The sequence below is a fragment of the Helianthus annuus genome, chromosome 11 (assembly GCF_002127325.2).
Source record: "Helianthus annuus cultivar XRQ/B chromosome 11, HanXRQr2.0-SUNRISE, whole genome shotgun sequence".
Lineage (NCBI taxonomy): Eukaryota > Viridiplantae > Streptophyta > Magnoliopsida > Asterales > Asteraceae > Helianthus > Helianthus annuus.
Genome location: NC_035443.2, coordinates 165,337,133 through 165,409,221, shown reverse-complemented (window position 1 = coordinate 165,409,221; position 72,089 = coordinate 165,337,133). Strand labels below are relative to the sequence as shown.

At 38.1% G+C, this 72,089-nt stretch overlaps 1 protein-coding gene across 1 annotated transcript; it reads right to left on the bottom strand.

Annotated features, from left to right (window-relative positions):
• Window positions 1–36,263: 36,263 nt before the first annotated feature.
• Window positions 36,264–44,750, bottom strand: LOC110884792 (probable catabolite repression protein creC). Its single transcript, XM_022132510.2, has 11 exons — window positions 44,418–44,750; window positions 42,296–42,637; window positions 41,631–41,739; window positions 41,451–41,544; window positions 40,668–40,755; window positions 40,499–40,582; window positions 39,062–39,158; window positions 38,877–38,964; window positions 38,669–38,774; window positions 37,405–37,497; window positions 36,264–36,753 (listed from the first exon to the last, which is right to left on the bottom strand). Exons 1-11 carry the CDS (start codon window positions 44,601–44,603, stop codon window positions 36,394–36,396), a joined length of 1,647 nt encoding a protein of 548 aa, XP_021988202.1. The 5' UTR covers window positions 44,604–44,750; the 3' UTR covers window positions 36,264–36,393.
• Between the last annotated feature and the right edge of the window lie 27,339 nt (window positions 44,751–72,089).

Genomic DNA, 72,089 nt, shown 5'->3' with positions numbered 1-72,089 from the left:
TCGGAAGACACACAACACAGTTCTTACACGCTTAGACACACATTACGATAGTGATCCTTGTACTCAGCTCATTATCATCCGAAGTTGTAACCATATTTTGATATATTGAAGTTGGTGATCGGTAGTTGCCATCACCCGAGGTTTTTTATGCCGGAGATCATTCATTGATCAAGGGCTTTTTCCTCGTATAAATCCTTGTGTCATTTGCATATTTCTTATCAAAGTGATCCTTAACTTTTCCAACAAACCAAGCATCATTCCCCGTTTACTTAGAGTTTGGTTGCATTATCCTTGTGTGATTTTTGACCAAAACACTCAGTGCTTGTGGGATTCAGTGGCAAGACTAAGAATACTCTGGGGGACATTAAGCTCCCAATCTATATTGAAGGGCTACATTCTTACCAAAAATTTTGTGTTATTGATTGTTTATCTTGTTGTAACGTTATCCGTGGCAGGCCTTGGATACACGACATGAAGGCAATCCCATCCACTAATCATCAATGTGTGAAGCTTCCTAGCCCATGGGGGATAGTGAAAATTGATAGTGATCAGTAGGAGGCTAAGAACTGCTACACTTCATCAATGAAACCAGCCTCAAAGTCAAGGGAGCAATAGCAATCAAAGCAACCTCTGAGAGATGTCTTGGAGGCAAGAGAGCAGGATGTAGTAGAAATCCTTATGGATCCTGATGATCCTGAATCTAAAGTTTACATAGGATCAGGGATCCTTGGCGAAATGAAAGAAGACCTAGTATCCTTCCTCAAAAGGAGAAAAACTACCTTTGCATGGAAACACGAAGACATGACAGGTATATCTAAAGATATAATCACTCACAAAATTGGCATTGACAGGTCGTTCAAACCAATCCATCAAAAGAGGAGAAAGTTTGCACCGGAAAGAAATGCCATTATCCAGGAAGAGGTAGAAAAGTTACTCCGAGCAGGTATGATTAGGGAGGTCAAGTCTCCAAGATGGTTGGCCAATGTGGTTGTAGTTCAAAAGAAAAACGGAAAGTGGAGGGTATGTGTCGATTTTACAGATTTAAATAAGGCATGTCCCAAGGATCCTTTCCCATTACCCCACATTGACTCCATGGTGGATGCAACTGCGGGTCATGAACTGTTAACTTTTATGGATGCTTCATCTGGATTTCAGCAAATTCAGATGGAACCATCTGATCAAGAGGATACAACCTTTATGACTCCAACTAGTATATACTGTTATATTTCTATGCCGTTTGGACTAAGAAATGCAGGTGCAACTTATCAAAGGCTAGTGAATATGATGTTCAAGGATCAGATTGGACACACTATGGAAGTTTATATAGACGACATGTTGGTTAAAGCTAAAAGGGCTGAGGATCACCTCAGAGACTTGGAGGAAGCATTCAATATCCTTGACAAATATAACATGAAACTTAACCCTTCAAAGTGTCACTTTGGTGTTAAAGCAGGTAAATTCTTAGGGTATATGGTGACAAAGAGAGGCATTGAAGCCAGTCCAGAGCAGATCAAAGCTATAATAAACATCAAATCCCCTGCCAATGCTAAGGATGTTCAGAGGCTAACAGGCAGGATTGCAGCTTTAAACAGATTCATATCCAAATCCTCAGAGAAATGTAAAGAATTCTATGATATCTTGAGGAAGAACAAAAAGTTTGATTGGACTGAAAAGCATGAAAATGCTCTCAAAGCTCTTAAGGATTACCTGTCCTCGGCTCCTGCCTTGATGAAACCAGAAAAAGGAGATGTGTTATCCTTATATCTAGCAGTATCCTCAAAAGCAGTAAGTGCGGTCCTTGTCAAGGATCACCAAGGTACACAACATCCTGTCTATCATGTAAGTAAGAGTTTACTTGATGCTGAATCCATGTATTCACACTTAGAAAAGCTTATTCTTGCCTTAATCATGGCATCTACTAAATTAAGACATTATTTTGAAACTCATGCCATTATTGTTCAAACTAATTTTCCAATTAAGAATGTTCTCAGGAAACCTGAAATGTCAGGAAGGATGGCTAAGTGGGCAGTGAAGCTTAGTGCTTATGATATACGATATGAGCCTAGGACAGCCATTAAATCCCAAGCCTTAGCTGACTTTGTGGCAGATTTCAGTAGTGACTCGCAAAAGGAAGCCGAATTAGAAGTCCAACAGCTAGAGGAGACTAAGGATCCTTGGATACTCTATACAGATGGATCCTCTAATGTCAAAGGAACAGGGCTTGGAATACTACTAAAATCACCACAGGGGGACATAATACCCCACTCTATAGCTTGTGAGTTCCAAACTACTAACAATGAGGCTGAATATGAAGCCTTGATAGCTGGTTAGCAAATTGCTAAGCATATGAGGATCAGGTATCTTGAGGTACATGTAGATTCATTATTAATCACTAATCACTTTAATGGATCCTATGCTGTTAAAGGTGAAAACCTAACCAAATATTTGGAGATAGTCAAAGAATTGGCACTCTCTTTTGTTTCCTTTAGTTTGACACAGGTACCAAGGGAGGAAAATACAGAAGCCGATGCATTGGCTAATCTAGGATCATCTTTGAAGATCCCGGAGGATATAAGTATCCCCATTATCCATATCCTGACCCCTGCCATCGAGGATCATGTGGCTATGGAGATAGGAGAGGATTCTGCAATCATCCCTAGTGATGATACTCAATCTCATTCAGGATCATGGATTCTCCCAATCATGAGATACATACAACATGGAGAGATTCCTATAGGAGAAAACCCTAGGGCTTTCAAAATTAAGGTATCCCAATTCACAATATTAAATAATATGTTGTACAAACGATCTCTTGCAGGACCATATTTAAGATGCATTGAGGATCCTGAAATCCAAGAAGTCCTAAAGGATTTCCATGAAGGAGATTGTGGAAACCACACTGGGGGCAGGGCATTATTCTCAAGGATCCTAAGGACAGGATACTATTGGCCAACTATGAAGAGAGATGCTGTGGAGTATGCTAAGAAATGTGATCCTTGTTAGAGACACAGCAATATCCTTCATCAACCGGCTGAATTCCTGCATCCTATATCCTCCTCTTGGCCGTTTATGAGATGGGGGTATGGATATAGTTGGTAAGCTTCCTAAGGCACCTGGTGGAAGAGTGTTCATGCTTGCTATGATTGATTACTTCTCCAAGTGGATAAAGGTTGAAGCCTTTGCCCAAGTCAGAGAAAAGGAAGTTATATCCTTCATTAAAAGAAATATTATAACTAGATTTGGTATTCCTTCTGAAATTATATGTGATAATGGTTCCCAATTTATTGGGGGCAGAACTACTAACATTTGTGACAGCTGGGGGATTAAGATGATAACATCAACACCAGTCCACCCACAAGCTAATGGTCAGACGGAATCATCCAATAAGATCATCATCAACAATTTGAAGAAGAAGCTTGGATCCAAGAAAGGAAAATGGGCAGAAGAACTACCTTATGTGCTTTGGGCAGATAGGACAACTCCTACGAATGCTACAGGCCAAACTCCATTTTCTTTGGTATTTGGGGCAGAATCAGTGATCCCTACAGAGATGGTGGTTCCAACTGCAAGAACAAGTATTCGTGATCCTGAAGAAAATGATGAGAACTTGGTTCAAGACTTGGATACTATAGAAGAAATCAGGGATTTGGCAAGGATAAGGATGGCCAGTTATCAGCAAAGGATGGCTGGAGCCTACAACAAAAATGTCAGGATCGGGAAGTTCCAAGTTGGTGATATGGTACTAAGGAAAGCATTTCAGAATACCACCAATCCTGCTGATGGAAAGTTGGCACCAAAATGGGAAGGTCCTTACTTGATTGAAGCTGAGGCAGGAAAGGGGGCATATCGATTGCTAACAATGGAAGGTGATTTGCTACCTAGAGCCTGGAATGCTGTCCATTTGAAGAAATACTTCATGTGACAAGGATCCGTGATCCTCACATGATAAGTATCCTTGAAGGATCCTTAGAGCATAGATGATCCTTATTTTGGTAACATTCTAATCTCAAACTATTTCATTCTTTTATTTTCTCATATAAGGATAGGGATCCTGCATCCTTTATCCACCTTTCACTTAATTCTGAGTTTTGAAGGTTCAGGTATCCTTAGCAAAGGGTTGGTTATCCACAGAAGCAACCAATTACTTGGGCTTGACCCCAGTTATTTGGGCTTGACCCCAGTTTCACCAGTAGCGCACGATGATCCTGGTATAGTTCATGGCAATGGGACCAGTACTTGCTTTAGGGGCTGACAATTCCATTGTACTGGCTATACCTAGGATCCTATGTATAATGGTAGACGTACCATACATCCGTTCCTAAGGTTTCTAACGTTTTCACGTTAGCTAAGGTTTTGGCATTTTCATCTCACTAAGTTTGGATAGTCGCCAGTAAGGGCCATACTCCAGTTTACACACGATCCTTTGGGCTTGTCCCCAGTTATCCTTTGGGCTTGTCCCCAGTTATCCGTTGGGCTTGTCCCCAGTTATCCTTTGGGCTTGTCCCCAGTTACTAACTTGTCTTATATATTGGCTTAGTCCCAAATTACGTTCTATTTCAGGTTTTTGAAGTTAAGCAACCAAGGATCCTTGATCCTTACCTCTTACTAAGGTTTGTCTTATGGTTATCCTGATTATAATATTAAGGGTTAGGATCCTAACTTGGATTCTCAGGTATGATCCTTAACTATTTTGATTTTATTCATTATTTATTTGAATAACCCTTATCCTTTGACAACTGAACTTATGATTCTTAAACTATATTACTTTTCAGAACTTATCGATTATGGGATATGTGATCCTTGATCATATCCTAAACTTTTTGGGGATATTTTTTAAATTTATTCAAAGCTTGATAAGTTTAAACAAAATGAACATTACAACAGTTGGAAAATAAAACATTAACAAGGATAACATCACAGGATAAGTCAAAAGTTAAAGTTTTATTTATTAACAAAATATTTAACCCTTTTGAGGTTGTCAAAATTGCCAACCCACGTTTCTACCAGCAAAACGTGGCCCGTCCACATGGGTTGGCAAAGGGTGTCCATTGTTCATGCGGTCATAGCAAGTGCAGGAAATAAAAGTCGGCAGGATCACAATGGCTTCATCCCCCAAACAGAGGATCCCTCCATCATTTGTAATCCTACCTATTGTCCAAAGGATCCTTGATCCTTAAACCTAAAGCTATTGTTCAAAGTACAGACCATCATTGTTTAAAACATCACAACCAAAAAACCACTACCAAATTTAAAAAAATGGGCTCCGTCTATGTCTAGAAGTGTCCTTCATCGCCCATTCATGCAGCCTACACCTTCGCTGCCCCATCATCCCCTCCAGCTCCAGTATCCTTCGCCTGATCCTTGCCACTGCCACCAGCTTCGATTGCCAGAACCTCGTCAGCCTCCTCTTCATCATTCTCCAACTCAGCCAGCCTAGCCTTCCATCCCTCCATGTCCCAGCTGCTCCTATCAAAGGCAGGATCCTGAGCTTCTTGAGCCATCTGTATCTTGGTCTTGTACATGGCAATGGCAGCGGAGACTTTAGCATCCTGTGTGATCTCGTGCTTCTCGTAATCAGCATTGATCAGAACCTTGGCCGTCTCAGTTTTGGCATCATGGAGGTCTTTTTGGAGGTCAGCAATTTTGAGATCATTGAGCATCGCAACTTGCTGAAGGTCTGCATACTTCTTGTCCAGCTCTTCAACGTTCCCAACATAGTCTTCAATCTCAGCAAATTTCTACAAAGAAGACAATGCAAAGATTAGAGTCAGGTGATCCTCAAGTGGATAGGATAACTAAGCTAAGTCTGTGATCCTTACATCATTAAAGTACTCGAGGAATTGATGACGGATCAGAGGTAAGCCTTGAAGGTTGTCAGCTTCAGAGCTCTTTCTTTTCTTGCCACCTCTTCCCTTTGAAGTGGTAGCCTTGGTGATTACGACGGAGGGGCTAGCAGCAGACTTTTTCTTTGAGGATCTGACATTGTCAAGATCAGTGACACTGAACTTGGAGGCAGACTTTGAGGATTTACCAGCACCTGCACATTCAAAACAGATAAGTATCCTTATCCTATTTCTATTTAACTATTTACTTAAATCTTTAACTATACAAAAAACAGGATACTTACTTGACATAGTGACAGAACCTGAGGATACTTCTTGTGAGTCCTGGGTGTTTGTTTTGAATGACTTTGTTGCAGGATCAAGTCTTTTGAAAGCAGCAAGCCTTTCCTTGGTGGCAGGTGATGGTATAAGGTGCGAAACAGAGACAACTGTACAACAGAAACAAAAGGGTGTTAGTGATCCTTATACAACAACAAGGTTATCTGGTGATCCTTCTCAGGATCCTCTATCCTACCATGGGTGGTCCACTTCCTTGGCAGATCCTTTCCATCTGGGATAGAATCCCTTCTGACAAAGAAGAATCGCCGTTTCCAGTTTGTATCATTCTTAGTGGCTTTGAAGATGGGATGTTCTTCACCGGGTTTACGCTTGAATAGATATCGGTGGGATCCAAATGTTGTGAGGTCATACATCTCTGCCAATTCTGACATTCCTAGATCTATTCCTTCTTAGTCAATGATCCTCTCAAGGGTATATAAGACCCTCCAGATCATTGGCATAGCTTGAATATAGGAGATACCAGTGAGGGAGAAGAAAGACTGGGTGAATTCAGGGAAAGGATACGAGTATCCTATTGAGAAAGGAGTGACCGGGAAAGCTACCCAAGTTTCAGAAATGTAATCACTCAGGACGGTGGGGTCAAACGGTTTGAAATAGGTGTTCGCCGAAAAGCAATGCCGGATTCTGTCTATTTGTGGATCAGTGAAGTAGCATCTTTCATTCACCAAATCTTTGATGATCCCCTGGCTCTTAAGAGGACTGTCCTTCTTATGATCCTTAGCAGGAGAGGATCTTAACATCATCTTGATTACGAGGAAGGTGAAGAAAGAAGGAGCAGAGAAAGAAAACATAAAGGAAGAAGAGGAAGAGAAGTGCATGATTGATCTTCGGATATGAATTTAAAGGGAGTTTCTCTTGAATTTAAATGCGGATTGATCCCTATCTCTAACTCCTATTTATAATGATGATTTTGCAGACATAAGAGTTTAAGGTATGTCTTCGGGCAAAAAGAGTTGAATATGAGACAAAGACGCTGGATGGAATTACTTAGTGATTATGATTGTGATATCCAGTATCATGCAGGAAAAGCCAACGTGGTGGCTGATGCTTTAAGTCGAAAGTATCATGAAAAGCCAAAAAGGGTACGTTCTCTTAAATTAAATCTACAAGCAGATTTAAATGATCAGATTAGAAAAGCACAAGAATCAGTAATCAAGGAGGATACTGAAAGATTAAAAGGAATGATTAGGGAATTAAAACAAGGAACAGATGGAATTTGGAGGTTCCATAAAAAGAGAATGTGGATACCTAAATTAGGAAATTTACGTAACCGTATATTAGAAGAAGCTCATAAGTCTAAATATACGATGCATCCAGGAAGTGATAAAATGTACCAGGATTTAAGGAAAAATTTCTGGTGGATAGGAATGAAAAAGGATGTAGCAGCCTATGTTTCTAAATGTTTAACTTGCTCACAAGTTAAAGCTGAACATCAGAAACCCTCAGGTTTATTGCAACAATTAGAAATGCCAGTTTGGAAATGGGAATTAATAACCATGGATTTTGTTACCAAATTACCCAAAACAAGAAAAAGTAATGATACAATTTGGGTGATTGTAGATAGGCTAACTAAGTCAGCTCATTTCCTACCAATGAAAGAAACCTTCGGTATGGAACAATTAGCCAAATTATATGTAAATGAAATCGTTTCTTTACAAGGCATTCCTTTATCAATTGTTTCTGATAGGGATAGTCATTTTACTTCTCATTTTTGGTCAACTTTCCAAAAAGCAATGGGAACCAAGTTAAATTTAAGCACGGCTTATCATCCTCAAACAGACGGGCAAAGCGAAAGGACAATCCAGACAATGGAAGACATGCTTAGAGCTTGTGTAATTGATTTCGGAGGTAATTGGGATGATCACTTACCTTTAATAGATTTTTCTTATAATAACAGTCATCACACAAGTATCAATGCTGCACCATTCGAAGCACTTTATGGACGAAAGTGCAGAACCCCAGTCTGTTGGGCAGAAATTGGGGAAAAGCAACTATCTGGACCTGAGATAGTACAAGAAACTACTGACAAAATCATTCAAGTCAAGGAACGACTAAAAGCAGCACGTGATCGACAAAAGAGCTACGCTGACAACAGATGTAAACCATTGGAATTCCAAGTAGGCGATAAAGTGTTATTAAAAGTCTCTCCTTGGAAAGGAGTGGTAAGATTCATCAAAAGAGGAAAGCTAAGTCCCAGGTATATTGGACCTTTTAAGATTATTAAACGAATAGGACCTGTAGCATATCAGCTACAACTACCAGAGGAAATGGTAGGAATACATGATGTATTTCATATATCTAATCTCAAAAAGTGCTTAGCTGATGAGTCACTTGTAATACCTCTCAAGGATATAGAGGTAAATAAACAACTCAAATTTGTAGAAAGACCTCTACAAATTGAAGATAGGAAAATTAAGAATCTCAAACATAAGAGATTAGTTCTGGTCAAAGTGAAGTGGAACTCCAAAAGAGGACCTGAGTACACATGGGAACTTGAATCAGAAATGCAAAAGAAATATCCACACTTGTTCCAATAGATCTCGAGGACGAGCTCTAAAACAAGGAGGGGGGGATATAACAACCTAAATGTAAACCGACACCCTCATAATAATTTTGACACCCTAATATATTTTAAAATGTCTCAACATGTCTTTATATACACCCCGTATGTGAAAACCGAGCCCAAAGTAGAATATAATACATAAAACAAATTAAAAACCCTAAATCTTAAGTTGAGGCGGGCCGCGTATGACCTCACCTCAACTTAAGGCGGGCCGCATTAATATGTAAATGGACTCCGCTGAAATCTTTAGTTCATGCGGGCCGCGTATGTGTTTGTCTAAGTTAATGCGGGCCGCGAGCGACCCAGGTTGTGGCACAGCCCGGTGATGACACGTGTCATAACGCGTGTTGGACCTAGTGATGACCCGGATCAGCTACGCCTAGACCCCTAGGCCATGTGGGCCGCGTAAGCCCTGCCCATATCTCACGCGGGCCACGAGAGGGTGCGATTACAGCCCTATAAATAGAAGGCAATGGGCCTTCAGTCTGCTCGTTCAACTTTCTTTTCTTAATCTAAATTTCTGTAGTGGCGTTATTATACCCGGGCATTTTACCCCCTAATTAGCGAGGTTCTGCTACGATGTAAGTATTATAACCACTGGAGATGTATTAGATACGCTGCCCGATTGATCTAGGGTTCCGTAACGGCTGTCGTGGTTCTGCCCAACATAGTCGTTGGAATGCCGTCTCGGGGAGGGTATTACTAATGTTAAAATGGGTTATTATACTAACACACGTGCATTTGTGTAAATTATAGATACTCACCAGGAAACTCTAAAGAATAACCTAAGACAGCAATGTGAGTTGATCCATTTTTTGTAAACCTTTTTGGTTACTGTTTTTACAAAACCTCACTTAATTAATATATACAAAGCAGTTATTGAGTATTTGTAAGAATACAATTATCGTGGGTATGTTGGGGTTTTGTATACAAAATTGGTTACAACCTGGTTAAGGAGTAACATTTCCACAAGTCGGGTTTCGACAGTACCAACGGGTGATAATTGATATAACTTGGAAACAAATGTAATTGCGGGATCGCCCTCAATACTGTTCACTGTGAATTTTATTTAAACCTGATTAAACTGGGATTCACTCACCAGTATTTCCCACTGACAAAATGTTTTTAAAACGCGTTTCAGGTAACAAAATGTGAAAGCCAAATAGAGGCCAGCTGGACAGCACTGGAGGCTTGGAAAAGTGGCAATAAAGTTACCTAAGAATAAAAATGGATGTTTTTATTAAATAAATAGGATTCATTCCTATGAAATGTGTGTATTGAAACCTTGGGTTTTACCCATATGTTTAATGTTATAAAACATGGTGGTTTACTCTGATTAAATATTTCCTAACTACGGTCCTGATGAAAATTTCCGCTGCCAAATTGGATAAATAAACGTGATACCACCAAAACTGGCTCACGGCCGCCCGTTCCCGGGAACTAGGAATCGGGGGTTGTGACACACCTGCTCAGGATCCTTGGTACCGCTTGCACCAGCTTCAGCAGTCAACACCTCCTCAGGCTCCTCATTGTCCCCAAGCTCATGCAGCCTTTGCCTCCAGCCAGTAGTGTCCCACTCAGCCCTGTCGAAGGAAGGATCAGCAACCTCTCTAGCCATTCGGAGCTTGGTCTTGAGGATCACAATGGTCGCAGACTGCTTAGCTTCTTCTGTGATCTCCAGCCGCTCCCTGTTAGCATTCATTTCAGCAACGAGGACCTGCTTCTCCAAGCCCCTGTTCTCCTTCTCCAGGTGGGAGATCCTCTTATCCTTAGCATCGGACATGGATTGAAGGTCTTGAAGACCCTCCTCTGCTTCAGCTATGCGCTTGCTTAGGATGGTGTGGATCTCAGCAAGTTTCTGCAACAAAGAGAAGGGTATTCAGAATCAATGATCCATGCACGGAATACAGAATTTAGGATACGTGATCCTTACCTCGGAGACAAAGTCATGGAACTGTTGCTCAATCTGGGGAGTGTCGCCGGAGGGCTCGTTGGGCTTCTTCCTCTTGCTTCCTTCTTTGGCCCTGGTGAGTGTGCCTTTGAACTCTGGGAGGCTTTGGCCTGCGGCCAGCTCTTTCTTGATGGACTTGGGGGAGATGATGTGTTGGGATTGAACCCTACCAAAGGAACAGATAATAAAAGCCAAAACTGGATCACAGCAGTAGATTCAAAATAAGCAGATGTCTGGTTGCAAGTCTCTCCCTTTGAAAGTGGTTTCAACATCTGCTGACCTCCTATCTGCTGATCATGCAATCTGCTGACCTATAACTGCTGACCAAGACAAAGTCTGATAGAAGAACTAAAGCTCTGCTGCTCAATCTACTGCCTTGGTTCAAGCTCTTCTGATCATGACAAGTACTGTTGGGTTCACAGCAGTGGAAGGATGCAGCAGCAGTTTATGTTTAGTTTATGCATTGAAATGTAATATCAGTAGTTAGCATAGCAGTGTTTGTATAGATCAGAGGTTAGAGTTTGTTAGGAGGTTAGATGTCACTTTCATGGTGACGTCAGCTTTGATGCTTAGTGGTTTGCAAGTGCCTATAAATAGAATAGTACTCTGTACTGTTCTGTTTAGCTCATTCACCATCTTCTTTCTGCACGAACAAACACTGAGCTCAGGCTGAGGGGGAGTTTGCATATCATACACACATTGTAATCAGAGTTTAAAAATAAATTTAATCATTTGATTCAGTGTTAGAAAATCTATGATTGATAGCATTTCTTCTGTTTGATTGTGAAAAGTTTGGTTCCATTAAATTCCGCTCCACTACTCTTTCATTTGTTCATCTAAATTCAAACACAAATCACAATCAATCCAAACTCAGATCCTAACAATTGGTATCAGAGCTTGGACAGTCAAACTTGATTTAACAATCATTTTGACGTAAATAGTTCAGCTCGAAATTGTTGATACTGATCGTTTGTTCGTTGTGTTGAAAAACAGAGTAAGGTTTAATCACCGATAAAGTTGATTAATCAGTACCTGTAAAACAACCGGAAAGATGTCGCAATCTCAAGATGATAAAAATAACATTGGCTCTTTGTTTAAACCACCTACGCTGAAAAGAAATGAGTACAACATCTGGGAGCGTAGGATGCGTCACATCCTCGCTCAACAAAACACTGGATGTTGGAGGTATGTCGTTTTCGGTCCTCATGTTCCTATGGTGCCAAGCGCAGAGGACGCCAAAAAATCCGTTCCTAAACCAACTGAAAATTACACTGAATTGGATTTTCAGAAGTTTGAACTGGATGCCAAAGCGTTTAGCATCATAGCCTCTGCACTCCCCAACGAAATATATGCTAGACTGTTACATTGTGACAGTGCAAAAGAATTGTGGGATGCATTGAAGGAACAGTTCGGAGGAACAGAGGAGGTTATCAAAAACAATAGGGAAATTCTGAATCAGCAGTATGAAACGTTTTGTCACATCAAAGGGGAATCACTAACCCAACAATTTGAACGTTTCAGTTGTCTCATCAGTGAGCTAAGGCTTGTTAAGGTTACATTTCCAAATGCAACCCAAAATAGCAGGTTCCTTAGATCACTGCCAGAAAAATGGGACACAACTGTTTTTGTCACCAGGAATTCAGCTGAATTCAAAGATCTGACCCTGACCCAACTCCATGGTAGACTCCTGACCTACAAAATGGAGTTGAACCAGAAAAGGAGGTTGCAAGAGTCTGGTAAAGTTGCTGATGATTATTCATTCGGCAGCACAGCTCTGTTTGGTCAGGAAGAATCTGGCAGTAGTAGTAAGGATCAGAGTTATGATCATTTTATTGACATAACAGCTGGGGGTAACTTCGTCAACTCTGATTCTCACTCTACAAATTATGCTTTCACAGCAAATACTGAAAACCAGATGTCAGATAATTTGTGTTTTGAGCTGAATGATTTGCAACATTTTGATCCCACTGACTTAGAGGAAATGGACATATTGCATCAGTTGGCCTTGCTTAGTGTAAGAACAAGCAAGTTCTACAAAAGAACTGTAACACCCTAATTTTGTAATTGACTAAAGTCACAGCGGAAACACGTACCATAAAATTTCTTTCCTTATAATTACCTTGACTTACTTAAAACTTCTTTTTAATACAACCTTTTTTTTTCACATGAAGTCATCAATTGACTCATTTACAATTAAATACATGACATGGGTTTTCTAAATTTCAACACCAACGTTCCCGTACAATCTGTCTTGTGACTCGATCCTCGATCTCTAATCCTTGAAGATCCTCGTGACTCGTACAACCTGCACTCACCACATTCATTCATACATTAGCACACATTATATAAACAAGATTCATTCACGAACACTTCACTATTCGTCATTTTTCAAACTTTAAGCATTACATCTGCGTATCCATTTCCTGGTGAGGCTTCAGTAATGTACCTGCATTACTTTTCATTCTCAAGGTACACCATTAAAACGTTAACACTCAACGTGTCTAAATCATGCTTACATACATACTTACATACAAACATACATTCACATCTACATACATACATATCTTTCCTACAACTTTACATACATGCATACACTCATACATGTCTTTACACATACATACATACACAATTACATACGTACATACATACATACCTTTCCTACATCTTTACATACATGCATACACTCATACATGTCTTTACACATACATACATACACAATTACATACATACATACATACATACATACATACATACCTTTCCTACATCTCTACATTCATGCATACACTCATACATATCTTTATACATACGTACGTTCACATCTACATACGTACATACCTTTCTTACATCTTTACATACATGCATACACTCATACATACCTTTATACATACATACATACACATCTACATACGTACATACACTTAAACTTATAAAAACATGGGTTTAATTAGTCGTACGTAACTTGAAACGCGTTTAAAACGAGTTCACAATACAAACAGAGCAAACGAACAGTTTTCGCCAATCAGCCACCCACCTATATATTTACCTATGCCTTTCTACTTATATCGCTCCATGTATATATACATACACGCTTATCGCATCCCATAAACATTCTATCATAAGTTTAGAATACGATTCGGGACTCCTTTTCGGTTACGGGACTGTTCTGTACGAATTCTGCACATTATACTGAACTGGCAGCTGATGCACGGCCATGCGTCCAACCGCACGACCGTGCAGTGGCAACTGATGCACGGCCATGCATCCAACCGCACGACCATGCAGTTCCTACGACGATGGGGGCACTGGCAGTGCACAAGCTAGTGCAATGATTTGCTCGAGATCGCACGACCATGCGGCCAAGCGCACGACCATGCGGCCAAGCGCACGACCATGCGGCCAGGAGCATGACCATGCGCCATTTCGCTGCAGATCCGTTTCAATGTCCGAAAATGCTAAAACTTGCATAACTTTCGAACCGTTTACCCGTTTAACCTCCCGTTTCTTCCCACATGCTTGTAAATTCACATTCTACCATATGGACTTAAAATCTTACCTCCGGATTACGGAAATTCTTAACTTACATACATTCGACTCAACTATTTTCTAACTATTTGACCCGTTAAGGGTATTCGCGCATTAATTGGTCTATGACTGACCAAACCATCATCCCCACTTCCATACTTGTCCAAAACATTACTCTAATCGAATAACTTGCTTCTAAACCACTTTTAAGTTCGTTTACCCCAAAATACCCATCATGGGCATTTTGGTCAACCTTAAACCCATCATTTACGACGAAAGACTTTAACACATATTTGACCTCAAACATCATATTTAATTCATTACAACACTTTATTTCTTACTTGTACTACGAAGTGATTACGGAAATCACTTACCTTATGCGTCCGTGCTCGTATCCGAGTTCTCGCCTTTTCTTGACCCGTTATCCTTTCATGCTTGAGTCCGTCTTGACATGATTCCTATATTCTCTTTTCATCAAAATCACGCTCCTATTAGCATATGCATTCGTACATGATAACAATCATATCAATCACATATTTCACACTTAACCTTCATTATTCATTTTTAACAAACATAACTCATATAATCATACCCGTATACGTTTAAACTCATGTAACTCATCATGTCATTACATTTAACACGGATTGCTATAACATGTACCATACGACTTCCCATCAACCTACATTTACGACAACGAGTCAAATCATGTTTCTTATACTTAATTGACTTTCAAAAGTCAACTATTAACCATACTTAACTATCGACTTATCATCATATACCCGTAACATCACAATAGCTTATACGGACAACACTATATGCATTTCATCATACACTTGATGTGCGTGTACCACCTTTTAAGCATAACGTACAACTAATTCATACATGCATCTTCTAATTTCATACATAACCCATCAAAACCTACTACTAATCATCATGTTTCCTTTCCAATTAAACATCAAACATAGCAACATCATATTTCTCCTAATTCATCTAACAAGCTTTCATCATACCCACATAATACATCATTCTTTCAACAAGAATTAAACATAAATGGTGATTCAAGTCATCATCCTCACCATAGCAAACGGGTTTCACATCTAAACTTCAAATTAACACAAACCTTACATAACCCATGTTCTATATGATGTTTCTAACCCTTATACATGATCAATTTCATATTATCTCACGGATTAGAGCATAACCCACTTCACCCATGATCACAAATCTTAGATTTAAGACATACCTTATGATCCCCTCGTGTTGGTGATCATTAATCCATGCTCGGTTATGAGTTTAAGCATCATTTAGCCTTCCAATTTGATGAAAATGATGAAGTTAGGGTTCTTGACTCCATGGGAGTCTCCTGCTCGATCAAGAACACACGCGAAGTGTGTGTTTGTGTGTGTGTTTTGTTATTTAGTAACCCAACTTTCATTATATCCCATTTAACCCCTCCATGTTTGCCATTAAAACATAATTGGCACAACTTTCATCTTTTAAATAGTTTTTATCATACAATTTACTAGGTTAAATAGCCTAGTCATTTATTTCATGATATGTCATATAGGAACATACGACAAATATAAGCATTCGGGTTTTTGGGGTGTTACAAGTCTACCCCCCTTAAATGAGGTTTCGTCCCCGAAACCTTTCTCATTTCCTCTTACACACACATCTATTTTTTTTTTTTGACTTAATAGTCACATTATAATTATAAGTAATCGTCCTATCTCATTTCATAATTATTCATACACTTGACTTCTTCTTAACAAGTCTATACTTTCCATGGCATACTTTCACATAACATTCTCATTTCCTCGACCCGTTAGTAGCAGGTCAATATACATATTCATTTAAACTTATAATAATGCTTACCTTCATATGATCTGTTTAAAATAGATTTAATACTTTTGCCTCATCCTTTAAGATTCCATTCCATGCACACGTTGTATAACATTTAACTATTGTTTTGTTATCACCACAAAACTACTACTTCATAGTTACACCTACATGCTTAACTCCATAGTTAGCTCATTCTACTTTTCTATAGTCATTTGTACCATACATATCCTTACGTTACCTTCAACTTGCCTCATTCGTTCCACATTACTAACCTCTCATTTCGTGTCTTACTTATTTTGCATAAGCATACGTGTCGTACAATTCATTTCATGAGAGTTTAACCAATACTCGAGCTTTTCACTCAAAACCTTTAAGATTCGCTTCTTGATGACATAGCTTTCTTCTTATGTCAACTAAAAAAAAAAAAAATCAAACTTCCCATATTATACCATACCCATTCCATCATTCATTTCGTAGGTCGTACCCAATTAACCAATTCTTGGAATAAATCAAACTTCCCATAATACCCATTCCATATTGTGCCAATTAACCAATTCATACTTATCTAACATAAGTTAAACTTTTTACTGACCTCATCTCATATCATCAATCGACGATCCGCAACCCAGATCGATCCGCATTCTTCACGAGTACTAGCCATACTAGGCTAGATTTCATTCATCCGCGTAATGTGATTTCGCCCGTGCACATCCTTCCACCAATTCGTTTGGTTTCATCACATCAAGAGTTCCTAACATTATAATCTACAATTTTAGCGGTTAGCACATTTCATTCAAGCATTCATTATACTAGGTGATTACTCACCTATATTTCCTTTTTCAACGTCCTGCGTACAAACTTTAACACATTCCGCATTTCATTCCTTACTTGCAATTCTTTTATTCTAGTTCCTCATTTCATCAACCTTTGTAGTTTGACCTTTCCAGGTCAGACTGTCATTTCTTACTTACCATAGATGTATTGAGGTACTCTTCGTACTTCTTTCCCTTCATGCTTACTTGCAAAGACATTCATTACATCATTTCGGTATTCTTAACAAAACTTACCTGTTCGTACTTAAATCATTGTCCGGGTCGTAGCCCGTCATTCATTATGACTCCTAAGAGTCCATTACTAACACATTTAACACATAACTTGTTCGAACTTCTTTCTTTCGCTTTAAAATTTAGGTTTGCATGCCCATTACGATCATTCTTTTGTTTATTACTTTACATTTACCCGTATGACTCGTTTGACACAACCATGGTCAAACTGTCGACACATTGTGATGTGGATTAATTTCATCCTTTTTATATTTTAAATCCGTCCCGCGAACTCAAACGTCACATTCATGCCTTTCATTGCTTTCATGTTTTGAATCCGTCTAGCGGTTCCAAACATACCGTTCATACATTTTCTTCCTTTCGTGCTTTGAATCCTTTGCGCGGATTCAAACATTTCATTTACATTACCATTCACATCTTTCATTCATTACATGTGCTGAATCCGTCTCACAGATTCAAACATATCATTTTCTGCATTTCATTCCTACATGGTACTCTCAATTTCCCGAGAGCCTTACTACCCACTTCACCCGCACGCCCACCTGCTACCCAATTCTAACAGATATACCTGCGATAATTACCACGGTCTCACGAACGTCATATGCTTCTTGCGTACTGGCCAGGTGCGCAATTCACATACTAATTCCGTGCCTTCAGGTAATCATCGCCTTATGTCCGCATTAGTGGGTCTCAGTTCGTGCTACATTTTTACAATTTTACCAAGACAATATCGTTGTCTTCTGTTTAGTACTTACCCTCCCAAGGAGACTTCTTCCTTTTTCTTTTAACAACGGTACCCATACATATCAACATTGTGTACCTGGGGTCCGTCTGTCCATTCGCATCCTTGCCTGCCTTAGCATCCACCTTAGACTGCATTCACGGATCATCCTCTCCAAACCTTTAAGCTTACCTTGCACATAGCAAACCGTTAGCTTCTTCATATGAATACATACGTACACGTTTTCATTCCATTTCTACCTTTAGATCTTGATCGAGTCATGGATTGTACAGGTTCCTTATCACAAGAGCACATAGGTTTGAGTTCAAGTACCTACCTTCTCGTACTTGATTCCCTCAAACCAGGGCTCTGATACCAACTTGTAACACCCTAATTTTGTAATTGACTAAAGTCGCAGCGGAAACACGTACCATAAAATTTCTTTCCTTATAATTACCTTGACTTACTTAAAACTTCTTTTTAATACAACCTTTTTTTTCACATGAAGTCATCAATTGACTCATTTACAATTAAATACATGACATGGGTTTTCTAAATTTCAACACCAACGTTCCCGTACAATCTGTCTTGTGACTCGATCCTCGATCTCTAATCCTTGAAGATCCTCGTGACTCGTACAACCTGCACTCACCACATTCATTCATACATTAGCACACATTATATAAACAAGATTCATTCACGAACACTTCACTATTCGTCATTTTTCAAACTTTAAGCATTACATCTGCGTATCCATTTCCTGGTGAGGCTTCAGTAATGTACCTGCATTACTTTTCATTCTCAAGGTACACCATTAAAACGTTAACACTCAACGTGTCTAAATCATGCTTACATACATACTTACATACAAACATACATTCACATCTACATACATACATATCTTTCCTACAACTTTACATACATGCATACACTCATACATGTCTTTACACATACATACATACACAATTACATACGTACATACATACATACCTTTCCTACATCTTTACATACATGCATACACTCATACATGTCTTTACACATACATACATACACAATTACATACATACATACATACATACATACATACATACATACATACATACATACATACCTTTCCTACATCTCTACATTCATGCATACACTCATACATATCTTTATACATACGTACGTTCACATCTACATACGTACATACCTTTCTTACATCTTTACATACATGCATACACTCATACATACCTTTATACATACATACATACACATCTACATACGTACATACACTTAAACTTATAAAAACATGGGGTTAATTAGTCTTACGTAACTTGAAACGCGTTTAAAACGAGTTCACAATACAAACAGAGCAAACGAACAGTTTTCGCCAATCAGCCACCCACCTATATATTTACCTATGCCTTTCTACTTATATCGCTCCATGTATATATACATACACGCTTATCGCATCCCATAAACATTCTATCATAAGTTTAGAATACGATTCGGGACTCCTTTTCGGTTACGGGACTGTTCTGTACGAATTCTGCACATTATACTGAACTGGCAGCTGATGCACGGCCATGCGTCCAACCGCACGACCGTGCAGTGGCAACTGATGCACGGCCATGCATCCAACCGCACGACCATGCAGTTCCTACGACGATGAGGGCACTGGCAGTGCACAAGCTAGTGCAATGATTTGCTCGAGATCGCACGACCATGCGGCCAAGCGCACGACCATGCGGCCAAGCGCACGACCATGCGGCCAGGAGCATGACCATGCGCCATTTCGCTGCAGATCCGTTTCAATGTCCGAAAATGCTAAAACTTGCATAACTTTCGAACCGTTTACCCGTTTAACCTCCCGTTTCTTCCCACATGCTTGTAAATTCACATTCTACCATATGGACTTAAAATCTTACCTCCGGATTACGGAAATTCTTAACTTACATACATTCGACTCAACTATTTTCTAACTATTTGACCCGTTAAGGGTATTCGCGCATTAATTGGTCTATGACTGACCAAACCATCATCCCCACTTCCATACTTGTCCAAAACATTACTCTAATCGAATAACTTGCTTCTAAACCACTTTTAAGTTCGTTTACCCCAAAATACCCATCATGGGCATTTTGGTCAACCTTAAACCCATCATTTACGACGAAAGACTTTAACACATATTTGACCTCAAACATCATATTTAATTCATTACAACACTTTATTTCTTACTTGTACTACGAAGTGATTACGGAAATCACTTACCTTATGCGTCCGTGCTCGTATCCGAGTTCTCGCCTTTTCTTGACCCGTTATCCTTTCATGCTTGAGTCCGTCTTGACATGATTCCTATATTCTCTTTTCATCAAAATCACGCTCCTATTAGCATATGCATTCGTACATGATAACAATCATATCAATCACATATTTCACACTTAACCTTCATTATTCATTTTTAACAAACATAACTCATATAATCATACCCGTATACGTTTAAACTCATGTAACTCATCATGTCATTACATTTAACACGGATTGCTATAACATGTACCATACGACTTCCCATCAACCTACATTTACGACAACGAGTCAAATCATGTTTCTTATACTTAATTGACTTTCAAAAGTCAACTATTAACCATACTTAACTATCGACTTATCATCATATACCCGTAACATCACAATAGCTTATACGGACAACACTATATGCATTTCATCATACACTTGATGTGCGTGTACCACCTTTTAAGCATAACGTACAACTAATTCATACATGCATCTTCTAATTTCATACATAACCCATCAAAACCTACTACTAATCATCATGTTTCCTTTCCAATTAAACATCAAACATAGCAACATCATATTTCTCCTAATTCATCTAACAAGCTTTCATCATACCCACATAATACATCATTCTTTCAACAAGAATTAAACATAAATGGTGATTCAAGTCATCATCCTCACCATAGCAAACGGGTTTCACATCTAAACTTCAAATTAACACAAACCTTACATAACCCATGTTCTATATGATGTTTCTAACCCTTATACATGATCAATTTCATATTATCTCACGGATTAGAGCATAACCCACTTCACCCATAATCACAAATCTTAGATTTAAGACATACCTTATGATCCCCTCGTGTTGGTGATCATTAATCCATGCTCGGTTATGAGTTTAAGCATCATTTAGCCTTCCAATTTGATGAAAATGATGAAGTTAGGGTTCTTGACTCCATGGGAGTCTCCTGCTCGATCAAGAACACACGCGAAGTGTGTGTTTGTGTGTGTGTTTTGTTATTTAGTAACCCAACTTTCATTATATCCCATTTAACCCCTCCATGTTTGCCATTAAAACATAATTGGCACAACTTTCATCTTTTAAATAGTTTTTATCATACAATTTACTAGGTTAAATAGCCTAGTCATTTATTTCATGATATGTCATATAGGAACATACGACAAATATAAGCATTCGGGTTTTCGGGGTGTTACAAGAACAGGGAGAAAATTTCCAGGGCTTCATGGAAATTTAAGGGTGGGGTTGGATAAATCGAAAATCAAGTGTTACAAGTGTAGTAGGCTAGGTCACTTTGCTAGAGAATGTAGGAGTCAAACTACTGGTCCCATAATAACTCACCCTAGCACAAATCCTAGACCACAACAACAAAACACTGTGCACTATACCCAATATGCCCCTGCAGCACATGGTAACACTGCTCATTATGCTGCAACCCCTGTGCCAGTGCATTATGTTCAAACCACTGTTCCACAAATTCAGTATGTTCAAGCCCCTGTTCCTCAGGCACAAGTGCAACCTACTGCACCTCAAACAGCTGCTCCAACTGTGACACAACTAGATCAGCAAAGCTTTTTCACACAAGGCTTTGTTGATTGAAGCAGCATGCCTGAAGAGCTTAGTGATGAAAATTTTGCACTATATGCTTCTAATGATGCTTGTAATGATGAATTTTTTTTGATGGCATTAGAGTCGATACCAGAAGGGGATGAAGCTGAAGGTGAACAGCTAAGTGCTGAAACAGTGGATGAAGTTGCTGAAGCAGTGGTTACTGCAGTTACTGGTGAACTACTGCTGGAAGAAAATTCAGAAACCCTGATTGAACCACTGACAGACCCTTGGTCCAAAGAAGACAAAGAGGAAGAAGAGCCGAAGAAAGCTGGTGATAAAGAAGAGAGAGCTGATGAAGAAGATAATCATCAATGTGATTGTGCCATGATGGCTGCTGCTAAGGTATCACCTCAAGTTCTTGAAAAACTGTGTTCAGACAACTGTATTATTGCATTTGCTAACATTAAAGAGGTGAATGAAAACCTTAGAGGTAAAATCTTGTCTGATGAGGTCAAATTTGAAAAGTCATTGAAAGAACTGAAAAACAAATTGGCTGAAAAAGATAAAGAGATCAGCAGTTTGAAAGAAGAACAAAGCTTAACCAAAACTCAACTCCAAACTATGGTAGAAAAATACCAAGTTTGCAAAAAGGAGTTAGAGTCTACCCAGATCACCTGTGAAAGGTGGGTGGAATCTTGCAAAGGGTATGAGGTTATGCTTGAGAAACAGCTTAAAAGCAATGTCAAGTTTGGTATAGGTCATAGAAAATATGATGACATTGCAAGCACTGCTGCAATGCAAGCTGTTTCTTCTGAAATCATACCTACCAACAAAAATGGCCAAGAGGTTAAAATAACTGACAAACTTGGTAACAAAATTACTCTGGAAAGATCTGTGGGATCCTCAACTTTTGAGGAAATTGAGAAATACCAATTTAAACCCACATGGTCTGATGAGTGTGATATCCTTGAAAATTTCAAACCAATGGATTTCACAACCACTGATGGTGTAAAAGCTCCAAAAGCAAGAGTCATTCCTATCAAAGATATCCCAACAGAGGTTCAAAACTCTGTTGCAAAGGAATCTGAGAAAAGGAAGAAAAGAGAAAAGATCAAAAACTTGTTTTGTGAATTCTGTGAAAAGAAGAATCATCTAACAAAAGATTGTTTTCATCTAAAAGCATATGATATAAACAAAACAAGCAACATTTCACCTGCTGCCAGCTGCACCATCTGTGGTAAAAATAACCACAAAACTAAGGAATGTGTGTATCTCAAAAACTTTGATGAAAAGAAGAAAGAGTACACTGCAAAAACATCCTTAAGTTTATCAGCATCATCTGTTAAGTTCACCAAGAAACAACCACTGTTCATCCCTGTCCAAACTGCTCTCACAAAACAGCTGAACCAAACATCTGTTCAAAGGGATGTACAGGTGACAGATGCACCTCCAGCCAATCAATTCAGAAAAGGCAAGGAAAAAGCATCATACCAAAGGATTCCACACATTTATGAGACTTACAAAAAGCCCTCTAAACCAAAAGTGAACAGGCATCCTTTTGGTTATCAACAGATGATAGGTCAAGACCCCCAACAGTGGTTAGAGAAATACATTCCCAAAAATGTACAAACCCCTGAGCTAACCACTGTCCATGCATCTGCCTCCATCCCAGACACTGTTGAGACCCCATCCAAAGCCCTGTTGTCTTTGGAAACCTTTTTGAACTAATCCTTTACTTCATGTGCAGGGAGCTTCTGCATGCTTAGATAGTCTTTGGTATGTAGATAGTGGAGGCTCCAGGCACATGACAGGATGTAAAGCCCTTCTTCAAGATTTCAAAATTCATGGAGGGGGTGATATATCCTTTGGTAATAATAGTAAGGGAAAGGTTCTGGGGTCTGGTACTGTAAAGTCTGGAAATGTAAAATTTGAAAATGTCAATCTTATTGATAATCTGAAATTCAACCTCCTGAGTGTGTCTCAAATGAGTGATAAAGGGTTTGGATCATTCTTCACAAAGGATTGTTGTAGGATTGTCGGACCAGAAATGGTTAGTAAGATTGAAGCAATAATCAAGAAAGGCTCAACAAAACTTGTTGCTCAAAGAAGTGGCAATGTTTATGTTGTTGACATGTCAAGAGAGCGTCCCAGAGCTGATGCCTGTCTGTTCTCAGCTGCCTCTAACAAAGAGACAGAGCTATGGCACAAAAGACTGGGACACACAAATCTCAAAACAATCAATGAAATTTCAAAAAATAGCTTAGTAAGAGGCTTACCACAAAAAATGTTTTCATGTCCTGAACACTGTGTTTCCTGTTTAAAAGGAAAACAGCACAAGAGCTCTTTTAAGTCCATTGAAGAGTCCAAAACAACCCAGTGTTTGCAGATGCTGCACATGGATTTGTTTGGCCCAGTGCAAGTCATGAGTCTCAAAAAGAAAAGATATTGTTTGGTTATTGTTGATGACTTCTCTAGGTTTACATGGACCTTCTTTTTACACTCTAAAGATGAGACTGCAGGCATTTTGCAAGACTTTGTTACACAGGTTGAAAAGCAATTCGACCTTCCAGTAAAAGTCTTCAGGAGTGACAATGGCACAAAATTCAAAAATAAGGAGTTGGATGCTTTCTGTGTGAAGAAAGGGATTGTAAGGCAGTACAGCATTCCGAGAACACCAGAGCAAAATGGAGTTGTTGAAAGAAAGAACAGAACATTGATTGAGGCTGCCAGAACCATGCTTGCAGATTCAGGTTTGCCATTAACTTTTTGGGCAGAGGCAGTAAACACTGCTTGCTATGTCCAAAACAGAGTTTTAATCAACTCCAGGCACAAAAAGACTCCTTATGAAATTCTGTATAAAATAAAGCCATTAATCTCATATTTCAAAGTTTTTGGTTGCCCATGCTTCATTTTGAACTTAAAAGATTCTATCTCAAAATTTGCAGCCAAAATCGATATGGGATATCACTTGGGATACTCATCCACTGCTAAGGCCTACAAAGTGTTTAATACACGGACCAAAGCAGTGGAAGAGACCTTGAATGTAAAGTTCAATGAACTTTCATCACTGAAAATCCCTGCAAATCCTGCAGAATTGTTTGATCTTGAAAAATTCACTTTTGAAATACTGCTGTCAAGACTAACACTGCAGGTCCATCAGAGGATTCATCACCAGACTATGGATATGAAATCATCATTCCTCAAAAGTCTGCCTCAAGAGGGGGAGCATCAGTTGTTCAAAACAGTTGTCAAAGCTCAACCACTGCTACCTCAACAGTTGTTGACCAAAGTAGCCCCTTAACCACTACTTCCACCTCACCAACCACTGCTGACAAAAGTCCTCAAACAGTGGATCAAAGTCAGCAGGTGTTCACACCTTTACCTCCAATGCCTCCACCTTTTGAAGCCACTGTTGGGTCATCAAAGTCACCAGCAGTGGTTAGCTCAGATGATACACATTTGCAGCCTTCACCACAAAATACCATCATTCCCTACCAAGGAGAGCTAATCTTCTTGAAATCTCATCCACCAGATTAAATCATTGGCAACATCAATGAAGGGGTGCTTACCAGAAAGCAATCCCAAAACATTTGTCTTTTTGCTGGCTTTCTATCACTCCATCAGCCAATCAAGTACCAAGAGGCACTGAAAGACAACAGCTGGGTAGAGGCCATGCAAGAAGAGCTCCAACAGTTCAGAAGACAACAAGTATGGGAGCTTGTACCACTGCCAGAGAATGTAAGTCCTACTGGCACAAAGTGGGTCTTCAAAAACAAAACTGATGAAAGGGGCATTGTTGTCAAGAATAAAGCCAGGCTTGTGGTTCAAGGCTATAGACAAGAAGAGGGAATTGATTATGATGAAACATTTGCTCCTGTTGCAAGACTTGAAGCAATCAGACTCTTTCTGGCCTTTGCTGTCAACCACAATATCAAGGTGTACCAAATGGATATAAAATGTGCATTCCTCTATGGTAAGATTCAAGAAGAGGTATATGTCTGTCAACCTCCAGGTTTTGAGGATCCATTTTATCCAGATCATGTCTATAAGCTAAACAAAGCTTTGTATGGCTTGAAACAAGCACCCAGAGCCTGGTATGAAACTCTTTCCACCTTTTTACTTTCCATTGGTTTCACCAGAGGCAGGATTGATAAAACACTGTTTTTAAAATGGAGAGGAAAGGATTTGATGATTGTCCAGATTTATGTGGATGACATCATTTTTGGAAGCACATGTAATAAAATGTGTGAAGACTTCAGACAACTCATGACAGCTGAGTTTGAAATGAGTGCAATGGGTGAACTACAGTGCTTTCTGGTCTTCAAGTAAAGCAGCTGCAAAATGGCACTTTCATCCATCAAGGCAAATATGCAAAAGAACTTTTAAAGAAATCTGATATGGATGATTGTAAGCCATGTAGTACACCCATTGCAACCAACAAATTGGTCATGTCTGAAGAAAAGGATGATTTGGTTGATCAGACCTTATATAGAAGCATGATTGGGTCTTTATTGTACCTAACTGCATCTAGACCAGATATCATGTTTGCAACATGTGTCTGTGCAAGATCCCAATTATCCCCTAGAAAGTCAAACCTTATTGCTGTAAAAAGGATATTCAGATACCTCAAAGGTGCTCCCATACTAGGTATCTGGTATCCAGCTGATAGTAAAATTGAGCTTTCAGGTTTTTCAGATAGTGACTTTGCTGGATGTGACAAAACAAGGAAGTCCACTTCAGGAGGGTGCCAATTCCTAGGCAATTGCTTAGTGTCTTGGCAAAGCAAAAAGCAAGCAGCTGTTTCCACATCCACTGCTGAGGCAGAATACATAGCTGCTGCAAGCTGTACAGCCCAACTGCTCTCTGGCTTCAAAATCAGTTACTGGATTTTGGTATCACTGCCTTGAAAACACTACTCATGTTGGACAGCCAGACAGCAGAAAATATCATCAAAAATCCAGTTTCCCATTCAACCACCAAACATATCGACATCAGACATCACTTTGTGAGGGATTTCTATGAAAAAGGTTTGATTTCTCTGCATCATGTTCCAACTAAGGATCAGCTGGCAGATGTGCTAACCAAAGCATTAGACACATCTACCTTTGAAAGCTTGATCTCTAGGATTGGCATGCTCAACATGGAATAACAGGCAAAATCCTGTTTTTCTATGAATAAAAGATTAAAATGTTTTCAGAAAATCAAAAATCCATCCTTAAAAATAGCTAAAAATGAATTTTTCATTAAAATCCTAAAAGTCTGCCATAACCACTGATGGGTTCAAAAGTCTGTGCTGCTACAAAAGTCTGTCCACTGCTGAAAGTCATCCCCTGTTCTCATTTTTCTTGATAACCACTGATAATCATAATCAGTGTTGCATCCACTGTTGAGATGCTTCAGTGGTTTGGATTGTCTATAAATGTAACAGTACTCTGTACTGTTACATTTGATCGTTTTGAGTGAGTTCTCCTCCTCAATTCAATCCTTTCATCTTGTACAACCAACATTGTACACAAACAGTTGTTACACAAATGATCCTCATTATTGTTTTCAACCACTGTTGTTCCTTAAATGTTGTTGTGCCTCAACATCTGTTCTCTAAAGTGTGTCCACTGCTAATAGTCAACCCCTGCTCGTTCAAAAACACTGATGTTTAAAATCATTGTTCTATCCACTGATACACCCACTGTTGAGCTATCTACTGATAGTGAAAAGCATCCATTGTCCTCCATTTCCATTGTAACTACTGCTTTCACCAGTTGTTTTCACAAAATGTACTGTTCAAAAGTACCGTCCTTCACTTCACCAGGGGATGGCATGCGAACAGTACTTAGTGGTCAGACCTTTTGTAACTGTTGCCACGTCAGCATTCACTCTTCCTCTATAAAACCCCCTTTCAACACCCAAACAGGGTTTCACTGTCAAATTAAATTCTCAAAAATTCTCTTCTCAAAGCAGTTTTCATCACATTTCTTCAAATCACTCCAAAATCTCATCTTCGATCCTCATCTTCAAAATGACAAAATCGAAATCATCCTCTTCAAAAGGGGCCTCTCAAAAGGCTACCTCCAGCGACATCCCACACAAACCATCTCACAATCTACTGGGTCTTCTCACAAAACCCGGCAATATCGATACATTTGATTCCATCCTCGATATTATCAACGCTTCAAAGTACAAAACTTTGTTGACCGCTGATGCACCAATTTACCTGCAAACTCAGAGAGAGTTTTGGAAAAATGCCACCCTTGAAAAACAAGGAAAAGATGTCATAGCCATTAACTCTACTCTGCAGAAGAAAGCAGTCCAAATAACACCGCAATCCAAATCTGAAGTCTTTCAACTCGATGATCTGCAAGGTAAAGACTCTTTCCCTAAAACCGAGTTAAAAATTGACTTCATTGAGAGAGGGTATGCAGACACAATGATGAAGAGGGATACCTTAGAAAAAGGTTTCTTCCCTTCTGCAACCAGATTTTTATTTCATACCCTTCTCATGTGTGTTTCAAACAAAACCACTTCTTTAATGAAATACCAATGAAAATTCAAAACTTGGGGTATGCTATTTTACAAGAAGAAAATCTTAACTACTCCAAGGCAATTTTCAATGATTTGGTTAAAAATGTTGAAACAAAGTCATTCTTACTGTTCCCAAGATTTTTAAGTTATTATTTTGAGAAAAAGTTCAGTAAGGATGATATTGCGGTAATAAACCAAGGTGACTCTTTTCAAATGAACAGCTTAACTGCTGAAACTTTTTCAAGAATGTCAACACCTTGTAAAACACGAGCAGAGGTGCCTGAGCAGATTTTAGCAGCAAACACTGCTCCTCAGGTATCTGCTGCTGAGCCAACTGCTCAAGGTGATCAAGGTAGCCAAACAATTGTCTTGAAACCCACACCTAAAATCACCAAAAAGCCACAGAAAAAGAAAAATCAAAAACCCCCCAAACCCATCAAAAAGGCAACTCTGGAGGATGAGATACCAGAGCAACTGCCAGTGATTGCACAAAAATCACAACAAACCACTGCTGCTACTTCCTCACAACAGTTGGTAGAAATATCTCAACCTATACCTGAAACTCCTCCTGTCTCTTCACAAAAAGAACAGGTTGTACACACAGGGTCACCACATCATGAGGCTCTGGAAGCACTCGTTTCCATCCTCCACAGCCCAATACCCGGGGCAATTCCGCTTTCTAAACCTACTTTCACATCCCCAATTCCACCAAACACCAAACTGCTGTTGGATGCAATTGATTTGAACCTAGCACAAACCAGTCCTTCTCAATCACCTGTTCATGAGAAAATACCTCAACAAGAGACTAGGCTTGATGTATCAATCTTTGCTAACCCACCAACACAACCTGAGGAGGTTACACCCCTTGAGTTACATGTAACTCTTGGTGGTATTCCAAGTGAAGCAATCACTACAAGTGTTGAACCTACAGGTTTACACTTGGACAGTGGTTACATCAATAAGACTTCCTTGGAGGCAATTCCTTCTATAACACCTCTGTTATCTGCCAGTGAGTTTGTACTAACCACTGGTAACATCAAAAGATTATCAAGTGTTGAAGGAAGAAGACCCCAGTACCAAGAAAAAGGGGCATCAGTTGTTGATGTTTGGAGTACACTCCCTACTTCAACTTTTGATAAAACCACTGCTAGTGGGAAATCAGATGATCCCATTAAATTGGGTGATGGTTTAAAGTACCAAGAATTGACGGAACGTGTTGAAAAATTGGACACATCTGTTGCAGAAATTAGAGAAATGCTGCAACAGTTGTTAACAATTCAAAAGGTACCATCCACTGCGGTTCCATCTCAAACACCTGCTCCACCACCAGCAGATGTTACAAATGAGCTCTGGAACCTCTTTCAACCTTTTCTCCATCAACAATTTCAGTTGGCCGAGCACCAACATGCCAAACATGTTCAAGAGCTCAAAAAGGCAATGGAGTCTAGGTTCAGGGATACAAATGAGGACATCAAGGCTCTTAAGGCCCATTTGCTGAAAACCACTGGCACTGCTCCTCCGACTGTACTTTATATTGATGACCTCCCTGCAGATAATGCCAAAAAGGGGGAGAAAATGAAGGAGTGGGTAAAGAAGGGGATTGATAATGGGCTATACCTTGACACAGAAAAGGATGCAATGCTCAGAGATATTCCTTTGCCAGATGGTAGTAAAAAGGTTGATGTTACCAAAAATGCACTTGATGACGCTGTCATAAGTGTAAAGAAGGATAGAGTGGCAAAGGATCTAGCAAGGTGGAATGAGGAGAAAAGAGCTTTCATGAAGCTGAATGCGCAGGGTTGTTCTAGTGAAAAGGATGATCAAAATCCGATTCCAAAAAGAAATCTTACTAGAAAAGTAAGGAAACCCAAATCCACACCATCCAGCCTTCAAAAGCACACTCCAAAATCACTGTCCAAAAGCCACCAACATCAAACCTCCACCCAAATAGTCGCTACAACAACTGCTCCCACTCAAACACACACCACTTCAACACACACCATCACCACTGCCTTACCACCACCATCTGTTCCTGCCCTAAAGCAGAAGACAGCAGATGACAAAACATCTGTTGTAATGACAACAGTGGTTGAAACACCAGTTGTTTCAACAGCTGTTAGTCAACCACAAATCACTGATTCACCCAAAACATCATCTGCCCTCCCTAATATAAAAAGGAGAAGGGTTGTCATATCAGATGATGATTCTCCATCACCACCACCAAAAGCTTCAAAATCCCAAGCACTTGTCACAGTTTCAAAACCCATTCCTCTCTCTTCAGCTCAACTGTACAAACCCTTACCTCCTGCAGGTGTTCAATTTCCTCTTGAACTTGTAACAGTCAGAGAAGAAATTAAGTCCTTCTACTATGAGGATGACCCTGCCAAAAGGAGCTTGCCATCGATTGAAGGATATCCCAGGCCAACTAATATTGAAGAATACTTGAAAATCAAGGCCAAGCAAGCAGAGGATATCTCAATCAAAAACAAACAAGGGAAATCTGATAGAGAGTATCAACAAAACTATCAGTTTCTGCTTACACAGGTCAAAGCTTTGGAACAGTTTGCAAAGAATGTATGTCAGCAAATATCAGAAAAGGCAGATGAGTCCTTGAGAAAAGACTACATTGAAAACATCATGACCTACAAGACATACAAGGGGGAGAAGCACATGTTCAGAAACTGGACTATTCCTGAGCTTGAAAAGGAAGTAGCCAGGATTCATGAAATGATCAAGAATAAAGTCAAACAGACTCCCCCAGAAAAATTTAAAAGGGTTGAAGCTGATAAGGCCTTAGAGCTGAAGAGAATGAAAGAGGAGCTGACAATTGCTGAATATGGGTCAAAGAACTCTGTGTCTAAGTGGGGAGAAGCGAGGGTTAGGGCCACCTACAAGAGTTTGGAAGAGTTAAGGAAGAAAGATCCAAAAGCTCCACAAAAGCCTGACTACTCTAAAGCAGAGGTTTTGAAAGGATCATCAAAGCCACATCTTAAAAGAACCACTGCTCCTGCTGGTACTGCCATCTACAAAAGAAGGAGACAAAGCCAGTTAGGTTCTGAAACAGTTCAAGAGATTCTTACTGGAAATGCCATTGTGAAAACGGGCACGGTGCTAATGTTGAAAGAAGAATTTGAACTGGAAAAATCTGCACATACTGCTCAGCCAGTTATGAATAGGCCAGCCTCACCAAACTCCTCAACAAATAAAAAAACTCCCAAGAAACCCATCTCGCCTAAAAATACAAGAGTGGAAAACTGACAAACAGAACCACGTATTGACTATGGTCAGGGCAGATGGCGAAGTGAAGAAATTTACAAGGGAACAAGCTCTTGGCCTGAGACTTGAAGATTCGCAGGATCTCCTTGATCTTCCACTTAGCAGGGATGAAGATGATACAGATGCCTTGACCTTCGAACTACAATTCAAAGGGAAAATAAGGGAACTGTTATTGAGGCAATAAAAATCTACAATAATGGAGAGTTTTGGCATTATCTGTTCCAGGGGAAGATTGTTGGGATTGAACCCTACCAAAGGAACAGATAATAAAAGCCAAAACTGGATCACAGCAGTAGATTCAAAATAAGCAGATGTCTGGTTGCAAGTCTCTCCCCTTGAAAGTGGTTTCAACATCTGCTGACCTCCTATCTGCTGATCATGCAATCTGCTGACCTATAACTGCTGACCAAGACAAAGTCTGATAGAAGAACTAAAGCTCTGCTGCTCAATCTACTGCCTTGGTTCAAGCTCTGCTGATCATGACAAGTACTGCTAGGTTCACAGCAGTGGAAGGATGCAGCAGCAGTTTATGTTTAGTTTATGCATTGAAATGTAATATCAGTAGTTAGCATAGCAGTGTTTGTATAGATCAGAGGTTAGAGTTTTTTAGGACGTTAGATGTCACTTTCATGGTGACGTCCGCTTTGATGCTCAGTGGTTTGCAAGTGCCTATAAATAGAACAGTACTCTGTACTGTTCTGTTTAGCTCATTCACCATCTTCTTTCTGCACGAACAAACACTGAGCTCAGGCTGAGGGGGAGTTTGCATATCATACACACATTGTAATCAGAGTTTAAAAATAAATTTAATCATTTGATTCAGTGTTAGAAAATGTATGATTGATAGCATTTCTTCTGTTTGATTGTGAAAAGTTTGGTTCCATTAAATTCCGCTGCACTACTCTTTCATTTGTTCATCTAAATTCAAACACAAATCACAATCAATCCAAACTCAGATCCTAACATGATGCCTTCAATGTCACCCATTCTGAAGCGGGGAGCAGATTTGGATGATGATTTAGCAGTAGCTACAAGCACACAATACAGATAAGTATTCATAATTTACTTTTTATCAAATATTTACATATACCTGTGGATACTTACTTGACATGGTGTAGGAGGCTGATGAAGCTTCTTCTGAATCCTTGATCCTTGGTTGGTATGTCCTGACAGTTGAGTCCAGGTTCTAGAAAGCGGTGAGTCTCTCAGATGTGGGGGGTGTATCCTGCAAGTTTGTTAAGCTGATAGCTGCATAAACAAGAAAAACAAGGATCGGTTATTCTCTTCAGAAAAGAAAGAAACTCTCTATGGTCCTAGCCTAAGGATCCTATATCCTACCCTTCATGTTCCATTTTTTAGGAAGATGATTTCCATTGGGAATAAAATCTCTCCTAATAAAAAAGAACTGGTTTCTCCAGTTGGTATCGTTCTTGGTAACTTTAAGGAGTGGATGGGGGTGTTGTGGCTTGGCTTTGAAAAGAAAACGATAAGACCTATGGCTGACCAGGTTGTACAGGTGGTTCGGTTCAGAGAGCCCTAGGTCTATACCCTCATGCTCAATGATCTGTTCAAGAGTGAACAGTACTCTCCACAACATCGGCATAGCCTGGATGTAGCATAGGCCGGTCAAGGTGAAAAAACTTTTTGTGAACGCCGGAAAAGGGTAAGAAAAACCGATCTGGAATGGGCAGCAGGAAAGGAAACCCAGATGTCGGATATACAATCACTCTTCATCGAAGAGTCAAAAGGTCTGAGGATTGTTCCCTCCAGGAAGCAATGGCGTATCTGATCGATTTAAGGATCAGTGAAACGACAAAGTTCCAGGGAAGGATTTTTGAGGAGACCTTGACTCCTTGGTGGGCTATCATTCTCAGGATCCTTCATCGGTGAGGACCGGGTAACCATCTTCGCCATGGATTTTGAGAGAGAAAGAAGAAGAAAAGATTAAGGATTAAAGGAAGAGAAGAGAGAGAATACCTTGAGACTTCCGGATTGCGGTTATAAATTGCAAAGATCAAGTTTTAAATGAAAATCTCATCTCTATCTATTCCTTATATATAATCATGTTTGTTGCAAGAGAGGTCTTGTCGATGACGTCACCTCTGTAACGGCTAGTCCGCATGTAACGGCTAGTTTCTTGGCAGCGAATAGTCCGAAATCAATGAAAATATGACTCATCTTTAGCATATTCCTCTGATATTCCCGTGTTGACCGAGAAGTACATGAGGCACTGCCTCAAGCCACTTATGTGTTTTCCTAATGACCTAAGAGCCTTAGGCGCGGCACCTTTTAATACCAAGCTTATTTTTTTCCTCAGTTCATGTGGGCACTATACATAGGGGGTATCGTGAGGTTTATATAATCTAGCAAATTCCAGCGGTATTCATGGCAAGGCTTGTTTGAATGGAGTAAGATTTGGGTTATTTATCTCTAGCATGTCAAACGAGTAAATTAAGTTGCGAATAGTACAGATCAGAAAAAACTTGCCCAATGTGTGTTTTCAATGCATGATTCCTCCTAAATTATTTTACTTTGGGATGTTAGATTATTTTGGGAGGTGCTTACGATACACTAGTTACTTAGATTTGGATTATTAACTATGTCTCTAACAGGTCAAACGGGTAAATTAAAGATGTGAAAAACTTCACTAATGCATATTTTTCTATACATAAACCCTCCTAAATCATTTTATGTCAAGATGTTAATTTAATTTCGCTAACTATTTATGAAAATATAATAATTTGGACACCTGACCAAAGAGTTACTCGTTTTGACCCACTTACCACCTTAGTGTTGGGACCTTAGATTGTCGCAGTGCATTATGATATCTATTTAGCGCCTCTGAAACGACATGTTTTGTACTATATTTATACCATCTTGCATGTAGATTTTGTTCCGGAGAAAGTGAAAGCAGAGGATGCATTAGTTGAAGCACAAGCCGTAGAGGATTGAAACATGTCTTTAGATCGATAGATGTCACACGAATCATGTTGTGTAATGTTAGATTATATTAACTCTTGTGAAAGTAATGTGCATTTTGATGTTGTCAAGATTTGATGTGTAATAAAAGAATGTTGTCTTGAATTTGCTTTGTTGAGACATGAATTGCATTCATTGATGCTTATCAAATGGTTGTCGAACTTCATTTTAATGGTTGCATTATGCTTTTGAGAGATGTTTCTTCATATTCCGACAATCTCATGTTAATCAAAAAAGTAGATAAAGTGAGGGATTACCAAGCTAGAAAGAAGAGTTGGTTTTGAGCTAACTTCCATGATAGGAAAAGAGTGAACTCGAGAGAAGAGAAAGCTATATGCTTATAAATTGGTTGAAGATGGATACATGACCGACATCATAACCGATTTCAGGGTTAGACTTGTAGTTTTATGACACTAGAGTCTAACAAAAGTTGTTCTATATGACTCTAAATTGGGATTTTGTTTGCAAAAATAGAAAATCCAAGCCCACGAACTTACTTACTATGATTTAATTTTGAAGAAATCTTGTCAATTGAAAGGTTAGGCTTTAGCATCAACATTTACAAAAGTAATTAATAATTAGTCAATTAGAAGAAAATCATGATTTCAATTCTTTTTATAAGGAAAATGGATATTGAATTTTACATTTTCGGTTATTTTATTTCAGAAAAATAATAATGAAATGTTGAAAAGAGTCTCGCTCGTTTTGCCTAGAGTCTCTAAAATGATTGAGTCAACCTAATATCATCAATAAGCAAACAATGATAGATGGCTACAAAATAAAATAAAATATGAAATCAATATTACATCGTAGGATCTAAATCGTTATTCTACTCCTCTCGAATGACATCAACCTATAGTTGGAGATCTCAAATTGTTTATTTATTTACTTTTTTTTTTAATGGCAAGCTCCTGCTCTATTACACTAATAATTCTAAATTAATCATCTATGCACATGTTTGAACCTGAGACCTCTCCTTTAAGAGGCAATGCCTCTATCAAGTGGGCTAGTTCCACATTGGCAAATTGTTTATTTAAAAACCCAAATTATGGGTTAAAAAGAGATTTGTTTTCATGATGATTGATCGTTTGTTTCTACTTGAACTATATATGAATTTCAAAGGTGAGAAGTAAAAAATATGAACAATAAGTAGAATAAATGGTTCTTCATAGTAAATTTGAAACATATACAATAATAATCAAGTTACTATGCGATTTGTGGACACACATCTCATGCCTTAAGTCAAACTAAAGGATGTTTGATGATAATTGATAAGTATATAGACAACTTAAATTTGTAACACATTTAGGCTATGAGTTATGTTTTATTTTCTTCCACTCTTGACTATCATATCAATATCAATATCACTGTCATATAAGCATGAGTTTCCACTTACCTTTTTTTTACCATTGTGCGTAACGATTTAACTATCCACCACTCAAGAAATAATGTTTAAAGTACATAAATAAAAAAACTTAAAAGATGCGAGGTGATGTGTTTGAAACTGATTGGCTAAAACAAAAAAAGAGAGGGTCTTACGTCGGTGAAAGCACTCAAGCCCCACATCCTTCACGCCCACTCATGAAATCACACCCACATCTTTCAAATTTCTTCACAATTTGAAAGGAACGTTGAATTTCTTTACATTTAAAAAGCTAAGAAACTTTGCATTAATAATTAATTTTATTAATTACAAATTGTGTACATTATAGATACTATATTAAATCATAGAAACAAGGCTCATCACACTTGCATTTTCTCATATCATTAATTAACACAAAAAAAAAAAAAAAAAAAAAAAAAAAAAAAAAAACCAATGCTACATTATAGTTGTATGGTCTTCAAATGCCCATAACCAATTATTCTTACATTTCGTAACACGGTCAAAATCACAGACAACAAATTATGAGAACACAAATTACTAAATCGTTTATCTGAACCCAGATCCGGCAGGTTTCACAGGTGTACAATTATCGGAACTGCTGACCTGGCTATCAGAACATCCGGGCCTCATCCAAATCTTTACATGTCCATCCCGGCTAGCCGTGAGGATGGACTCCTGAGAGAAGATTAGACCCGACAAAGGCTCTGAATGGACACGGTGAGCCACCAATGGTGCGAGCTTAGGGACGTCTTTCGTGCTGGGAGCCGGTTGGAGGGTACCTACGGGGACCACACTGTCCCAATGAGATGACTGGGTCCTACTGTATGTGGGGGACCCACCAGGTGGTCGACGAAGTGGCACTACAAGTTCATCCATTGCAAGATCCCAAAGTAAAAGCTGTGTATCCTGCAGGGACGGTCAAGCGGGTCAAAACTTGTCTTTTTTGTACCAGTCAAAATGGGCAGCGTCGAGTTGATCTGTAAACCGCTTTCTGTTCTTTTTTATAATTCTTTTCTATAAATAACGAGTAAAATGCCATTTTCATCCCTGAGGTTTGGCCAGTATTGCGACTTTCGTCCAAAGGTTTGTTTTTTCGCATCTGGATCCAAAAGGTTTGAAATTTGCCATTTTCATCGGCTCGTTAACTCCATCCATATTTCTCCGCTAAATCAGGGGTATTTCCGTCTTTTTTGTTAACTTAAAGAGCAATTTTGTCCTTTTCACTTTATGTAAACTCGTTGGATAGGTGTGAAAAAGACCGAATTGCCCTTTAAGTTAACAAAAAAGACAGAAATATCTCTAACTTAACAGAGAAAAACGGATGGAGTTAACGAGCCGAATGAAAATGGCAAGAATTCAAACCTTTTGGACCATGTGCAGAAGAACAAACCTTTAAGCGAAAGTCGCAAAACTGGCCAAACCAGAGGAACGAAAATGGCATTTTACTCATAAATATTTGATGTGCTAATTATGATACGAGAAGTCAGAAACAATATGATGTTCGAATCTTTGAATAGAACAATTTAGGAGATTGTATGCATTAATTTAAGAACATACCTGACCAACAGAACCAAATCTGTATACTGCATTTTCAGATTCGTCTTCTGAAGTTTGCGGCGACCAAAACGGATCAAACGCAACTCCACTAACCTGCAAGTCATCCAATCCAAATCAATAAAAGAAATCCTTCATATTTAATATCATAATATTTTTTTCATTTGAAAATTTGAAGAGCCTTCGCAATTTAGAAAGAAATGGCTCATTCAAAGAACTGGAACCTTGGTTTAAAAAAGCGGGAAGCGCACAAAAGCGATGAGGTCTAAAACCGATTTTTAAAAAGCGAAGCGCAAAAGCGGTGAGCTTTTCGTACGCAAAGCTCCCATAAGTGTTTAGCATCCAATACCTATGATATAGCTATAATTAAGCTTTATATATGTTTTAAAATGAAAAAAACATAAATGTACAGCATAAAAAGCCTGTTGTACAACACTCAGAAGCATAGAAACACCCCATGTACAAAAAGCGAGCGCCTCAGTTGCGCCTTAGGTCGATTTTCACCCTAAAAAGCGCGCCTCAGCTACGCTTCTTGTACATCGTGCGCCTTATGTCACACAAGGCGATGGGGTTTGCGCCTAGATGCGCTTTGCGCTTAAGCGCGCTTAAGGCGCGCTTTTTTAAACCAAGACTGGAACAAGTAATTTATTTTTGAGTAAAATGCCATTTTCGTCCCTAAGGTTTGGCCAGTTTTGCAACTTTCGTCCAAGGTTTGTTTCTCCGCATCTGGATCCAAAAGGTTTAAAATCTTGCCATTTTCATCTGGCTCGTTAGCTCCATCCATTTGTCTCCATTTAAGTCAGGGGTGTTTTTTTGTCTTTTTTCGTTAACTTAAAGGGCAATTTGTTTTTTTTCTCACTATCTGTACAAGCATTTAGCATAATGTACAAATATTCAAAATATCCGTAACAGAGAAAAAATACGAAAATACGCCTAACTTAATGGAGAAAAAATGGATAGAGTTAACGAGCCGGATGAAGGTGGCAAGATTTCAAACCTTTTAAATTCAGATGCGGAAAAAACCAACCTTACGACGAAAGTCGCAAAATTGGCCAAACCTCAGGGACGAAAATGGCATTTTACTCTTTATTTTTGGTATGGGTTGGGTAGGCTGAATAACTTTTTGTCCAATAAATTATTTCATTTCAATAATAGTATTTCTTGAATAAATATTATTGTTTTATTTTATATTACCAGTTCAACCAGTTAGAAATAAAACATAATCTGAATTGACCAGTTATAAAGTAAACGGGTCAAAAATACTTACCCATGAGTTGTGACCTTCTCCCCAGGCTACTACTTTCCGGTCTTCCATACTCCAAACCTGAACGAGATCATCTTCTCCACCAGTCAAAATGTATTTTCCATCCGAACTGTGTAGAAACAAAAATTAATAATTTATCTTCCACTTCACCAAGAACAAACATCAACATGTTTTGAAGAAATTATGTAAGAGTCATCAGGGATGCTATTACCTCCATGCACAACATAGAAGTGCGCTATAGTAACTTTTGCCACCACATATTAGTTGTTCATTTAAGAGATCAAATACCCGTAAATAACCTAAATAAAAAAAATAATAATATAAAGAACAAGAATTGAATAAAGTGACTTTATATGTTATATTATTAATTTTACATAGCACGTAAAGGAACTTTACCATCTCTGCCAACAGTCGCTAAATATCTTCCGTCAGCTGAAAACGCAATTGCATTAATAGGACCTTGACAGATATGCCATCTAGCAATGGGGTTACTCTGTTTGACGAGATATATGAGTTAAATAATGGTAACCGTGATATTTATTATTTTATATCCACTTGTATTTGTTAACTTCCCTTTACAAAAAGAAAAACAATACGAATGGAATGGACACAAGATAATAGAGTTGGATTTACAATCGTAGGGATGCAAACGAACTGAACGTACAGCGAACCGTTTGGCGGGAGCCGAGAAGTTCGTTTGTGTCCGTTCGTGTAATGAATGAACGAACATCAACAGAGACCGTGCCGTTCATTAATGTTCGTGAACGTATTTGTTTATGTTCAATAGCTCATTAGTGTTTTAAATTTTATTTAGAGTATAATGGCAAAAACGGTCCCTGAGTTTAGTCTACTTTTGCCACTTCAGTCCAAAAATGAAACTTTTTGTATCTGGGTCCCTGAGGACTGAGGTTTCATTTCTGTTGTCATTTTCATCCAATTGCCAAGCAAGGTTAGAATATTCTGTTAATTTCTCCCCTTTTTGTCGTTTTCCTCATTTGATTAAAATATATTATGGCATAAAATGACGATTATACCATTCATTTAAATGAGAAAAATGGGAGAAGTTAACAGAAAATTCTAACCCAGTTTGCCAATCGGATGAAAATGGCAACAAAAATGAAACCTCAGGGACCTAGATACAAAAGGTTCCATTTTTGGACTGAAGTGGCAAAAGTGCCCTGAACTCGGGGACCATTTTGGCATTTTACTCTTTTATTTAAATACTTCAAAATTCTGACAAATAGAATATTTAATAAGTATCAGTGTATTCTGTTCATGAACGCTTGTTTGTGTTCATGAACATTAGTTTGTATTCGTTTGTGTTCATGAACGTTCGTTATAATAGATAGTGTATATACACTATTTATTACGTTACCTAAAATTAACAAACGAACACAAACACGTTCATTTCCTTAACGAACAAACATGGGCAAAAAATTCTCATTCGCTAAGTGTTCGTGAACACATATCTTTCCTTAACAAACAAACACGAACACGTTCATTTCCTTAACGAACGAACACGAACAAAAACTCTCGTTCGGTAAGTGTTCATGAACACATATATTTCCTTAACAAACAAACATGAACAAGTTCTTGTCCATGTCTGTTCGGTTCGTTTCCATCCCTATACAAACGTCATTGTAAATTCAGTTAACGGAATTTCACAAATGAACAAATTAATTCATCCTAAAAATCACCAGTATGACATCATTTCTGATCAGTTAACATAAACCAGTTGACATCATTTCTGATCAGTTAACATAAACCAGTTGACAGTACAGAAACTATATTGTTTACATATCATATTGTAATCAAGAATAGTTGGTTATGTACCTTGCTAGAACGCGCATGTGCAACCGAGAACTGTGTTTGATCCTTGATTACAGGGAACGTAGAATCACCAGGACCATCTTTGCTCTATATATTTGAAAAAAAAAACGACCTATTAAATGAAATTCAGTTAAACAAGCAAGCAGCACCTAGAACGGTATAGAAGGCTTGCCTTCTCGTAAACATACAAGTTTCCGTCAGCATGAGCAGCGACAAAAGCACCATCACGTTCAGGTATCCACGCAACACTAGTGCATCGACTGTTAACAAAAGGCCACTTGATTGATTATTGTGACAATTATTCATGAATGTGGTCAACTACAACGATGTGTTGACCAGTTGGTCAACTATAAAGGTCGGTCATACTTATTAACAGTGGCAAATCCGGGATTTTTCGTGAGTGGGGGCCAAAAACGGGTCGGATCAAAATTTTCTACCCTTTATGACATGTTAGACATGGTATACAGTGTAAAGTACACGGATAGTCCCTGTGATTTACCATAATTTTGGATTTTGTCCCTAACTTTCCAAAAAGACATGAATGGTTGTTGTGGTTTGCACTTTGTAACGCATTTAGACCCCAGCCAACAAATCTAAAGGTTTTAGCATGTCCAAGTTATGGACTATATGCGTACAAAGTGCAAACTACAGGGACCATCCGTGTACTTTTGGAAAAAGCTGGGGACTAAATGCGTTAGAAAGTGCAAACCACAGAGACGATCTGTGTACATTTGGAAATCTAGGGACCAAATCCAAAATTTAGATAAACCTAAGGGACCATCCATGTACTTTACTCGCCTTATACATGTATAATTGAAAATTTACTTCGCATGGAATAAAAATATTACGGTTAAATATTACGGTTAATGCAGTCAAAGTCAAAGTCAAATGTACCTTATATCAAAGAAAGTATGAATTACCAAAAATAAAAATTGTATTTCTCTTGATATCTTACCTGTTGTTAAGGGTTCCATCTTTGTTATAATGATGAGCACCAACTAGTTTCTTTCCAACATCTTGCAACTGCAATCGCAAAGATACCGAGTATACTACAAACAATAAATGCTACAAAATAAGTGAGGAGGCCGATGTGAAATTCCCATTTGGAACATAAAAATTACAGAAAATGTGTTACCGTCTCCTGAATTCAACCCGATTAGCAAATCATGCCCGTCTTTGGCTTTGGAATCAAATGCATGACAAATAGGGTTTGAGTTACCGAAACTAATTGATTTTATTGGGTCCTGGAAGAAATACGTTATGTCGGTTATAACTCGTACAAAAAAAATATCATCAATAGGGCTGCAAACGAACCGAACGAACCGTTCATGAACGCTTACTGAACAAGATTTTATGTCCGTGTTCGTTCGTTAAAGAAATGAACGTGTCCATGTTCGTTTGTTAATTTTAGGCAACGATTGCAAACGAACATTCATGAACACAGATGAACACAAACAAGAGCTCATGAACAGATTATATAATACATTGATACTTAATAATTTATTTGTCGGAATTTTGAAGTATTTAAAGAAAATCTAAAAACTAAAAAACACTAATGAACAATCGAACAGAAACGAACACCTTACCGAACGTTCACGAACATAAATAAACGAACGTGTCCTCTGTTCATGTGCGTTCACTTAACTAAATGAATGAAATTTCTTGCTCGTGTTCGTTCGTTTATTAAACAAACTTCCCGCCGAACGGTTCACGAACTGTCCGCTGAACGTTCGGTTCATTTACAGCCCTAAACTCATCAACCATCAAGTTGCATTCAAAACTTTAAAGCATCATAAGTACCTTTTCTTCCGAATTGAGCTCCGTAATATACAAAGTATCTCCAACATTGAATATCAAATACGTCCCTTTACCATCGGAAGTATTTGAACCGATTGTAGCAGTTCCGCCATTACTCAACGCACCCACATGGGCACTCTTACTTGCTCCGCCATTAGCTTTACTACCAGTACCGTTTCCTCCAACAAATCCAAGCATTCGACTGCCATTTCCGCTGCTTCCTAAGAACTTTGATGTCACGTATTTTACTCCACTACTTGCAACGCTATAGGTTGAGCTAGGCTGCAAGGCAGGCAAATTTGCTGTAGCCTGCACCGGTTGATCCTTGAGGTGTGCTAAAGTTATCTAAATGCTCACAAAAAAACATATTTTCATCACTCAGTTTGTGTTACAGTTTGGCAATTTGCAACAATACTCATGTCAATTTTGTATCAGGCAAGGTACCAAGATTAACATTAGCGATGAAATCATAGCTTATTTCCAGAATATAATTGTTGATCCTTGAGATAAGCTAGGGTTTGTCTTATCAATATCAAATGTTAATACCTAATTCCAATTTCAACTACAATCTGACATCCACATTAATGAATTCTGACATATAACCTAAACACTCACAATAAAAACATCACGGTAAGCTAGGGTTTGTGATAGCCAACCCATAACGGATCCGGTTGGAGCGCCAAGAAGCAAGTCCACAGACCCGCAACCCAGCCCGGTATGCATGACCATTCCATGCACACCCACGTTCCCATGTTTACATCACCAATGTTATTTTCTTTTCTATGTTATTTTTATTTATTTCCATTTCAATGTCAGTTGTTTTTAATTCCCTAAATGTAAAACGTGGGTGGGTTTTGTTTCTTTCTTTCATTTATATGAAAAAGGGACTGTGTTTTTGAGTATAAGAATTTTCTCTCTTTGGTTAAATTTTTCTCAATAGATTTTGAGTTGAATTAATTTTCTTCCATTGCTTTGCTAGTTCAAGATTAGCAAGCTTTAATGGTGTTCTTTGGAATCTAAATTAGGATTGAGTGGAGTAACTGTATCTCAATTTGAGTTTAAAATTTGCTCAACGACTAGTTCGGGTGGTGTTTTCTATATCTCGAATTACCCTTGTGTTTCAGTTTTTTATATTGCTATCCATTGCCTACTTTGATTACTATCAGTTTGTCTTATCAACATCGAAAGCTAATACCTAATTCCAATTTCACACCTACATATATGAACTTAGATAATTGAACTAAACACTTCAAAAAATAATCACTCAATCTTTGTAACAATTTGCAGCAAAACTCATGTTAATTTTGCTCAGGAAAGATGCCAGGATTAGCTTATTTCCAGAACATATATATCGCTGATCCTTGCGGTAAGCTAGGGTTTGTCTTATCGAAGTCAAAAGCCAATACCGAATTCCAACTTCAATCACAATTTCACATCTACATAGATGAATTCCAACAATTAACCGACACACACTCACCAAAAAAATCATCACTCAGATTCAAGGACCGATATTTGAGGTATCGGTTATCGCAGTGGGATATCGGTAATTTTAATACCATGCTAAATTTATATACATATATATAGCTATTTTACACTAACAATTACAAATTAACCTTTTGCAACTTGCAAAACACTAACAATTGTAGCAAGTAGAAACTGACTAAAGACTTAAAACACCAACATTTAACACTAACAACTAACGATTAAGACTTAAAAAACTAATAGCAGCAATAAGAAGGAAGACGAATGGTTGAAATGAGAAGAAAGGTACTGATATCGTTAAAATCGGTGATATATCAGTCAATATCGCAGATATTATCGGTACCAATACTCTGACTGATATTTTGCACCGATATCACAGGACCAGTAACCGATATATGATATATCGGGATATTAACTACATACACACTCACCAAAAAAATCATCAATCCCTTACAACTACAATTTTGCATCAGTTATAACTAAATTAACACTGATCCTAGAGGTAGGTAAGCTAGGGTTTCTGTTACAGTTATAACTGCAATTTCAAATCTATCTACATATACGAATATCACTTAACTAACTCAATTAACCTAATCATACAGAAACTCAAACACCTACACATACAATATGATTAACTGATTACCTGAGTAATAGATTTAGCGAGTGCGTACGGAAGAAGAGACGACGGATGCGTTTTATCGTGCAGAAGCTTGTACCGGCCTTCAGGAGTTTTGAAGAAGTTTTTGAGACCGAGAGATTGAGCGGCGGTGTTGGAGGAAGAAGAAGCGGCGGCGGTGGTGGTGGTAGAGGTGGCGCCGTTACTGATCATGGCGGCGATGACGGAGAATGATCGGAAGATGAAGGTTTGGTCATGGCGATCGGGAAGGTTGTTCCGCCATTGGTGTAGGAGCTCTGTGAAGGTTTTGGACTTTGGAGTTGCAGGTCAATCTGCTGCCAGAGACGATCCCTTGTTTTTCTTTTTATTATTTCTTGTATTTTATTTTATTATATTTCTATGACATTTTCACATTTTTAAAAAAAAAAATAATAATCTAATAGTATAAAAATAGATATGTTCGAGATGATATCGACAACGTGTTTTATATTAATCGAAACTATAAGAATGAATATGTTCGGTTGATGTTGGTTTGGTTCGTCACGAAATTGTTATCGTATCGGGTCTATCGACATTCGCTATAGCTTATGGTACCAAAAAGTACTCTATTGTAAATACAATATGTTTTCAATGAATTTTACACTGCTCATGAAAACCATAAAAATGAATACGGTACCAGAGCTGTTGTTCGCATTGTAATAATTTGGTTAGTCATGGTAACAAAACAACTATATTTGACTTGTTTGAATTAAACTTTTATTGAGTCGTAGATAAAAATAAGCACGTGACAAAGGTTTATTCAAATTTTGTAGAATGTTATATTTTATTTACTAAAATAATGAAAAAAGTAAATGGCATCACTTTAGACTATACGCAGTGGGGGGCTTGAAAATGAGACGTTATGTGACATGTGGATGACACACGTTAGCACAAGTCAAAAAAGTTGCTAATGCAAAAACGGGAAGAGTGGGATGAGGCGTGAAAGAGTTGCGTCATTCGACACATGGCACCCATTTTTTATTATTAATTTATTATTCAAAATTATATAAAATCTATTTGACTTTTAAAAAACATTATTACTAATTAAACAAATAACATTAATAATAAAACATTACATAATTTAAAAGATAAAAACATACATAACTAAAAATACAAAACTAAAAAAACATATGAAATAAGCTAAATAAAGATTACATAATTAAAATAACACGTTAAACCTAAACATAATTAAATAAAAAAATCTAATTATTTGTCACGCCGAAACGTGTCTGAAGTCACGTTTGTAGGTGTGTCTGTAGTTGATGAGAGCGACTTGTATGATGTTGTCTTCCACAAAGTCACCACCCTCATTTTCTACTGCGTTGTGTATCACACCCCAACCGATGACGGAAACATCGAGGCGAGACGTAATAGATTGCTCAAAGACAACATAACACTAAATCTGCAACGACAAACTGAATTAAAAATTTCATTTTATTTCATCAAATTTAAACATTACGTTGTCTCGAAAGTAAAATACAACAAATTTCAAGTAACAAGATTAAACGTAAAAATGCACAAGATAAAATTTGGTGAGTTTCTAAATCCACTATAAGTAGATTTCTTGCTTTATCAAATATTTCCTGCAACATGTATAAAATATCCGTCTTCGCAAATTATGTCGGTGAACATACTAGTTTGTCTACATAGCATAAGTATGAATAAAGTCCCAAATCCACATGTTAATTGTATACTAAATCATATAATCATACTAGCATACAAGGCTATATATCAACCCAAAGTTTCCACGAGCGTAACCTTATCACCGAAGTGAATAAGACCCGTAAAGATTGAATACTTAACAATGACCCAACAATTGGGGTGTCGTGCTACTCCTACAGCGCTATACATGTTAAAGGAGACTTTTTAAAGTTAATGATAGATAGCATGCATAAGATTTGTTCTTATATGTATAAAAAAGTAGCATAACAAGTAAGCATGTTTAAGGATTGAGTGTTTGCATAGGCTTGATTGTATGTGTGATTTGATTGTGATTTTAATACGGATACATGTTACAACCCAAATTGTGTTTAAAGTGTAAAATGGGTCAAGTATAAACTCACGGGTTGTGGTATGTACAAAGCGTGATATGATTTTATTGATATTTTAAGCCCATTTTTCGCATTAGTCAAGTTTTAAATTTATTAAACACGATATTCTACTAACACTAAACACACACTTGGGCAAGTGCACCCATCGTGAGCGTAGTATAGCATTGGTAAAATACCGAGGTCGTCCAAGGACACAAGAGCTTTTAGTACCGGTTTATCCTCAACGTCTAATCAATCTAAAATTTTGAGAAAAGGTTTTAAACATGAAAATTAAAAACTAAAAATGCAGAAATAAAATAAAATAAAAACAGATAGACAAGATGAATCACTTGGATCCGACTCGCCTTCAATGTATCCTTTGATTATTTTCGCACTTTCGGACTTTTTAAGAGATTATCTTAGTTATAGTAGTAAGCCCCTCTATTGAAGGTGATGTTACCCTCAACCCAGTGGTTTAAGTCAGCAAGGATACAATCCCAAAGGGTCGGAATATTGAAAGATAATTAATTAAGTTATTAATGCGAAAAGTGGTAGGCCTTTCTTTTGAAGGTGATGTTACCCTCGGCTAAGTGGTTTGAGTCAGCCGGGGAATCCCAAGTAGCCGGTTTAATGTATTAATAGTAGTTTACATATGAGGGGTTCAAGCCATTCGCACCCCCGCCATCCAATACCAGTGGGTATTGAAGGAGGTCCTAATAAGCTTGAACCAGGTCCTTGCAGGATCTATACACTGAACAAGGCAAGAACCTTACTAAACCATTCCCTTAACCCCCGACCAGGTAGCCAACATATCTCTATATAGACCGTAGAGACATGAATGGTGTAAATCTTTTACTTTATATAGACAGTAAAGTAACGCCAAGACACCACGGACAAATGATAAAGAAAATTCACCTTCAACATAAGAAACTAGTTATTAAATTCATTAATACAAAACCAAATAAAAAGTGCCGAAATATTAAAAATCAAAAGTAATACATAAAAGACTTGTATTCACCAAGTGATGTAAGAGGCTTAGCCAAACATGGCCTTTGATTGGCAAGAACTCTTACGATCAATCTTGGATCCCGAGACTACTACACACTCTAAAGATGGATGATGGTGGTGGGTATTGGTGGTGTAGTGGTGGTGGAATGGTGGCAAAGTGGGAGAGTAGTGGTTTGCCAAGGGATACCTTTGAAATGAACCAAGCACCTCTATTTATAGCCTGCACAGAGCCCTGGCCACGGCCCCGTGTCCAGTGGGCACGCCCCCGTGGCCAGTCTTTTCTCTTCTTTTATTAAATGCAGTTGTCAGCAGAGGGCCCCACACGGCCCCGTGTCCAGCGGGCACGGCCCGTGGGCAGAATCGTATTTGTATTATCAAGATTTTGCAAGATTCTGCGTATCTTAGCATTGACCGTGGTCTGTGTCGAGCTTGGCACGCCCCCGTGGTGGGCGTGGAAGCTTCTATAGCTTTGTCTTTTCTGCAGGCATCTGACCACGCCCCCGTGTCCAGTGGGCACGACCCCGTGGTCTATAACAACTGTCCTAAATTATTTCCGACACTCCTAAAATAATTATAACATCCTTATACGTCCTAAAATACACCCCGTATATGTAAAAATGGCCCTAAATACCTTTAATTTTGTAAAAATTAAATAAAATCAATATTTTATTGCGCTCGCGGGCCGCGAAGACCATGTCTTCGGCTTACGTGGGGCGCGAGAGATGGTACACCAGGCGAGCCCCTGAGCTGCCACGTGGTAGGCTCGTGTCAATACTATAACCGGCGAATCAGCAACCCTAGCCCCTACACCCCTAACTCGCGGGCCGCGAAGACCCTTATGGTCTCTTTCGCGGGGCGTGAGGAACTCAATTTCAGGCCCTATAAATTGGAACGATCGGCAGTTCATTTCTGTCGTTCAAAATTCGTGATTCTCTCTCAAATACTGTAGTGTAGACATAATATTCGGGCATAATACCCCCTAAATAGCGACGCTCTGCCTCGTTGTAAGTATTTTAACCCCCGGTTACGTATTAGATACGCTGCCCGATTGATCTAGCGCTCCGTAAACGGTTGTTGAGGCTCTGCCCGACGTAGTCGTTGGAGTTCTGTCTCGGGGAGGGTATAACTAATGTAAAATTTGGGTTATTATACTAACGCGTGTGCATTGTTTAATTAATAGATAATAACCAGGAAATCACAAAGGAACGCCCTAAAGTAGCAATGTGAATAATCTCCTTTTTTTTGAACCATTGGGTGTCAGCCCAATGGCCACCAGCCCGCATTCTAACCCGGAGGTGGCGGGTTCGAGTCTTGCTCGTTCCCAATGCCCCTACAGTAGCGGATTTACCCCCAGACTCAGGCTTGCTGGGTGGCGGTCTGCGAGGTGGGATCACCTCGGTGGTTGGGAGGACCGTGGAATATCCCCCCCCCCCCCCAATAATCTCCTTTTTGTGAAACCTTTTTGTAAGCTGTTTTTACAAAACCTCAAATGTTTTAAATTATATTTCACAGTAATTGAGTATTTGTAAATTCTACAATTATCGTCGGTATGTTGGGGTTTTGTATACAAAATTTGTTACTACACTGTGACTAGTAACATGACCACAAGCCGGGTTGACAGTACCGTGGGTGGTAGTTAAAGTAGAAAAATAAACAAATGTAATTGCGAGATCGCCCTCAATACTGTAAACTGATAAAACCTGTCTTGATTAAATTGGGATTCACTCACCAGTATTTCCTACTGACAAAATGTTTTTAAACGCGTTTCAGGTAACAAAATGTGAAAGTCAAATAGAAGCCAGCTGGACAGCACTGAAGGCTTGGAAAAGTGGCTATAAAAGTTACTTAAATAAAGAAGATGTTTTATTTCAATAAAATAGGGTTTATCCCTATAAACCTGTTTGTAATGAAAACTTGGGTTTTATCCCAATATATTCATTATTATAAAATGTGGTGTTTTACTCTGATAAAATATTTCCTAACTACGGTCCTGATGTTGTCACACCCCCAAAATCCACACGCGGGGTAACACCGCTAGGAGGCGTGACTGACCAGGATCAAGCCACCAATCATATTGAACAATAAATGTAGTACATGTAATTCAACCAAACCAATATGAAAGGTGTTCAAAACATAAGTATAATATTAATGTTTAGCGGAAGCATAAAAGTAAACCCATCATAAGTATAAGTATGAAATGTCATAATGTTTAACAAAACATTCACGATCCTTGTCCACAACGACAGCGCCTCCCTGTGCAAGCTCCATGTACCTAACGACCTGCAAGGCATGTAACAAAGAGTCAACAACTAGTTGAGCGAGTTCACAGTGGGTTATTTGGTATTAATGTTCATTTTGTAAACTGTTTGTTTGTTTAGTAACCCATGTATCGTTTATAATTACATCGCGGCCCTCCGGGCATGTTTGCGAAGATTAGTGGGAATTTCCCTATATTGTAGATTAGTTATATTTGTATCGCGGCCCTCCAGGCATGTGTGCGAAGTTTAGTTTCAGTATCGCGGCCATTCCAGGCATGTGTGCGAAGTTCAGTATTAGTATCGCGGCCATTCCAGGCATGTGTACGAAGAGTAGTGGGGGCTTCCCCATGTATGACTAGTCTAGCAGTATCTATAAGTGACCTTTCCCAACCGGGGTTAGTAATCCATAATTCCCAATAACAACGTAAGTACAGATAATCATCCAATCCCAATCCCATTCCCTACCCTGGGAATCCCATGCCTTGGTAAGAGTGTGAACTCACCTTGGTTTGCTCGGTATGCTAAAGTATATGCTCACAGTTAATCAATCAAGTCCTAAAGTGCACGTATACATAATCAGTTTGTATTCACGAAGTTTGCATATAAGTACAATCACAATGGACAATGCATCAATAATCACCGAGTAGCACATTGCACGTGTTCATAATCATACAAGTCATGCACAACATTTAACGGCAGTTAACTAACCAGGTTAACTCATAATTAAACTAAGTTACTGTGCTGATTTTCCCTTTCGACGAAACATAATTGTTTCGTCGTGTAACCCTTTGACGAAACACCCCTCGTTTCGTCATGACCCCTTCGGCGAATCGTCCACTGTTTCGTCGTATATATTCCTGGCGAAACACCCCCCCCCCCCCCGTTTCGCCGTGAGTTCCGTTTCGTGAACATGGCAGTTACGTCGCACAACATATCAGTTACAAAGATAAACACAGAAACCCTAATCATTGCTACAGCCGTCATCAACATCATCGATCATCATCACTAGTAGATCATAATCATCATCATGGCTCATAATTTCTAGCATGCACCCTACTTCATCGATGACAGTTTCAACATCATCACATATTCATAACATCGACCCTTTAAACATACATAACAGTTGATGACACACCAAATAAACATCAATCGGGAACACATAAGTTCTGAATAGTGAGTCATGCATTAATACAATCACAACATTCGATCCGGTTCCCAGTTTAACTACGAACTATCGAACCCTAATTTCATGAATCTAAACCCAAGCATTAATCATAGCAAAACATTCATCAAACAACTTTTAATCAATATAACAAGCAATCAAAGAATTACGCAGTCGGTTTAACAATCGTATAACTAACCAAGATACCAAAGACGATGGTTTGATTGCTAGAGGGAGCCAGGGAGAACACAAAGCTGCCATCACACAAAGGGAGAGCTCTAGGGTTTCGGTTTTTGTTAAAAGTGTGAAATAGAGAACCGATTTCGTTAATATACATGAATTACCGTACTGGGCCCGAACTGGGCTTTGGCGAAACTGGGCTCGGCGAAACATTCTATTTCGTCGAGGTAAGGAGTGACGAAACAAACTCCTTTTCGTCGGTAAAGGTTATGGCGAAACACATCTTGTTTCGTCGGGCCATTTTATAGTTTAAATAGTTAGATCTTTCAACAAGTTCCATATTATATTCCAAGCACATAAACATGTAATAATCACACTACGTTTTGTCATAACACAGCGTATATAGTTACAAAGCAAACAAGTCAATTAAGTAAACAACCAAACAGCCAACGTGCAATAATGCGAAAGTGAAATCTTGGAAACTCGAGTTGTCACAATTTTCGCTACCAAATAATGATAAACACCGATACCACCATCTCTAAGTAGGCCGCGGCCGCCCGCCTCCCGAGGCAGGGGTCGGGGGTTGCGACAGAAGGTGGTATCAGAGCTACAGCCACTGATTTCAGCCACTGAAGTGTTCTGCTGACACCAAAATTTTATTCATTATGTTAGGAAGTAATCATCGTGATTATGTGCATATCTGTATATTATTGTTTTGTTTTATTTGACAATTTGTTAGTTTACAGTATAAGTGATCAAGGACCATCAGACGCTTATCGTCAATTGTCCAGCTCTCCTAGGGACGAAGGAACTTCTTCCCAGCCTACCCCCTCGGGGTATTTGGCTGACACCAATGAAGGGATTTTCGTATTCAAAGCACAATCTGAAGAGCCATTCTCTCCCAAGAAGAGAGGATGGTTCAGCAGAGGAGCTCACGAGCGTATAAAACGTATGAGAAAGTTACAGCAGCAGCGAGTTTTAGCAGTCGCGAATAGAGAAATGAATGCTCAAACTCAGGACATAATCAATAGAAGACTAGCCAATTTCCACATACTCGCTACCACAGCCGCAGACCCGAACCTAGAACAACTCATAGCACCACATCCACTACCCTTATTCCCAACACAACCTATGGAAATTGAACGCAACCCAGGAAACCAAATTCCGCCACCTGCTTTCGACCCAGCTGAAATCCCTAGGGTACTAGCACCCCATCCCCCAGACTATGACCCATAGTTTGATGACCATAGGAGCTACCCAGAACTCCACCCACAAGACGAACCCATGCAAAACCTAGTAGCACCCTACCCAGACCTTGACCCTCTAGACCCATACTAGGATAATGACCAATACATCAGGGAGATTCTAGAGAACTCGTACCCTTATAAAGAACCAATGCCATAATACCCTGACCCGATACCAGCACCTGCACTACCCATGAGCACTGAGAATGTGCAAGAACTCCGCACCTTTGGTGAGGAGATATTAGAAGGAAGTGAAAGAATGAGACAGATAGAGGAGAGACTCGTCTGGAAATATGACGAGCGCAACATGCAATATTGGATGAACCCCTATCAGTAATAGTAATAATAATAATAATAATAATGATAATAAAATATATATATATATATATATATGTGTGTGTGTGTAAGTCTAAAAAAATATATATATAATATAATAATCATTTAAAATAGATAATCCTATAGCTACTGATGCATACTAATATTGTATTTTCAAATTCCAGTTGTGGTTGTAATAGATATTGATACATATATATATATATATATATATAATAGAGTAAAGGTCGCAATGTACGTTGATTTTGGATCAATGTGTTGTTGTGTGATTATTCGCATTAAATATTGTTTCGTGATATTAATACTTAGTAGATGTTTATAATCCAGAGGGACAACGAAGTGAATCAAGAAAACCAGAATAACGATAATAACGGAAACCAATTAGATAACAGTGTCGTCCAACACATAGTGGCACAAGGGATTATAGACGCAATGCCATATATTATCAAAACGGTTAAGGAAGCGGAAAATAATAAAAGTAATAGTGGAAGTAAACGACCACCTACTGAACCTAGTCACAGCGTAAACAATGGACCAATACTTCAAGTGCCCATTCCAAAAAGAAGAAGAACCATGTCTTATGGTTGTTCTTACAAAGAATTCTGGTCTTGTAAACCAATAGAATTCCCGGGGAATGAAGGAGCCATTGCAGCTCTACGCTGGATAGAAAAGACTGAGGCAGTCTTGAAAATAAGTGTCACACCCCGACCACGTAAAACATTAAATCGTGGCGGAAACGTCGGGGAGTGTTGTAACAGAATTATTGTTTCACAACCATGGTAATTAAAGTTATGTTTTATTTATTAACAAACGAGGGTTACATTATCTTAAATGAAGGAAACAAAAGTACATAGCATGATCTAACTAGTCTAGCTTCATTTTAAGTCACTAAGGCACAGGTCCCCTAAGTGTGTCTCGATCATCCTATGCAACAGCTCCTGAAAACACATGTGAAAATAGGTACGTCAGCATAAAAATGCCTGTGAGATACATAGGTTTTGTGAAAATAGGATTCATGACTTGAGTTTAAAGAAATGTTTAATAAAAATTAGTCATGAATCTTGTTAAGTTTTTTCTTTTATAAATCATACGAAAATGTGATAAGAAATCAGATTATATAAAAGAAAGATGTATGGTTAATTAAATAACCAAGTAAAATGAGTTGTATAAAATAAACTGTTTTGTAAAACAATGTCTTGTAAAAAATATGTTATTTATGTAAAATGTAATACGTTTAAATTGAAATGATTTAAATAACGCTACGATATGTAATATCATAAAAGCACTTATATATAGGAAGTACCAGCGGCGTATCCACCATGCTTTTATCATACTACATACGCCTCCTTACTTAAATCACTTACCCAAACAAACCACTAATGTAAATTGTTCATGTTTAAACTGATTGCTAAATGTTTATGTGTAAATAATTGTCTATTATCAAAATGTAAATTATGTATGTGTAAACCAATGTCAAGATGTATATGTCAAATGTAAATCATGTAATGTGTAAACAAATATCATGTATGGCAAGTGAAATATATCAACTAAACAAAAAATGCACAAAACAAAGTGTTGAAGTAAAACACATTTTAAATCAAAGTTATGTTTTGTGTAATAAATGCATGCTCTACTGATACAAACATTTATGCGGTATTGTAAAAATGCATACATTCAAGCCTTGAGACTGTGGCGACAAACCCTTAAACAAATTAAAGGTTTATCTGAGTTATTTGTATCGAATTCGGTCATTCCATCCATCCAAACATACCTAGGATTTCAGGAACGGGAGTTGTCAATTCCTATGGTACCACTACCTACTAACGAACGGCGTAGCTAATGTTAATGAATGTATTTTTGTCCCATTTAAACAAACCAAATGTCATACCAAAATGTAAGCATGTGATGTAAAACAAATGTACTAAGTATGCAACAAATGGACATACATAGCATGTGATGTAAAACAATGTACTAAGTATGCACTAAATGGACATACATATCATAAAATGTAATGTAAAACGATGTACTAGGTATGCACTAAATGGACATACATAGCAGAAAATGTAATGTAAAACGATGTACTAGGTATGCGCTAAATGGACATACATAGCAAAAACATAATGAAATTATGTACTATAAGTGTACTAATGAGCATAACAAGCATATGATATGAAAACATGGAAAGCACGAAAGTAACAAGTAGGCACATGTGTTTCACCCAAAATGTTTGAAAAACAGTAAAAAGAGGGGACTATGTACTCAGTTGAGATTGCTCAATAGTCTTTAGATAACCACCAAGCAAAGCAAGAAAGATCACGGAATCAAACGACACCTAATATAGGTAGCTACGTTAATAAACGGACCTAAATCGAAGGATCGGGTAAAATGTGGTTTCGTAAACCAAATGAGTATAGGAACTCATGTAATATGGTTTAACAAAGCCTACATTCTAAAATGAAACCTATCCTAAGTGCTTACGACCCATTACGACTCGTTTAGGTAGCTTATGCTACTTTAACGCGTCGTTCGCGTAAAATGCGTTCGGACCGCCTAACTAGTCCTACGACAAGTAATATATGCCTTAACATGTCTAATAATGTTGCCTAATCAGTTTAGATGTCAAAATTTAGGTTACATATGCTTAAAATGAATTTATGCGTGAAAAGGGCATTTTGATAATTTTCCTAAGGCATATAAACTACCTATCATACAACTAACTAAACGTAGTGAGCATAAGGTATAACCTCGGAAGGTTATTACCTATACAACTATGGTCACCTAATGTGTTTGGTCGGATCCTAAAGATCGACCAAACGGGTCGGGTTCGAAAGTCTAAGCGGTTGTTTAGACCCCTTACCTTAAGACCCTATATAAGCACTAAACCTAAAGTGACGAGTTAAACATGTTAAAACATGTTTAACGAAGTTTGAAAACAGGTTTGATATCAAAACAAACATTTTGATACCCAAGAATAGTTTGGTTGCAAAATACGCATAAACGCGCATTTTGACCGAAACTATAACTCGCCACTATGCCTAAATAACGTGGTAATCAGTAGGTATAGTCACAAGGGACTATAACCATCGTGATTACGCTCACGTTACGAAGTTCAAACGAACTTCGTGTTGACCATAAACTGGTCAAAGCTGAAAGTCAAACAACGTTTGACTTTCACGCTTAAAACGCATCAAAGAACCAAAGAATACTTACAACGGGTCCAAGAATGGAGGTTTTGATCTGAAAATTCTCAGGTATGAAGGTTTTATCCTTCAACTTAGAGAAAAATCTGATCAAAGTGTGAGTTGGGAGCAAATGGGGTTGGGTTTATATAGATTTCGTAGAACCGTAAGGATCGTTTCTTGAAACCCAAGCTTCAATCTGAGCCTTACACTTGCACCCACTGATTTAAATACCATGGGCACCTCCAAAAGAGCCCATAGGATCATAAAAACCATTTGCACAAGAGGGAAATAGCTGGAACAAGCTGGAAACCATTTCTACTGAAGTGGGGATGCTTTATGGACCGTATAAGGTCCCTTATGGTCTGTATGGTCCTTGCAGACCAGCAAGTTTCGCAAAATGTCAGTTTTGGTCCCTGTGTCTGTATTGACGTGTATTGACGTGTTTTGGCATACCAATCACTAAAATAAAATATTTTAATGATTACAAAAATTTTTGGATGTCCGGATGTATTCAGAACGTAAGTTATGCGCGAAATGCAAACTTATGGACTTTTTGACGCGTTTAGTCCTTGAATGACCAAAAAGTTTATTTTAGCACACCGAACTCCTCAAAGCCTATTTCTAAGCTATGTAAAGGATATTTATGGGATTCTTAACTTATGATCATATTCCGGAATGTCCGTTACAGTACGAATTGGCATACTTTCTCAGTTTGTCGAATTTAGTCCCTGTAAGCGAATAAACTTGATTTTGCCATACCAAAGCCTTAAAAAGTTATTTCTAAGTTATGTAAAGGTTATTTAAGGTATGTTAAGCATAAATTGATGTTCCGGGGTGTTTGTCGCATTAAACTGATTACGTTTATGCACCAGTTTGCGTATAACTCTCCAGAAAGCGATATAGAGTTTGAAATTGAACGAAAATCAAAACATGCAAAATGTCAAACATAAACAAACAAACATTGGGATCAAATAACATTGTTTTATTGATAACTAAACTGTTTACAATGATTACAAGCACAGGTGTCACAGTCTGTCACACCCCGATTTCCACGTGTCACCGGTGGGCCCGGCGTGGGGTATGGTGACGTAGTTGGCATCATCATAGACAAACAACACAATATAATAATGCACAGCAGAAGCAGAAATAGATTCATTTCAACTTTAAATAAAATGTAATATTAAATATCACGAGTAGTTGAAACGGATCCACAGGCGGATCAAATAAAATAAGATAATTGTTCAACAGTTTTATTGTCGTCCGAGCTTGCGAGACTATTGTGGACGCTCTAGGAAACAGCCAGCCTAGTACGTGTAGTACCTGCACTTAACCTTTTTGGGAAAATACGTCAGTTTACACTGGTAAATACAAATTAACTGACTCATTTTGAAAATGATTGAAAATCGATTTAAATGCACATGGCATAAAAATATTTTTATAACTTGGGCTAATTATGCAATATAATCTTGTGAACGAATTACATGTTACTCGTGTGTTCAGTAGCCCGGGATCTTGTCCGGGTTAAAGATTAATAGACACACCACATTAAAGAGTTATACACGACGGGTGTACGCCTACACCCCGTGCTCTGGTCGTGGCCATCTCGTAAGATAATGCCAAGGATATCCGGGACATGGTCATTAACCCCCCAAAGGCTTAAAGTAAAACAAGACTGTTTAAACGAGCCGATCAAAATTATTCAATTGAACACCCAAGGGTGCAAGATTTTGTACGCTCGATCAAGCGGTATTCTATATACCGTAACCCAAGCCCGTATAGGGAAAATAAGTTAAAAGTATTTACCTGAGTAAGTATGAATCACAATTGGCAAGTGAGGGTAGCTTTTACTGGGCTTCCTATTCTGGAACAAAGGTTTATAATAACCTATTAGATTCCTAACGGGTCTTTTATTTAAGCCTAAGCTTAGACCGGTTAGTTTAAGGACGATACGGTTCAAGCGCACGATTAAGCGAAGACCGGAAAGAATGTGATTTAGACCCGACAAGTTTGAATACTTGTATAATATGGGTATACTAAATACACTCTGGATTTTGAGACAAAAATGATAACGTTTGACCCGTTTCGGTCCATTTATGCAAACTAGTTACATAAACCAAACCGAGCGCTAAAAGAGCGTTACGGGTAGCCAAAAGCGTCATATGTAAGTTCCCTGAGATAATATGCTTTAAATATGATATAATATCAGCAAGTTATGTTCCATTATGCCCCGAATGAATTTAAACTCAATTTATGTCTTATAAGGGCATTTTGGTCATTTAAAATGTTATAAAAGAGTTAAATTGGAAATCTGTGTTACAGGTCTGATTTATACAGTAAACATACTTATTTTGACATATTATAACAGTAGGGTATGACCCGTATACAAAACTTATCATTTAAAATCAAACTATGCACCTTAGGGGTATTTTGGTAATTTCACAAGGGCTAAAAATGTCAAAAATGAAAATCTGAGTTCAAAAACTTATACTTACTGTTATTTTATAAAAATATGCTAAATACATCAGTAGGTATAATCCTTATATGTTAAATATGGGTATAACGCATACTATGCGTTAAAAACGCTTAGAAAGCGATTTAGAGCTGTTTCCGGGTTTTCAAAAGAAAGCTGAGATTTTTATATTTCCAGAATGTTCAAAATAATTTATTTAACCAACAAAATCAGTAGAAAAAGGTTTGGGGTCAAAAGGATTTATAAAACTCATTTTATGGCTTAAACGGTCAAAACCGGCATTAACCGAATCATCTTAGCGACCTATGATACGATCAGCCAAAAATTAAATAAAAAAAATCTTCAAAAATCCCAAAATATTATATAACATCAGTGGGTAAAAAGTTTTATATCAAAAAGTGGCCTTAAATAGGTTATACGCTAAATGCGCCGTTTCTTTAACATAAAGCTATGGTTTTACGATATCGGCCATAACTCAAAATCTGGACCATCAACTGATATGAAATTTTCGGTGCAAGTTTATAAATCAGTAATAAAGATTTTTACTCTTTCACTTTTCCAAAAATCACGTTTTATATCAAAAAGGGCAAAATAGTCAACTTTAAGCATAAATCGGAAACATGCATATGAATCGGTTAAGCATAGACTCAAGTTGTAAAAGTTCCAGAGAGTTAAACTTAAATATAGATGGTCAAAAATATACTCTAATACAGATCTCAAACATGCATGCACGGATCCGAATCGAGAGTCAACGAAAAAGTCGTTTTATAAGACTTTCGGTTCCGATCCGAGTTTATATTAAAGATTGTCGAGTTGATCATGATAAAACATATTCTTATATTCATTATAAAGTTATTTTTGATGATCAAACTGATTGCATGTCATCTACATTACCATTTATGCTATATTTCACAAAAACAATTTCTGTTGACTTTTTAAGAACAACTTTGACTCGACAATTAGCATGCTTAGAGTGGGAATCAGAGAATACCCTTTTGAGGGTTTGTTTCCCACATAAATACCAACATATAAGTGGTTTCAATTTGAGAAATGACAGAGCCAAATTCGTTTAATCGAAAAGTCAAACTATATGAACAACGGATTGACTTTTGGCTACTAATCAAAGCTAGAATGAATTAGAGAATGAGATGAATGCTTACAAGGGTCCTAATGAAGCTTAGATAGCACTATGAGGCTGCCTTGACGACCAGAAAGCTCCTGGAATGCCTTGTGAAGTTTTGATAGTTGTGATGTTCTTGTTTCTCTAGCTCAAGACCCACAAAATGAAGCATTTGATCTGATTTATGGAGTTCCAGATGTTCTAAGAAGTCCACAAGTGTCCTACTTTGCATGTAATCTTATTGGAGGGCTTGGGAGGTGGAGAAAGCTGGCAACAACTCACAAAATCGGACCCAAATAGTTCAATTCGCGAGTTACTGCATCTGATAGTGGGTCGCGGCCCGCATTAGGCAGCCCAGGCGGGCCGCCTGGTGTCTGCAGCTGCCAAACTTTGTTTAAAAGTGGCAGTTTTGGTCCCTGTCTTCGCATACGATGTTTTTGCTGCTTATCTTGACTCGTAAACCCTAAATCTTGGTTTTTAGGAACCTTGGGACATTTACCAACATGGTAATGTCCTCGGTTAACTTTGCGCTCACCCGAAAAGCCATGAAATTCGACGTTGACGCTTTTAACCCCTCAAGTACGGTTTTGGCCATAACTTTCTCATACGATAACGAAACTTTATGAAATTTTTACCACATATTCTAGTGAGTATATTTTAGCATTACAAAGCTTCGGGTTTGCCAAAAGTTCACTCAGAGGTATAAATTCAACATGTTGACACTTTTAGCCCCTATAGTTTGTAATTCCTCACTTTCGGGCAATTTCCGCTTTGTATGATCCATGATCCATCCGTTTAGGGTTATAAACATTATGTAGGGTTATCATAGAGTCTATTTATCCCTTGTTGACACTTTGGACCCTTACGTTCCATAGTTTTCACCGTTTGTCAACTTTAGTCCCTCTAAAGTTTGTTTTCGCATATGCAAAGTCTATGACACGTGTCAATACATTATTGGACGTAAATTTTCGAGGTGTTACACAGTCTCCCGTAGTTGTGGAAATTTCGTCCTGAAATTTATTTAGAGGAAACTCGTGAGAATAGATGTGGATATTTTGCCTTCATTTGATCTTCACGTTCCCAAGTAAATTCTGGTCCACGTTTAGATTCCCAGCGAACTTTCACCAAAGAAATGCACTTGCGCTTAAGCCACTTGACTTCACGGTCCATGATTTCCACAGGCTTCTCAACAAAATGCATCGTGTCATCAACACGAATCTCATCGAGTGGTATGTGGAGGTTCTCATCTGCTAAGCACTTCTTGAGATTGGAGACGTGAAAGGTTCGATGAACATTTCCAAGTTCAGGAGGTAACTCAAGTCTGTAGGCTACCTTACCGATTCTTTCGACGATCTTGAATGGTCCAACATATCTAGGTGCAAGTTTTCCTGTCTTTCAAAATCTGATCACACCTTTCCAAGGTGAGACCTTAAGTAATACGCGATCACCGACTTGAAATTCCAAGGGCTTGTGTCGTCGGTCCGCGTAACTCTTTTGACAGCTTCTAGCTGTCTGAAGGTTATCACGAACTTTCTTAACCTTATCTGTTGTTTCTAGAATGAGGTCAGGTCCAGTAAGCTGAGCCTCACCGATCACCAGAACCAGTATTAATCTCCCGTTACATCTGGGGATTAATCTTTGAAATTAGACATGTAGTCAAGGCAGCTAGACCACAAACTATAGAAGAAGCTGTAGAACTAGCAAACACCTTGACTGATGAATTAGTACGTACACAAGAAGAGAACCAGAGGAGGAACCTAGCTCAAAAGCTTACCCAAGAATTTCGCTATGGAAATTCCAACCGTGGGAAAAACGTAGGTTCTACCTCCGCACCTTACTGTAAAGCCTACAAGAAAAAGCATTCAGGAAGATGCTCCACCTACTGCAACTTCTGCAAGATAACAGGACACAAGGAAGAAGATTGTAGGAAGAAACCCAGTAATGGAGTGTGCTTCAATTGTGGAGAAAAAAGGGCATATCAAGCGGCCCAAAACTAGCTCCAGCCATGAACAACAAGACTACTAAAATGCTAGAGCATTTGTTCTGACAGCCGAAGAAGCAAAGATGATCCCGGACGTGATTGCCGGTACGTTTTTAGTTAATGATGTTTTTGCTAAAGTATTATTTGACTCTGGTGCGAACCATAGTTTTATTAATACTTCATTTTGCAAACTTCTCAATCAACCATTAACTAAACTCCAACAAGAATGTCTGGTAGAGACAGCAAATGGAGATTCTATTAAGATCACTGAAATCTTGCAAGGAGCAAGAATAGAATTTTTAAATCAAAAGTTTATTGCAAATCTTTATCCAATGAATCTGGCAGGATTTGATGTTGTATTAGGAATGGACTGGTTAGTAGCCAATAAAGCCGACATTCTATGTGATCAAAAGTCAATCCAAGTGAATTCACCAAAAGGTGAAAAGATCACAATTAAAGGAGATAAGCCATCTAGATCAACAAAATTCATCTCTGTGATGAAAACGGCCAATTATGCAAGAAAAGGATCACTAGTGTATATGATTTCCATAATCATTAACACTAAAGGAAAGGAACTCAAAGATATCCCCGTAGTATCTCAATTTTCAGACGTATTTCCAGAAGAATTACTAGGACTACCGCCAAATAGATAGGTCGAATTCCGAATTCACCTGTTACCAGGAACAGCACCGATTGCCAAGGCACCCTACCGGTTGGCGCCAGCAGAAATGCAAGAATTGAAGAAACAACTGGACGAACTTTTGGAAAAAGGATTCATACAGCCCAGTTCATCGCCATGGGGAGCACCGATCTTATTTGTTAAAAAGAAAGACGGGTCATTGCGTATGTGCATTGATTACCGAGAATTGAATAAGGTCACGATAAAAAATCGGTACCCATTACCGAGAATCGATGATCTGTTTGATCAATTGCAAGGAGCTCGATTTTTCTCTAAGATCGATTTACGCTTAGGATATCATCAATTAAAGGTATAAGAAGAGGATATTCCTAAGACCGCTTTCAGAACAATGTATGGCCATTATGAATTTACTGTCATGCCATTTGGTTTAACCAATGCCCCAGCTGCATTTATGGACATGATGAACCGAACATGTAAGGCATATTTGGATAAATTCATAATTGTCTTTATAGATGATATTCTCATTTACTCTAAGAGTAAAGAGGAACATGCAGCGCATCTGCATGCACTCCTAAATCTGTTGAGAAAAGAAAAGCTTTACGCTAAATTTTCAAAATGCGAATTTTGGTTAGAAGAGGTACAGTTTCTTGGACATCTAGTTAACCATGAAGTAATTCATGTGGATCCCACAAAGATTGAGGCAATTACTAAATGGAAAACCCCTGAATCAACAACCGAGGTTAGAAGTTTTCTAGGATTGGCCGGTTATTATAGACGATTTATCCGAGATTTTTCTAGAATAGCCATTCCCTTAACAAAGTTAACCTGTAAGTCTGTTAAGTTTGAATGGGGATCAAAACAAGAAGAAGCCCTTAAGCAAAGATTAACCAACGCACCCATACTAGCGTTACCAGAAGGAACTGAAGACTTTGTAGTCTATTGTGACGCTTCTAAGTTAGGTTATGGAGGTGTGTTGATGTAACGTCAAAAGGTTATAGCCTATGCATCTAGACAACTTAAGAATCATGAATAGAATTATTCAACACATGATTTAGAATTAGGAGCCAGAATTTTTGCCCTTAAAATTTGGAGACATTACCTTTACGGTAGTAAGTTTACCATTTTCACCGATCATAAGAGTTTAAGATATGTTTTTGGGCAAAAGGAATTAAATATAAGACAAAGATGCTAGATGGAAATTCTTAGTGATTACGATTGTAATATCCAGTATCATGCAGGAAAGGAAAATGTAGTAGCCGATGCTTTAAGTCGAAAGTATAGTCGAAAGTATCATGAAAAGCCAAAAAGAGTACGTTCTCTTAAATTAAATCTGCAGATAGATTAAAACGAGCAAATTAGAGAAGTACAAGAATCAGTAATCAAGGATGATACTGAGAAATTGAAAGGAATGATTAAGGAATTAGAACAAGGAACAGATGGAATTTGGAGATTCCATAAGAAAAGAATGTGGATACCTAAACTAGGAAACCTACGCCACCGAATATTAGAAGAAGCCCGTAAGTCTAAGTATACGATGCATCCTGGAAGTGATAAGATGTATCAAGACTTAAGAAAGAATATCTGGTGGATAGGAATGAAAAAGGACATAGTAGCTTATGTTGCCAAGTGTCTAACTTGTTCACAGGTTAAAGCTGAGCATCAGAAACCCTCAGGTTTGTTGCAGCAATTAGAAATGCCAATATGGAAATGGGAATTAATAACAATGGACTTTGTCACCAAATTGCCCAAGACACGAAAAGGTAATGATACAATCTGGGTAATTGTAGATAGGCTAACCAAGTCTGCTTATTTCTTGCCGATGAAGGAAACTTTCAGTATGGGACAGTTAGCCAAGTTGTATGTAAATGAAATAGTTTCATTACATGGAATTACTTTATCAATTGTTTCTGATAGAGATAGCCGTTTTACTTCTCATTTTTGGAAAAGTTTCCAAAAAGCAATGGGAACCAAGATGAATCTGAGCACCGCTTATCATCCTCAAACGGATGGACAAAGCGAAAGGACAATTCAGACAATGGAAGATATGCTTAGAGCTTATGTAATTGAGTTCGGAGGAAATTGGGACGATCATTTACCATTAATAGAATTTTCTTACAATAACAGCTATCATACCAGTATCAATGCTGCACCATTCGAAGCACTCTATAGACGAAAATGCCGAACTCCAGTCTGTTGGACAGAGATTGGAGAAAAGCAACTATCTGGACCCGAGATAGTACAAGAAACAACAGACAAAATTATTCAAGTTAAGGAAAGACTGAAGGCAGCACGTGATCGACAAAAGAGTTATGCTGATAACAGACGAAAGCCGTTGGAATTTCAGGTAGGAGATAAGGTCTTATTAAAAGTTTCTCCTTGGAAAGGAGTGGTGAGATTTATCAAAAGAGGAAAGCTAAGCCTCTGGTATATTGGACCTTTTGAGATTATCAAAAGGATAGGACTAGTAGCTTATCAGCTGCAACTGCCAGAAGAAATGGCAGGAATACATGATGTATTTCATGTATGCAATCTCAAAAAGTGTTTAGCCGATGAATCATTAGTAGTACCTCTTAAGGACATAGAGGTAAATGAGAAACTTAAGTTTGTAGAGAAGTCTCTACAAATTGATGACAAAAAGATTAAGAATCTCAAACACAAGAGACTAGTTCTAGTCAAAGTGAAGTGAGATTCCAAGAGAGGACCATAGTACACATGAGAACTTGAATCAGAGATGCAGTGGAAATACCCACACCTGTTCAAGTAGACCTCGAGGACGAGTTCTAACACAAGGTGGGGAGGATGTAACAACCCTCCTAAATTATTTCCGACACCCCTAAAATAATTATAACATCCTCATACGTCCTAAAATACACCCCGTATACATAAAAATGAGCCTAAATACCTTTAATTTTGTAAAAATTAAATAAAATCAATATTTTAGTGGCGCTCGCGGGCCGCCAAGACCATGTCTTCGGCTTATGCGGGGCGCGAGAGATGGTACACCAGACGAGCCCCTGAGCTGCCACATGGCAAGCTCGTGTCAAGACTATAACCGGCGAATCAGCAACCCTAGCCTCTACACCCCTAGCTCGCGGGCCGCGAAGACCCTTGTGGTCTCTTTTGTGGGGCGCGAGGAACTCAATTTCAGGCCCTATAAATTGGAACGATCGGCAGTTTATTTCTGTCGTTCAAAATTCGTGATTCTCTCTAAAATTCTGTAGCGTAGACATAATATTCGGGCATAATACCCCCTAAATAGCGAAGCTCTGCCTCGTTGTAAGTATTTTAACCCCCGGTTACGTATTAAATACGCTGCCTGATTGATCTAGCGCTCCGTAAACGACTGTTGAGGCTCTGCCCGACGTAGTCGTTGGAGTTCTGCCTCGAGGAGGGTATAACTAATGTAAAATTTGGATTATTATACTAACGCGTGTGCATTGTTTAATTAATAGATAATAACCAGGAAATCAAAAAAGGAAAACCCTAATGTAGCAATGTGAGTAATCTCCTTTTTATGAAACCTTTTTGTAAGCTGTTTTTACAAAACCTCAAATGTTTTAAATTATATTTCACAGTAATTGAGTATTTGTAAATTCAACAATTATCATTGGTATGTTGGGGTTTTGTATACAAAATTTGTTACTACACTGTGAGTAGTAACATGACCACAAGTCGGGTTGACAGTACCGTGGGTGGTAATTAAAGTAGAAAAATAAACAAATGTAATTGCGAGATCGCCCTCAATACTGTAAACTGATAAAACCTCTCTTGATTAAATTGGGATTCACTCACCAGTATTTCCCACTGACAAAATGTTTTTAAACGCATTTCAGGTAACAAAATGTGAAAGCCAACTAGAAGCCAGCTGGACAGCACTGAAGGCTTGGAAAAGTGGCTATAAAAGTTACTTAAATAAAGAAGATGTTTTATTTCAATAAAATAGGGTTTATCCCTATAAACCTGTTTGTAATGATAACTTGGGTTTTATCCCAATATATTCATTATTATAAAATGTGGTGTTTTACTCTGATAAAGTATTTCCTAACTACGGTCCTGATGTAATTTCTGCTGCCAAATAATGATAAACACCGATACCATCATCTCTGAGTAGGCCGCGACCGCCCGCCTCCCGAGGCAGGGGTCGGGGATTGCGACATGATCAGTCTTCTGTTGACTTGTTTTGCTTTGGGGATGCTGCCGAGGGGTAGAACATGTCACGTTTATTCCTTTTCTTTATATCTATGTTGGTTTTGGTTGTATATTTGTTCCTTTTGCTCGTTTAAGCTCATTTGGTCCTGTAAATTCAAAAGCAAGACAAAAACACATTTTTTCCAACATTAGTACTTAAAAAGGGTTAGTTTTATGCCTCATTTGATGTAATTATATGTTACATTTTGCACACATCTGGTTGCAAAGATTTTCCACAAAAAGCGAGTGAGCGGTTTTGAAGGATGGAACACCGAAGTTACCCTATAATGGTAAACAAAGGTGTATGAGTATGAGGATTTGGAGGTTGCAATGTAAAATTTTTCAAAAATATTTTTTTCTCGTTTTTTTTTAAGAGAATCAATTGATTTGTTCATTAATTTTTCAAGCATTCAATTAATCCTAAGAAATCGGCTTCAATCTGTGTAAGAAATCTGAAGAATTTCGTCAATCATTGCGTTTTACGAACTGAGTTTTTGAATTGCGTTTTACGATCTGAGTTTTTGAATTATGTTTTACGATCTGGATTTTCGAATTGTGTTTTACGACATAGGTATTCGAATTGCGTTTTACGATCTGGGTTTTTCCATTGTGAATTGCGTTTTACAGCATGGGTTTTACCATTGCGTTTTACGATCTGGGTTTTCTCATTGTGAATTGTGTTTTACATTCTGGGTTTTACTATTTTGAATTGCATTTTACGATCTGAGTTTTGAATTGCGTTTTACGATCTGGGTTTTACCATTGGGAATTGCGTTTTACGAGCTGGGTTTTCGAATTGCGTTTTACGGACTAGTTTTTACCATTGCGTTTTACGATCTGGATTTTTGAAAAAAAATTCAAAAGTATAGCAGTAGTATACTCGTTTTAAAGATTAAAAAAATGCTCGAAAGTCGGTGTTTTGACGGTGGTGGTAGCATAATCCTTATGGAGAAGTTCGTTACATTCATATTTCAGATTCAAACGCCTACATGCGACCATATTGCAGATTCATGCACGGGGACGTCAGTCTAGGATGATGTGTGTTCTGGAGTGGACTACATCATCTAGTGCTTTAAGCTTTAAGCGACGCCAGCTGAGGTAGTCTGCCTTGTCACAAGAAAATCCAAAAGAGTCGTTTATTTGGTGTAGTGTTGATGTATACTTTGACGGGCGTAAAGCCCTTTGAAACCTAGGATACCACACAATTCCAAGAGGGTCGGTGTGTCTAGGTCCCTTTTGTTTGACCCACTGGTTTCTTATACAAGAATTTAAGAATATGTAACAGTTAGCGATTTAGGGTTTAGGTTATCTTTGTATTACATTTCGTATGAAAGTGTCGTGTTTTCTAGTTATTATATCAATTGATGTTCAATTACATTTTGTATTACGTCTCTTGTTGTGCTATGGATAATAAATGATAAGTCAAACACAATTAAAGGCACGCGATTTATCGAGACCGAACCATTATCACAAAAGCAATTATTTATAAAAAATATGAAATTTTATAATAATACTTAATAAAAGATTTGACATTATAATAATAATAGTTATATATACAATTTATAACAAAACTAGATATGTGCCCCGCCGCGATGTGGCGGGGGCTTCAGAATATGTTGTCAAACTTTTGGTGATTTTGTTTACAAACTTAGATTACAATAAATACTGAAATATATGTACAATTGTTTATTGTTTACATTCGATAACCAAAATTAACAACCATTTAACCTACTAACAACATATACGTTTTTTCTTCGTTAACATCGTTTTCCCTTGAAAAGTGTGCTATAAGCACGTCTACTTCAACTTGTAATGCAACTTGTTTTTGGCAGATGCTACTAACCAATTTGGTTAGCTCATTAAGTTTGCTGTTAATAATACGGTCCGACTCTATAATCTCTTGAAGGAGATCAGCAAGCATTTGCAACAAATCCAAGTGCAACAGGAAAAAACTGTTGATAGTAAAGTATACTAAAGGGTCAGAAGAAAAAAAAACCGACTTCCAAACGCAAAAGCATACATATCAACCACAGGTGTGATATTTCAGTTGTGGGCTGTTGTTTTGAAGAACTAAAATCATGCACCCAACAAAATAAGCAAGTTAATAGGTATTCACCTTCACATTTTGATTTGTGGTCTCTAAATGGGTCCGCATCATTTTCTGAAGCATCCTTAATATGTAAGGGTTCTTCATACAAGGAGGAGGCATTACCGGACAACATAATGCCACAACAAATTGGGAAATGTAACCCTGCTTGTTTATGTAAGGTTCTATTGCTGCTTCATTATCAGTTTCACTTGCTACTTCATTAAATGCTGATTCTTGTTTATGGAAAACAACATTACAATATTAAATGTTGATGATTTATAATGATATAATGAATCTTCTTCAGCTCTATTGCTCACGTTAATTTCTAAAAGCCTATCCACAGGCTGCAGACATGTTGGATACGGGTTAGTTAGTCTGAAACCTCTAAACTTTAGAACACCCACTGCACATAAACCGAAACAAAACCAACTTTATTAATACCTCATACAACACAAAACGCGTTTGACGGTAAAATATATTAAGATAAAGACTTATCATGTGACGACAAAGAAGCACTGTAGTGTCCCGAGGTTCTCATAAACATATAAGACATTCTTCACCAGGATCATTTCAATCTGAATTACCAATTCCATAAATCTCCTTCAACTCATATCGCATTTCATTAACCCACAAGATCTGTTTGTCTACTCTTTAAGTTTAAATTATGGATATATATGAGTAGTACCCTTTTTTATTTTATTGGCACTACATCACAGAAGCCTTCTTAGGAATAAAAAACTTCAGTCATTCAGCCCTGAATGAGAAATTCAATTAGAGAGTTGAAGAACAAAAGAATGAAAGAGTGAACGACAATAAAAACTTAACAAGACTCGAGACAGAATCGATCCTCATTGCTACACACCCCTTCGTTTCTTCCCAATTGCTCGTCAGTTGATGCATCCCTCCAATTGTCCATTCGCCATCTGCGTTCCTCTTAAGGTGTTAGATGATCACAAAACTAACCGGCTATTCACCGGGTTTAAGGAAATTCTTCTATAGAAATCGGCATTCCTTCTCAAGCGGGGGCCTAAAGCCCTACCATGAGTTGGATCCCCTAGGTTGTGAGTCCGATATCTAGTGAGGGACGAAGAATCAAAGCGAGTTGCAAGAAGGATGGCCAAATATGAGTCGACCAAAAAGCAACTCTGGAAAGGGCCTAAATCTTCAAATGCGAGCAGAGTAGCAAAACCTATGCCTAAACTTATAACGCTAACCAATAAGACACAATCGATTAAGTTAATAAGAAATACAATTTTATACATCGTCTCCAAAATTATTGCAGTACCTAAATTCGTAATGTGTCACGCAATCGATGAAGCAGAATAACAATACCTGAATTCAAGAGTTTCTATGTATAAATACAAACAAACACATATATTATAAATACATACATTAACCCTAGATACAAACAAATAGAGACCATTGACTTCAGCATGTGGTGATAACCACATTATGCAATGTTAAAAAAAATGCTCCAGTCCAATAGGCTTATGGCAAAATAGTTATGCCAATCCTCGAGCTCATTAGCGTTTCTTACCAAAACCACAGTTGGATTTTTAATAGCTTGAAAATAACTATATATCAAGTAATAGCAAAACAACCAGTAAAGAATAAACCATTTAAACTAAACCTAACTTAAAAAAGATACAAACTTTACTCACATTTATTATGTAATAAGTTATACACCAAGTCTTCACCAGCACCTGCACCTCCACAATAGGAGGAGAACGAACACTGATAAGCTACGATGCATTATTTCCTCCTTGATCTTCCATTCACGGCAACGTCTATGCATAACCTCTCAATAACCCTACGTAAAATTCATTCAATTAGCACAAGAAAAAAACATAGCTCACGTACCCTCCAATAACACACAACACTTGGTCATGATTATCTCTGAAGAAGTCGAATCAAGAGCATTGGTGACGAGAAAACGGAACAACCTTGATTAAATGTAAACAAAGTAGGACATCTGCCCGAGCGCTACCCTAGAACACGTGACCTGAACTTATCGTGAGTCGACGGTGTCGAGCCAAAACTCATTGCCACTCCCACAAAAGCCCCCAATCGTCAGTTACCAGCTTACCGCCTTTATTGCCGCCGATCTGGTCGAAACTATCACATGAAATGAACCCTTGTTCGGACCCTTTGAATCCCTAGTTTTGGTCATCATGATATGGGTCCCACATAACATTCTACTTGTTTGGATCCATCATGGAAGCAAGAAAGTATATTTTAGCTTGTACATTGGCTGCCATTCCTCCACTATACTCAAGTAGCATAACAACTATCATCATTTACAGTGATGAACAATATGCTTCTAGTTTTGCAAGTATATGTAAACTCAAAATTTGAATCATGTTGAAACATACTGAATATGTGAAGCACACAATTTATCAAATATAAATTATCATTCTTTGGAAAACAATACATAGCCACCACTAAACAATCATATGAAGTTGCAATAAATCTCTTATGAGTTTCAATCGAAATTGAGAGTTTGAAACATAGATTTTGTTACTAGTTTTACTCAAATTTCACTACAAATGCTTCTATAAATCACCAAATTAAACACTATAACCCTAATTTTCAACAAACCTATACTTGCTTTTAATAACAAAAGATACCGCCAAAGCCAGACAACAGAGTAGACCACAATCAATAACAGAAGAGGGTAAAATTCATACCTAATAGGTGAGTTGAATTCGTGGTGAACCCTAATAAGCAGCGTTGATCTGGTTTCAAAACCCCTAGAATCCTAGCGGACATCGCTGCCAATCTGGTTGTCAGAATAAAGACCTCAGCCATAAGCTGCCGCTATCACCCCCTTCATTGGGTTGGGGTGGCCGACTTCCTCTTCCTTTCATCGGTCTCTCTCTTTATCCTGCTTCTCTCACTGATGCGACGCCGTCCTCACACTCTGTAGACGTGTATGCGTGAGTTTGGGAGTATGAGTTGTAAAAGAAAAGCAACGTGTGTAGATTTCAAAGAAACACCAATTAAGCAGAAGGTACAGCCTGCATAGCCTAGAAATGAAACAAATTATATGATTATATAATTTTATAAAAAATATGAAACTTCTTATTATATATGAAATTTTATAATAATAGTTATATATATATATATACATACAATTTGTAACTACATTTTATAAAAAATATGTAATTTGTTATTATATAATTTCACAACAATTTATAAAATGCCTATCCGAAAAACAACATTTTATAAAAACTAAGTTTTTTTTAAATCCTATTCGACGCGTATAGCCCTATATGTGCCGTATAGGTCCAATGTTTTCCACCAGATTTGAACCATTCTCAGGTTTAAAAAAATACCCTCATCCTACATGGGGCGTATAGCTCTATACGCATTGTATAGGTACGAGGTACAACCAATGTTTGGCTTTAAATACAGGAGATATGTACGCGCATAGAAGCATATACGTATCATACAGGGTGTCTCTATACAATACGTATTGCCCTATACGACACGTATAGGGCACCAGGGGATGCCCAGATAAATAGGGGCGGTGGTGTACCAATAACCGATCCCTTTAACATTAGTTGGGGATTTGTATTATTAACTGTTGTGAAACTAGCCTATTAACACGGGAATATTGGCAGAATTATAGGGAGAAAAGAACTAATATTTCATTGATAGGTATGATTTACAATGAGATACAATAGTGGTATATATAGGTGTACAAAACCTTCAGAGAAAGCTAATCTATTTTTGGTGTTGATAACCACATAATGAATATATTCATAACACTTCC

Excerpts from the sequence above, each read along its gene's own strand:
- LOC110884792 (XM_022132510.2), bottom strand. The coding sequence starts at position 44,603 with ATGATCAGTAACGGCGCCACCTCTACCACCACCACCGCCGCCGCTTCT. Across the intron at positions 40,756-41,450 it reads GATGGAACCCTTAACAACAG|TCGATGCACTAGTGTTGCGT; the intron begins GTAAGATATCAA and ends TTTTGTTAACAG. Across the intron at positions 40,583-40,667 it reads ACTTGTATGTTTACGAGAAG|AGCAAAGATGGTCCTGGTGA; the intron begins GCAAGCCTTCTA and ends TCAAATATATAG.